The sequence below is a fragment of the Sinohyriopsis cumingii genome, unplaced genomic scaffold (assembly GCF_028554795.1).
Source record: "Sinohyriopsis cumingii isolate HCF-2022 unplaced genomic scaffold, ASM2855479v2 utg003091l, whole genome shotgun sequence".
NCBI classification, from domain to species: domain Eukaryota; kingdom Metazoa; phylum Mollusca; class Bivalvia; order Unionida; family Unionidae; genus Sinohyriopsis; species Sinohyriopsis cumingii.
Window position 1 is genome coordinate 192659 of NW_028316394.1, and position 72089 is coordinate 264747.

Sequence of the window (72089 nt, forward strand, 5' to 3'; positions counted from 1 at the left end):
GCAACCGTAAAACGTAAGGATCCAACTGGTACAATCCAGTGGTACGTAACCAACTGGTAAACACACAAGCCAGTGATACGAAATCAACTGGTAATTACAAAATCCAGTGGTACGGAACCAACTGGTAAACACACATGCCAGTGATACGGAATCAACTGGTAATCACAAAATCCAGTGGTACGGAACCAACTGGTAAACACACAGGCCAGTGATACGGAATCAACTGGTAATCATAAAATCCAGTGGTACGGAACCAACTGGTAATCACAAAAGCCAGTGGTGCGTAACCAACTGGTAAACACACAGGCCAGTGATACGGAATCAACTGGTAATCATATAATCCAGTGGTACGGAACCAGCTGGTAAACAAACAGGCCAGTGATACGGAATCAACTGTTGAACAGAAGGCTAACATAAAATCCAGTGGTACGGAATCAGCTGGCTGCCACACAATCCAATGGTACGGAGCCAATTAAAAGAAAAGGGTCTAACTAAATACTGCTAAGCCCGAGAAAGCCACACAAGACCTCACAAAACCATGTAAAGTCAAATCAAGAAAGCGCACTTACATTGTCAATCCGATTGATGAACAAACCAACCAAACCGAAAGACCACTTGTCAACACAATTATGCAAAACGAAATGACCGAAAATTGGGAGACAAAGTTCGAGTTTCGAACAATCCTAAAGTATTAACAAAGTACCACACCATCATGTTGGAAATGTTTGTTATTATTCCATAAACGGCCCTCCGACCGACCATCGACAGAAAATGCAATCTTCCACTATGTTACAACGTTTCGTTCATAATCGACACAACATAACAAAGGTACACAAAGACAGAAAAAAGCGTATCACAGGGTTCATAAGAATTTAAGAATGACGAATTCAAAGACTTTCCCAAACTTTCAAAGACCACAAACATAGATTTCCAAGACCTAGGTTCGCTAACATGTTTTGTATACAAGTTATGTTATATGAGGAAACAAAGAATGCAAAATAATATAATATTGTTTAATGATGAAATGAAACTGAACGGGTCTTCCAAAGAAAGAAACCAGAAAAGCTCTACATCTAAATCTAACAACACTGGACAATTTTATTTGTGATTAGGGAAAGAAACTAAAATGTTTGGGTTTATTTCAATTTTCAAATACTTTTAAAGACCCCAGAGTAATCAGCTTGATTTTCCCAAACTTTCAAGGCCTTGAAAATGGTACCTCATTTTTTCCAAACTGTCAAAGACCTTCAAAGACAGTATGAACCCTGGTATTAGGAAGGTGCACCTATGCTGCAATATCAGACCGATGAATAATTCAACCAAACCGAAAGACTAGGGCTATAGATATACCCCCATTAATAGACCGCGAATTTGGAGATGAATTAATTTGGATATTTCAACTTAAGTGCAACAATTTGGCACACTAATGCTATACCATTTGAGCTACTGAAGCTTGCAACAAACGTGGAGTCGTTTGCAATTACTCTTAGGTGATTATATTTGTGAAAGGAATTTATGCACGAGACAATGGGAAGTATATCTACCTTTAACTTTATGGTTCTCTGGTTTAATGTTGCGTACGACAGAGAGATTGAGCCAGATAATTGTGTCGACTATTCTGCCCCCAACCCCATGCATATAAATTTTAGAATAGCGCCGAATATTAAAATCGGGACGCAATAAATCGTCTATTTCTGATTTCAAATGATACTGCAATCTTTTACAGATGGAATGAACCAGTATGAGTGTGACTTAATGTATAATAAAAGAAACGTTAGCAGAATTTGTGGAATGGAAACAAGTTAATGTAAGTAAATACTTAACTCCCAGGACGATTCGACTCGGTACAAATTCCAGGAAATGAGGAAGGCAACTAACAAAGTGAACCTATAACAACGGAGAGAAAATTTCTACAGAAAAAAGGAAACACGTCCGCACCCCATAAGGAAATAGGCTCAACTGACGCCCCAGTCCCTAACAGAGAGAATACCTCCGCGCGCTGCCAAAGCGAGAGTATTGCGATTGGCTGGGCAGAACACGTGATTGAAAGCTTTAAATACTGGATATTTGTTTCCTTATGATAATATGAAAGAATACGTTTAATCTAAATGGCGTATTTGTATTCAACGCATAAGAATTATTTATTAATTACAAAACAGCAGTACAGTTGAGGAGACATGATTGCCCAAAAAGTATTTTTCTCATTGAACTTAAACCCTGTGAAGGCATAACATAGAGCAGCTGTTGATGTAAATCAGTTCTAGTCCAGTGTAGAATGACAGATTACTTTCTTTGTCAAGAACTGTTGAGTGATATTTAAAGCTAATTAGAATTAAGCTAACACTATATCTCCCATCCTGAGTATGTTAACATTTAAAATGAAAAGTGACCTGGTGAACGCTTTTCTGAAAAAGTTCTGTCTCTCAGAAATTCTTCCCAAACGTGTGAAATATCAAGTTTGCTTGATAGATGCTGATTTGCTTTCATCAAGAGGCAAGTATCAGGGTTTTAAAAAATTCACTCGGGCAGGCTCTGATACTGTGGTAGGCATGGGAATTAAATGTCTCCTTTTACGCCATATCTCTCCCTCTTCAGTTCCTACCATGTATGAACGAGGTGTAAATGCCTCAGATTTAACAATGCTGAAGAAAAATTATCTTTGATCCATGTTTTATTCCCTTCTGGAAGTGTTTTCATATTTTGTGCGCAATGTCGAAGTTTCATAATTTTTCTTTTGAGCATCTTACAGTTTTCCGATTTCTTCAGTTTCTTTAAATCTTGCCGTTTCTGCTGCAAGTTTTCTGGTGCCGTTGGCAAAGTAGCTAGTAATTTTCTTCCCATCAGTAATTCAGCAGGGCAGTATCCATTCAGTAATGATGTTGCACGATAATGTCAAAATAGTTTTGTAAGGATCGTCTGTCCTTTTTAACATTCTTGTCATTATTTGTATATGTGAGTCTGACTGCAGTGTGTTGATTTCTTTCAATGCCAACTTGTTTACAAGGAGTAATTTGCCATAATTTAATAAATAAGAAAAATATAATTAACAGGGCTAGGAATTAACCTTTCATTACTAAGTGAAGAATAATACTTATCAATTTCTTATGTATGCGATTTACTGTAGGCAGCTGACCAACAATTTTTCTTATACAGTTTAGATCCTTCGTGTCCAGGTCTAATTATGTATACTTTCATCATCAAGACCCGACTAACATCTTTTATAGGAAGAATCTTACTAAAACAAAATCGCTGAGACCTTTACTATGTGCATTGTAGCCGACAACGCTGCAACCTGTCCACATCTTTACATTATGCCTTAGGGTTAGACAGCATTTACACAAGATAGTTCATATGTACCTTTGTGTAACTGTCTTCAGGAGAGTTATTCATTATGTAAAGCATTTATATGCTGGTTCCCTCAATCGTCGACGGTCCATGACATTTTTGTTCACTACAGTAACTCTGGGTTACCTAGAATGGGATTCCCCACTTCCTAGACCTCAAGTTTCTAGCCATGAGCACTCCGTTTTTGACAGTTTGTCTACACTATTATACGAGACCGCTCCGGTGGCCTAGTCGTCCGCCCCGGATGCGGGAGGTCCTGGGTTCGAACGCCGGCCGAGTCATACCAAAGACTTCTAAAAATGTTACTAACATCCGCCTCGCTAGACGCTCAGCATTAAGAGGTTAGTGTTATGACAAGTCGACCTGGTGTCAGGATAATGTGACTGGGTGGGACATCATGCTACATGTCTCCAACATGATGCTCCAGTGCTAGACATCACTTTAGGCTGCCACACTGAAGACATCGTAGCGATATATATATATATATATATATATATTGTGCAGCAAGAGATTTCTCATTGTGACAATCAATTATTATAGAACAAAGAAAATGATTCATACAAACAGCTTGCACGCAAGTACTGTTTATGGCGTTCCATAACTATTAATAATTTTGTTCTTAATTCAGATATGAGTACAAACCTTGATGATGCCATATATTCCTTGAGGAGGGTCGCAGACCAGATTTCCTGTGACTCATCATCAGTTGCATCCTCTGCATCTGGTTCATCTACGAGTCACACATCATCTGCATCGGTATCGGAGGAACACAGGCGCTTGTTTAGTAGAACAATGGTATATAAGTTAAAGAAACCCCTATTTTTGCACTGTTTAATTCCACGAGCTACATCATTGTCATGACGGTGTTTCGTCTTTCTGTCTGTCATCCTGAGTTGTTGGTGCCATGAAGATTTTAAAATTGAATTTTACCTTAATTGTATGCAACTGTACCGTTTAATCAATTTAATTAAGCTTAGCAGATTCAACCGCCAATAAACTGAATTAAATGCTATGAGAAAAACAATGAAACTATTAACACCGACTAATTTAAATATTTGCCTATCCGTAACATGCTAATGTCCTATTGCTAATGTGTAAAAAATGAACATTATATCCGCTAAACTTTAATTTAAACGTTATGATTCATAGAATGTGTTTCCGTACACATATGCCCTGTAACATTCATAGAAGCCTAGTGTATCAAATAGGTCTTCTTTCAATAGGAGAGTACACGAATATCACAATGAAATGTTATTGATTTCTGTGAGGGGGCAAATTTATGTCGATCTATGAAGAACACATTAGCTCAGACCAGAGAACAATTAATTAGCTTTACGGAGACAGGCGCTTGTTAAATCGCTATACTGCAAGAATTTCTAAATATCTGGTCGGGGACGGTAGTGAGTCTAATTTCACTTTTGTTTATATAGCAGCCAGACAGACTATTAGGGACATGGTTAAACTTCTATATCATAGTGCAACTGCCAGAATTGAAAATTTCCATAAACTGTTGGTCGCAACGTAGGAGGTCAAACTGACCCCAGCTTTGGCGCCTAGTTATAAAAGGCGGTAAATACATTTAATCCTGACTGGTTACGCTAAATAAGAGGTGTGTTTCCCACACTAAATTTCCTAGTTTTAATATCACCACATCGAAAAAATCTAATTAGTCCAAGCATGGCTGCCAGAGTAAACGTACGTGGACTCCGTGAGGAATTTGAAAGATGTTCTCCCTCGTAAAACACTTGTCCAAGGGACCAAAGGACTGAACGTTCAACGGTCACAATTCGGTTGCAGGAGCAAGAAAAACACAAGGCATCTGCGTCAAAATTTCCTGAAATTCGTTTATGCCAATATAATGTTTTGCTTGAATTACTTGATAATATGTGCATGAATTTAGTTGTTTAAATTCGTAAATCAATTCTCTTGATATGAGTATAACTGTATTGAGTTTAAATGTATATGAATTCGTACAATAATCTTTTTTATATACGATTGTCGAATTGTTCGAATGTATCGTTTTGTTTGTATAGGAATTTGGTATTCTAAGAATTGATGTATAACCTTTATGTAAGTTGACGAATTGTTTGAATGTGTCGTCTTGTTTGTATAGGAATTAGGTATTCTAAGAATTCATATATAACCGTTATTGCTATGAGTTAAGGGAATCCGTTTGAATTCACCGATCTTAAATGATTTCACGTATCATAAAGACTTGAATGTGTGTATTCGCTGAAATAGCGTACTTACGACCTGTAATGAATTTCATTCATTCATTTGTGTAATTGAGACGAGAGTGGAAACATTCTGGCCATTAGGAAGTACATTAATTTTATGGAACTAGGATTGTTTCGGTCTTGCATGCTTGGCCCGACTAAATAGCCTTTGGTATCTGTTTGAATGCCGATAGTAAGATCTGATAGTGAGAAGGGGAGGAATGATCTATTTCCAGTAGGATAGCCGACGGAAAATTTAGGTCGTTTTTGTTTATTTTAAAAGGGGAAAATAGCTCTTTCGACGTATCCTTAGATGTACCTAGGCACTGACGCAATCAATTAGCTGTGTATCTACATGCTTATATAACCACCTACCCACACAAAGAAAGAGGACCGAAGGGAGGCCAAGCAGTAGAAAGGTTGGAGAGAATAAAGAAAAAGGAAGGAAAGAAAGTGCGAAAGCACAGAGAACAGCTACAGTGAAATTGGAGGGAATAAGAGCTAAGCAGGTTATGCAATTGTACAAGGCAACGACTTCGATTGTTCACTCGATCGTATGTGCAAGTGAGAGGCGTACCTTTACAATTTCCCCCAAAATGTAATGACCTTTTGTTATATGACAAAAACCCACTTCATCTTTTTCTGTACATTTAGACTTGTCGCATGTTCTTTTTGTTTTGCTCAGAGATTAAATCCATATAGGGCGAGAACTGGTAGGACTGAAAACAATTTGGTCAGGATTGATGGAAGAATTAAAGGTACCCTTAATTATCGCTTTTATCACTATTTTATATAGTTGCTTTATTTCTGTTTTTGTTTGTTTTTGCCATATTCAGCACCCAAGACAACACTTAAGAATGGAAAAATACATTTCATACAATGCATCTAATAGAACGTGTACCCACAGACACACACATACTCACACCCACATAGATTATCCCATACATATAGTCAATAAGTAGCCTTTATTGTCTTGATGTGACACCAGCACCACAGCACATCAAATTCAAGTCAACAACTAGAACAAGGAACAATGTTTGTGGCTTTTTTAATATTCTGTACTAGTATTATTTTTAATATAAAATAAGTACCCCAACTATTGTATTGAGTGTCTGCGTGATGTATGTCTGTCTTACGGTCCACAAATGTTACTATGTGTTTGTTTCTCCTCTGTCTTGTTGATGTTGTTCTGCTATATCTTTTCGTTAGTGTGTTTGACGATTCACATATGTACTTTGCAAAATTCTAATGAAATGCCTACATTTCAAATTTACACAAATGCAATTTGTCACATTTTTTCACACACAATTGCAACTGAGAATATGAAACCTAAGTATGAATTATATATACATGCATCTTTTTTTCTTCCTTGAATTTTTGTCCAAAAGGAACTTGTGGGCATTTATGTCTCATAAACACGTACCTAGCTGCTTCACTTGTGCAACAGAAACTTATATAAAGTTTCAGACACTATTGCTCATTTTTATGTTCTGATTCTAGTCACCAAAACAAGTAAACTGCGGTGATACATATTTCTATTTTAGGTATCACTTTGACTCGTTCTTTTGTTTGTCTGAGTTCTAATACTTCTACTGTTATTCCATCTCCGGAAGAAAGGAGAATCCTACGTAAAAATGGCCTTGGGGAAAAGAAAGTTATTATTCCTGCTGCTGTTTTGCATGACCAAGTGAGACAGGCCATACTAAGGTAAACACGTTTTCAAAAAAGTAAAGAAAGTTGATCGGCAAATCTTTGAAATGAAGGAAACGATTGAAGTGCATGTGAATAAATGCTTGCATGTCACGGTCTAAATCTGAGGAGAATGAACTAAGCTCCAGCAGGTAGGTACACAGCAACTCGCTTTCCGACTCAAGATTACTTATCGAGTTACAGTTGAAATCATAATAGAGAAGATACACCATCGTTTGTTGATGTGAGTTATATCTGCTGTTTTTTCTTGATGCAAATATTTCTTTCAAATTTTACCTATATGTGCACATCTATTTCACAATATACGGATTTGCTGAGTCATAGAAATTAACTTCCTCGCAACAATGAGAAACTATACAAAATCCCATCTTCATGTTGTCCCACGCTTCAACATGAAAAGAATATCCCAGCTGGAAACGTTTTTGTCTGATGTTTACTTAGAATATTGTTTCTTGGCAAATCAAACAATTAAGTACTTATTGCTAAACCATCAAGCTTATGTGTGAGTGGGAGTGGTGGAAGCTAATATTTGTTGGACCATAAATTATGTGTTAAGTTCCTATTATATTTTTAAATAAAATATTCCACAAAATAAAAGTTCCGAAACACTATGTAAAATTTTAAATGTACAGATTCAGTAGATATGGTCTATTTTATTTATAGACATAACTGTATCCACTTTTGCAGTTAGTTTTAATACTCTACTTGTATGACCAGGTGTTTTTCTTTACGTTTAAGCGGACAAGTAAGGTTTGGTTGAACAAGCTATGTCTTACGGTTGACTTTTCAAAACCAAATAAATGTATAAACAAAGTTTTAGATACGTTAACAAAACAATATTATCTGAGTAAAAATAGTTGAATGATATCCAAGAAGTTAATGAAATATAAGATTCGAAGGCGATTCCTCTCAGTACTCAACACCGTCATTCAATATTTCCAGCTTGAAACAACCTTCTAAATAAATTTAAACATATCTCTATTTTTAAAATCCTAACAACAAACAATCACAGTACATAATAGTTTTAAAATTGAAATTTAAGAGTGAACATTTATATGAAACTGTTATCCGTACTCGAAATTAAAAAATATTATATTCATTATCTGTTTTCCAGCTCTTTTCCGGCTTAAGATCAGTGTGGTGGTTTTGAGCTGTTAACGCTAAAAGATTGTAATACCAGATGCTCTTCCGAAAGAAATGCCAAAAGAGTCGCACAAAAGTCATATGGATATTGAGATAACAAAGCAAAGAGCAAGATACATTATGTATTGGCCTGGCATGAATGCACAAATTGCAGACGAATTGTTCTACTTGCCAGGAATACAGAAAGTCAAACCAAAAAGAACCAGTAGTTGTTTACACAACCTACTGCACCATGGGAAATGGTTGGAACAGATTTATTCATGTGTAATAATTACAAATATGTCTTGATAGTAGACTATTGCTTCAGATATTTTGGAGTGGCCAAGTTAGGAAATACTCGAACAAGCTCAGTAATCACACACACAAAGTCAGTTTTTGCAAGACATGGAATACCACGAGAAGTAAGGAGTGATAATGGACCGCAGTTCTCCTCAAAAGAATATGGTCAGTTTGTAAAAACCTGGGGATTCAAACACACTACGTCAAGTCCCAAGTATCCACAGTCTAATGGTTTAGTAGAAAGAACTATTCAAACTGTCAAAGGAATTCTCAATAAGGCAAAGAGAGATGGAAAAGATCCATATTTATCGATATTGGAGCTTCGAAATACACCAATTGATGATATGGGCTCTCCGGCACAAATACTGATGAGTCGCAGACTTCGATCGACTAATCCTAATACCAACATACAGCTACATCCGCAAGTTATAAAAGAAAGAAACTTAAAGTGGAAACTGCGTGAAAAAAAAAAAAGCAAAAGAAACAGTATGATAGAACATATAAAAGCTTTCAAATCTGACTTCTGGAGACAAAGTAAGAATCAGAAGACAAGATCTTTGGGAGCTAGCACTCCAAGGTTGTATGATGTGAAAATCCAAGATGGTGCTATATACAGGAGAAACCGAAGACATTTGTTGCAAACAACAGAGACATTACCAGAGATATATGATACATACGAAGATACTAACAAGGAGGTCACTGAACTGAATAGCTAGACACCATCAGTCCTCAATGAGCCAAACTAGACAGGAGAGATTCGAACAAGGGGTGGACGTCTAATATAAAAACAAAGCCTGCAAGATACAGAGATTTTGTTATGTGAACTAGATAATTTTACTCAATTACAAAAAGTGTGTCTTTTGAATACTAGAAACTGGAGTTGTTTAATGGCTTAATAATACAATCGTTATATCACATCAGTTTATATGCAGTGATAACAACTGGATTGAAGAACAAAATATTAAGACTATAGACAAAGCCAGTACATCACCATGCATTTGTTTTCATGAGTGTAAGCATGATTGTGAATGTCATAGGGCTAGAACTTAATTTTAACTACAATTAGTAGAACTTTACAACTCACCAGAATCTTTTGAAATATATATTCGTGTGCAAAATAGAACATTATCAAGTAATATGTTTACAAATTTATAAAAATTAAAAAGAGAAATGAATGTTTTACTTTAAAATAAAAGCACAAAATTAATTTTATGGGCAGTTGCGGTAATATACGATATTAATATGAGGCGCCGTAGAGGACAAAAACTTGTCCAACCAGAACGTTGCCGTTGAAATTTTAATGTCATAAGTCCAGAATTCCAGTTTCACGTGTTGTGTAAAAAATGCTTGTCCTTAAAGTTCCTTTTTCTATGTTGAGATTTTAGATTGTATCTGTTGTATTAAACAGTAGTTGTTGAAAGTTGTATTTTCTAAGTAGAGGTTTTAGATTGTGCCGCTTGAATTACACGGCGGTGGTTGAAATTTCAATGTCATACGTCGAGAATTTCTAATTTACGTACTGATTCATATAGTTTATGTTGAAAGTTCCATTTTATATGTTGAGCATTTAGATTTCATCTTTTGAATTACACAGCGTAGGTTGAAAATTTGACGTCCAATGTCGAATTTTTATATTGTATCTTCTGAATTACACGGCGGTTGTTGAAATTTTAATGTCATATGTCGAGAGTTTCAATTTAATTTGTTGAATCACATTGATTGTGCTGAAAGTTCCATTTCGTATGTTGAGTTTTTAGATTGTATCTGTTGAATTTCACAGTGGCAGTTGGACATTTTATTGTGCTTGTCAGAATTTTTACTTTTATATGGTGAAATTATGTGTTGGTGTTAAAAGTAACATTACACAATGTCCACTTTAACAATTCAAAATAATATCGAGTATTAAGATACACCTTTCGTGTATTCAATTATGAGGCGCCATTACATTTCATGCATTTACAGTTTGAAAGTTACCATTCACAAGTCGAGATTTACTATGAATTTCTTCGCTTAGACGTCGCTCTCGTGAAACGACGCGTTATTTGTAAACAAGGAGACTGCTTCTCGTTGCTGTGAAATTCAACAGATGAAAAATAAATACTCGCCATATGAAATGGAACTTTCATAACAAACAGTTACATGCAGCGTGTGAATTAGGGATTCTCGATATATGATACTGAAATTTCAACCACCGCTATGTAATTCAAAATATACACTGTTAGGAAATAGAACCTTAAACCACCTCTGTATAATTAACTTATACAATCGAAAATATCGATCTAGAAAATGGAATTTGATGGACATGCAATTTGATCCAACACGTGATACTGAATTTCTCTACATAAGACATCGAAATTTCAACTGCGATTTTCTCATTGGACCAGCTTGTTTCCGTTACGGCGTCTCATAGTATTAACATTATGTTGCTACAAATGGTCTGACAGTTGCAGGTCACCTAAAGTCAGCTCCAGGCTCTCACTCAGTTGTAGTCCTATATGCCTTATGATAACATTAGCGTGAGAAACTGGTGTGCGTGTGTTTTCTGTTTTGAGTCAGTTGAACCAAGCCATTGAAGTAGTTAGATCAAACCATGTTTTGTGTTATTTAGCAAAACAAAACAGTAACCAAAGAGAGGGGAAGGGGGAGAGGGGAAAAGGAGAAAAGTTTTTTAAAAGTTGTTTTTCTTTCTTCTTTTATTTCTACTCCCCTCTCTCCCTATCCCTACCCAACTTACAAAAACTTACAAAACAACAATATGCCTACTTACACATTCAACACTCTAACTCTTGTTCAGACACTTTCTCAAGAACATCCAAATACCACAGACACGCACGCACCGCACACAAACAAAAACCAATAAAAATATAACCTTAAACTCCAATACCACATGGGCAGCTCTAAAAATGACAAAGTAAAAATAACCTAATCCTATACAAACTATCCATAAAAATATCATTTTTAACTAACAATGCCCGAAAATCCTATAACTCTAACTGACAATGACTAATTGCGTCCGAAGACCGAAAAGCCACTAACACCAATATTCAATTACAGGCAGTTCATAAACCGCAAGATAATGACTACCACTCTACAGGGAGTAATTAACAGCACTCTACCAGTCATCAAAAACCACCTAGCTATGACTTGGAATGGAACTACTGTCATAATTGCCCTTACACTCTCAATCTGACCAGCTAGAAAGAAAAAAAAAGAAGCAAAAACCCCACATAATATAGTACCAGGATAAAATTGGAAAAGAATTACTATCCAAATTGCATCAACACACTTAATCAAACCGAATAGCATTACAAATCCATGCAAATGACCCTTAGCAAGAACTTAATAAAACAACTCTATCACATCACAACCGAAAATCAGATAGATAACCCAAAACTCTAAAGATTTGATCTAGATAGTACCAGTCCTAACAGGAAAATATACAGTAACAACACAACAAACAAATAGCAACACACCAGGACAATAACGACTATGGCAAGCCACTCCAAAACTAAAAAGAAAACTGAATGGGGATGAGAGCTGAAACCAAAACCCTAGACTTATAGTCAGGGGGAATAGGAGTACGATCCTAAGTTTCAGGCATATAAAGTAAGGTTCAAGGTCAAGAAAACACTCACAAGCTCATGTGAGATGGAAGTATTGACCTGAAAATGGAAATTGACCTACTTACCGGGCGGGAACGGAGTACATCTAGGAACCAGCATGAAGGGACAACTCGACAATATGACGAAAGGGAACCAAGATCAACCCGGAAAAAATACTATACCAAAATATAACATTAATAAAAATAATAATAATGAAAAAAAATCTCCACTTATTCACAGGAAATACACAAATGTGAGGACAGTATAAATAACCACAAAACATGACCTTTAGAAAACGAAAAACAATATGACACCTACAACTCTTTACCAGTACATCACAATAAGGTGTACATATAGTACAGCACAATAACATGTACATATAATACATCACAATAAGATGTACATATAGTACAGCACAATAAGGTGTACATATAGTACAGCACAATAAGGTGTACATACAGGACAACACAATAAGGTGTACATACAGTAATGCACAATAAGATATACATATAATACAGCACAATAAGATGTACATATAGTACAGCAAAATAAGATGTACAGACAGTAGAGCAAAATAAGATGTACATATAGTACAGTAAAATAATGTGTACATATAGTACAACACAATAAGGTATACATATAGTACAGCACAATAAGGTGTACAGGGAGTAGAGCAAAATAAGATGTACAGGGAGTAGAGCAAAATAAGATGTACATATAGTACATCAAAATAATGTGTACATATAATACAGTTAAATAATGTGTACATATAGTACATCACAATAAGATGTACAGACAGTAGAGCACAATAAGGTGTACATATAGTACAGCACAATAAGATGTACAGACAGTAGAGCATAATAAGATGTGCATATAGTACAGCAAAATAATGTGTACATATAGTACAGCACAATAAGGTGTACATATAGTACAGCACCATAAGGTGTACATATAGTACAGCACAATAAGGTGTACATATAGTACAGCACAATAAGGTGTACATATAGTACATCAAAATACATATAGTAAAGTTAGAAGCTACCACGACCAATACTAATAATAATAATAATAATAATAATATTATTATTATTATTATTATTATTATTATAAGAAGAAGAAGAAGAAGAAGAAACATATCAGAATTAGAAATAGATAAAGCGATTGATTAATTAACGAGGAATAAAGCTCCGGGGTTAGATAGGATAACGCCCGAGTTTTATCCACGGTTAAAAAAATATTTAATTCCAATACTAAAAAATCTCTACAATACTACTTATCAAAATCAAGAAATGATAGAAAGTATGAAAACAGGAGTTATTACACTCATCTTCAAAAAAAGGCGAGAATTCAGACCTAAAAAATTGGAGACCAGTCTCTTTACTTAATATTGATTGCAAAATACTCAGTAAAAAGTTAGCAAATGTAGTTAAACCAATACAAGAGGACATAAGAAATCCAAACAAGCGTATGGTGAAGAAGGCAGAAATATACAGAATACTGTATTTTCAATAAAGACAATACTAGATTATATGGAAACATCTAATATTGATGGCGCTTTAATCCTCATTGATCAGGAGAAGCGTTTGATAGGGTAGAAATGAGTTATATTTTGCAGATACTGCATAAATTTGGATTTGGAAATGTATTCAAAAACTGGGTCAAAACACTATATAAGAATATAAAATCACTGGTATAGACCAATGGTGCAAAAACAAACCCTTCTCAATAAATCGTTCTGTAAGACAGGGTTGTCCACTATCCATGTTACTGTACTAAATATGGATAGAGACACTACATAATGCAATCCAAAATGATAAAAGAATCCGAGGAGTAAGAGTTCCTAACATGAGGGAGGAGTGTAAAACCTTCCAACATGAAGACGATTGCTCCAACTTTATAACTTCAAAGCAATCGTATAAGTATTTAATGCAGCAGTACAACCTTTTTGGATTAGCCTCGGGTTCAAAGATAAACCGAATTAAGACTGAAATACTACCGATATGCAAATGGAAGGAGAATTATCAAAGGCTCCCTACAGAACTCATGAGAAATCAACATAAAGCACTAGGAATAAATCTAGGGAAAGACAGCAAAATACAAAATTTTCTACAAATTAGGAAAAACTTAGAGAAACATGCTAATATATATGGAATGACTGGCAAATAAATTTATCGGGAAAAATACAAATAGCGAAATCGTATTTATACAACTCGATTTGGTACGAGTTTGACGTATCGGACTTTGAATTTATATATCTAAATAAAATTGAATCGTTAATAATACAATTTATATGGAATGGGAATCACAAATACCAAGATACACATTACAAAAATATAGGAAAAAAAGTAGGACTCAATCTCCCGGACTTGAGAGTTAAACAAGTAGTAAATTATATTTCCAGATTGAATAAACTTCCGGAAAATCCAGAATATCACCGGCAGGGCATATACCTTTACTGGTTTGGCTTTCTTCTATCCAATAAGCCTGACATTTATAGGAATAATAGCATAAAAACATCGCTAGTGCACCCCAAAATAGCGTACAGAATAATGCAAACTATACAAAATTACAAAACAAGCAAAGAAAATTGGACAATGTTTAACAAGAATAAACTGGAAAATCTGATAAAACACAATACAAAAGTAAAGCCAAACAAGGTGGAAACACTAAATTTAGAGATTGACTGGAACATAGTATGGAAATCATTGGAAAAAATAAAAGAGATAAGCAAACAAACGAACATTTACCAATATCTACATGATGTAGGGTGGACAGATGAAAATGCCCACCAGAGACACCTTATCTCAAAATCTCAAACATCCCTCCTTGTCCTATGTGCAACAAGGGACCAGATAGCAAAAAAACACATACTTTTATACTGCGGATCCTTATATTAACAAATACAAAACACGAGTGATTCATATTAAATACCACAGGGGAGAATTAGCAGTAAATGACCAGGAAATAGAGCAATAAATACAAAATAATTCTTAAACAAAGGGCAAAACAAGAGCGAATGAATCTTAGCCACAAAATTTCTTTACCATGTCTACAAACAAACAAAATAAAATCATCTTGTCTCCGGAAAGCCATCTAAGGTGGCTAGTAAAATTACACTAAAGACTTCTAATCTGCATATTTTCCATCACGTCCGCGTGATGGAAAAATTTCGATCCCATCCCAGGGCAAAAGCAACAGAAACTTGCTATTTGAATAGAACCAACATGGGTTGATGTAATTAATAACAATGTCATCCTGGCCACTTTGGATCATGCATAACTACATACCAAACAAACTATTTGAAAAATGGAAAATCAGGAGCATGACTCCCCGAAAGTGAGAGTCTTTCAAATGTGATACAATAAAACAAAATAAATGGTAAAATATAGATATAAAGAAATAAAACAATTTGTGACATAATAGTAAACGGAAGCAGGACTCTTTAGTGAACAAGCCATTCAGAAGTGGCACTCCAATAAGATTTCATAATAAGATTTCTGCAACCGTCCAGTTAAGAACTAATGTCAATAAATACACAAAAATGACATCTCTTCACCTAGACGATCTCAATATGGACATGCCGACAGACTGATGACAATATCCACTTTAACTAACATTTTTTCGGGGAGAAAGCAACGAAAGCAACGAAAGTTTTGATCTCTAATAGAACACACATATGACGATTTATTAACGTTGATGTATTACTAATATATAAGACACAAAAAATGGAAACTATAGAAATATGGAGCAATTTGCAACATATAATTAAACGGAGGCAGGGCTCTCCAAGTGAAAAGCCACTAGGAAGTGGAACTCCAAGGAGAATTCACGATGAGAATTCTGCAACTGTTCAAACTAGAAATTGTCAGAAAATAATAAAACATACTACGCAAAAAATGAAATTTCTTCTTGACGTACTCAATATAGACGTGACGACGGACTGATGACACTATCCTGGTGTATTACCACCGGTCTCCCCTCTCGATCAGGTGAACTCCATCACTGCCCCTATAAAGAAGAAGGAATGTTTTCCATCACGTCCGAGAAAAGAGAGATAACACTCCTGAAACAAGTGCTAAGGAATCTTCAATTAAAACTTAAAATCACAATGTTTTACATCACGTCCGCGTGATGAGAAGTTTCTATCCTAAACATGTGCCCAGGTGCAAGATACATAATGGAAATATATATACCAAAAGTTGCCAGGCAGCTACAAGTAAAACGTAAATTCAAAGCCTTCACTTTCAAATATTTCGAATACTTGCTCGGATTACTTTCAAAATTGCCGGAATATGTTTTGGAGCAAATTTCCTTCATAATCACTGGCATTATTGCTATAAATTAAAACTACATAACAACAGTGTTCTCCATCACGTCAGAGTGATGGGAAATTTCAATTCACTTATTACGCTAAGATGCAACAAGATAACAAAACATAATTTGACAACAATATGCTAAGACATATAGACCAACTAAAACGCTTTTAACAATATGCAACACATGCCCTCACGAAACAAAACACAAAACAACTAGACACCTTATTGTTTTCGTTATTAAATACTTTCTTTTCGGCTTAAATCTATGCATTCAAGATTTCTTCTAACACAAATAAGTATAGATAAGGAAAACAACTGTAATAGATTTGACCTACATAGAGCTGTCCTTACAACTAAAGGGAACACTTACAAGAATGCAATCACTATTCCACAACACATGGACAAAATGACTTTGGCAGAGTTACTTTCAACATGCAAAATTTCAGGGACCAAAAGGAATGGAATCCAAGCCTGGGACTGAATAGTTTTAAGGGTAGGTAGTACAATCCAAAGTTTCAAGAAAGTGTGGATAGGATCCAGGCCCACTGCCAGCCTAGGCAAAGGAAAAGAAATATATCCCCCAAGCTTTTTTTGACAATTTAAACTATATGAATTGACGAACAAAACATAGAGCAACCATGACCAAATTAAACTTATTTTAGTGAAATTTTATTAACTTAAACATAAAACTTATAAAACTAATTGGGAGGACAGGGAAACCCTCACCGAAACACACCTAATCCGTAACGCCAGGGTGTCACCTCAAAGTTCAAACCAGTTAACATGCTGGGGAGAGCTGAAGGGTGTCAAAAGTGGCGGGCAACAAATTGTTGGTTTAGTGTGCATGCTACGTTAAGTCATTAAACATGATAATTACTATTGATCAAATAAGGTGAAGATTTAATCTCCTTAGCTGATAGATCTAGCTGAGTTTAAGCCTTGAAAACTCGCGCAGTACAAGACAGATTTGAAGAAAAAAATACACACACATTCATTAATGTGGATAGTCACTTTATGTTGATTGGAAAACATAGTTCTTGTTTATATCAAATGAGAAGAAACACTAGCCCTAGCTGTTAAATGTCGTCTGCAAAAGTCTCAGCCGAATGCTGTAAATACGCCTGTCGATTATAAGTCTGGCTAACAGCGCCCCCCGTGTTTGTTTGGATTTACGCTAGATGATTTACATTTTGACCTTAAATTGTAATGCCGTTTTGAGTCAGACCGTTTACTTTCCATACATTTCATTTAATACCACACCATTTGGAATATGAGTTGATCATTCCATTCTGTTCTTCAGATAATTTCAACTAATCCCATATCATTTGGAATCTGAATACATCATTCCATTTATTGGGTTAAATCATTTCATTTTAGACAACATAATTTCATTTAATACTACGTCATTTGGAAGCAGAATCCATCAATCCCTTTTGTTGTTTAAATCATTTTATTTAATGCCAGATCATTTGGAATTTAAATTCATGATTTCATTTGTTGAGTTAAATCATTTCATTTTAGACTACACCATTTCATTTAATAGCATGTCATTTGGAAGCAGATATCATCATTCCGTTTTGTTCTTTAAATCATTTTATTTAATACCAGATCACTTCATTTAACGCCACATCATTTGGAATCTGAATTCATTGTTTCATGTTTGGGGTTCAATAATTTCATGTCATGCTACATCATTTCATATCACACATCATTTTGGAATCTGAATTCATCATTCCGTTTGTTGGGTTAAATCATTTCATTTCACACATCATTTCATTTAATATCAGGTCATTTGAAATCTAAATTCATCATTCGGTTTTGATCGTTAAATCATTTCATGTGACACCACATCATTTGGTATCTGGATTTATCATTTCATTTTCTTGGTTAAATCACTTGATTTCTTACTACATCATGCCTTAAGATATCCGTGATTCTTAAGTTATCACCAATGTTTTGATAAACATTAACACGTCCAGAACAATTTTTGACAAATGCATGATTAATATGTTGTGTTGTCATGCATAATGAGGTTGAGCTTTAAGTTCTATAAATAGAATACGTGTTAAAATATATTTTTGACATCTTCTTTCATATTTACAGCATATTTCCTGCAAACTGCATTTCCTTGATTTCACCCTCTGCCCTCTCACCTAAGCCACCCACCCGCACACACACACTTTCTTAGCACAAATTTCATTCAAAGATGGGTGGAATTGTTACGTGTCACCTGCTGCATGTTCATTCAGGATTATGTCTGCAGACTACATGCTGGATATCCCCTCCCCATTTTCCTCCAAAGCTGCCAGTTACAGGATGGAATTGTGATATGTCAGCCATTACCTGTTCTTTCAAACTAGTTGTCTATGTCTGATCATTAAAATTATGTAGATCAGCATTCATAACCTACATGTTGATGTCTTGATATAAGCAACTGTATACAATTTATGGGTATCTATACTGTCTTACGTAGTAGAAACTATATAAAGCTTATGTACTCTTTTATTCATTTTACATATTTTGTTAAACAAATATTAGCTTTTCTTGTATTACATATAGGTTATTTGCACACTTAACAGCTACAGTTCATTTGTAATTATCGAAAATCAGAGATGAATGTATAACTTGTCCACAAAAGTCTCTGAAACATGTATTAAGGAAACAGATTACCATTTTCCATGTGTTCAGTAAAACATAAAGATTTGTGCACATTTTGTCTTTCATTTATTATTGTGTTAGATATCATCTTGAGCCTGTATTTACACCAAATGTGATAATATAGCCTGTATTTACACCAAATGCGATAATATAGCCTGTATTTACACCAAATGTGATAATATAGCCTGTATTTACACCAAATGTGATAATATAGCCTGTATTTACACCAAATGTGATACTATAGCTTGTATCTTGCCCCACTTATTCTTATGTGTAAGTCCTTTGATAATGAAAGTTATGTACATAAATTTAAAATCATTTGGATATATTTGATAGAGAAGCTTATGATGAAAATTTGAATGGTCAATAGTGAAACCCTTTAATAACACTATTCATAATAATTACTATATTGACCTAGAGAACATTCTTACACAAGATATTAACCAGTATTATAAAGGTGTTCCCCAGTATTATCTACCTGACCCCATTTGCATTAAAGTAAACACTCCACTCAAATTTACTTGCTGACCAGTTTTATTGAATGTGAAATGTATTGCGGAAAAATCTGTCAAATTGGTGTTGAATTTTTAGGTTTACTTTACCTTAAAAGAACATTTTTCCTTTCAGTGAATACAGTAAAATGATACGACGTTGCATACAGTATAAATTGGCACTAGCAATGCTGAACAAGGCATGTTGCACAGAAATTCAGTTTTTAAAGCCTCAGCAGCTGAATTGTCTCAAGTCCCTAGAAAAACATGACACAGTTGCTATACTACCAACAGGATATGGGAAGTTACTCATATTTGAAATACTGCCCTATTATTCACAATATGTACTTGTCAAAATATGCATTGTCATTACAGTTGTGCCATTAGGCTCAATTCTGCAACAAATGATCCAGAAGTTGAAGACTCGAATTTTGCATCTTAAAACCGGTATTGACTTCGAACAAACTAGTCAAATCTCTTATTTTATTGGTCATCCTGAAGATGTCCTATATCATGCTGAAAAGCTGGAGACTCTCTCTCTCTCTCTCTCTCTCTCTCTCTCTCTCTCTATATATATATATATATATATATATATATATATATATATATATATATATATATATATATATATAAACATTTTCCGTAAGTTAATCAGGAAATCCTGAAAAAAAATTCCCAAGATGTGACACCAATTCGACTGGTGTTTGTAACTATGCCCATTGGCATGGGATGTGACCTAAGGCAACTGTAGAGAGTAGTCCATGCAGGTCCTCCCTCAACATTTGAAGGTATAGTATTGATTAAGATCAAGACAATTTTGTTAATTGTGTCCCCTGCAGCTAATGTGACACAAGACATAGGACATACTGACTGTCAGTTCAAGTGTCCATTCAACATCATTGCTTGGTTTTATATTTATTTTTTAAAGCTGAAAAGCAAAACTATTGTATTTATGAAAATATTTGTTTGGGGGGGGTAGGGTACCATGTGTTTCAAGCTAATAAGATTATATGTATATAAGCCATGTATATTGAACATGTCTGAATATACATGTTTAATTGTTTATATTTAAAGTTAAATTTCATGATGTATTTTTCTTGTATCAGTATTTAAAGCCAAAAAGAGGTCCATTACTCTAATAGTTACTGGATAAATTGTTTTCAATCATAGGTATTTCCAAACAAATTTAATATGATTTTTTTCTTCTCATTGCAACACAACTATTACTCTGGTGTGAGGATGTGCAGAAAATGTGTAATCACATCACTTATTAATTATGGCATCCTTTCTTGGATTTTTGTTTCAAAGCATACACACAGAAGATTGGCCGTGCAGGTAGAGATGGTTCCAGAGCCAGGCCATTTTGTACTATAATGCTACAGACTTAGCACAAAGACATATTTACAAGGCCATCAAAAAGTTTTGTAAGTCAAATAAGTGCAGAAGATTGTTTTTATCAGGGTACTTCCATGTGAATTTCCAGCAGACTACTATACAGGAATGTTGTGACATATGTGCCAATTATCAACAGTCTGTGAGACCCACCATCATCCAATTTCCATCCCTTAAGTAAAGAAACCAAGTGATACATGCGATTAAAGACTATGTGACAGCAGATGTTACATGATGTTTTAATGAACACATCACATATTTAGTTTCAGAAACTTTTGAGTTCTGCAATACGATTCAAGAAATTTAACTTTAACCTACCACCATTAGTGGCTTCAGCAGTTCAAAGTATCATCACACATGTACTGCAATGAGATGCATGTCGTTTATCTGTCAAATGACAATTATTGTATCTATGCTCTAAACCCTTCTTAGTGTATGATTTTGATTAGTCAAAAGAAAAGCAATTATTTTATTAATAACAAGTTTTTCAAAAATAACTTCCAAATATTTAACATACTTATCCACCTAATTTATCCTTTTATGTACATTTAAGTACCCAGAATGGGTTTTAATCTTTTATACAGTTAACATGTAAAATTTCAGTGTTATACTTGTAATATTCACCTTAACAGTAATAAGTATAAAATAAACAATACAGCCATTGGATAAGAGTAGTTTTATTTTTAACATTTTTTTGGTTTGAATATGGTCACTTGGAGTGCCACCCTAAACATGCAAATAGGCTAAAGTGTTACCTTGACCTTAAAAATGAGCCACCAGTGTCAAATAATACACATCATTATTAAAATCGATGTTACTTATTTGAATGATTAGAATCAATCAATCCATAAAAAGAACTTAATGTGCATGCCATATAGCTATCCATAATAAAGTAATTTAAAATGATTGCATTCACCAATTATGTTCAGACCTAACTAACTGAATAACTGTAAGACATACAGATCTATAGACCTTTTGACCTAATCTTTATGTAGTCCCTACCACGATGAATTTAATCTGGTTATTCTAACTTAATAGGTTTTTTTTTGTTCTGACTGCCATCTTTTACAGACAAGGAAATTGAAATCTGAATCAGAAGGGGAGTGGGATACTCACTTAGAAGGGCTATCAAAATGACTAAATTTTAATATTCTTAAGGGTTAAAGGTATAACCACTTGGTCCAACATAAAATGCTTTACTGTTCAAAGACCATGTAAACTCGTTTGGACTTGTGAACAGTATAATCTAATGCAGTTTTATCCTTCTTCTGCACAATTTAATGTAATGTACACTTTTATCACTGTTCCTCACAGCTTAATATAATTCAGTTTTATTGTTCTTCACAAAATAACGTAAAGCAGGATTTTATCCATATTCCTCATAATGTAATGTGAAGTACAGTTTTATCAGTTCCTCACAATGTAATGTAAAGCACTTGTATCCTTGTTCCTCACACATTAATATAAAGCACGGTTTCATCCATGTTCCTCATAATATAATGTAAGCACGGTTTTATCCATGTTCCTCACAATGTAATGTAAGCACGGTTTTATCCATGTTCCTCACAATGTAATGTAAGCACGGCTTTATCCATGTTCCTCACAATGCAATGCACACTTTTATCATTGTTCCTCACAGTGTGGAGCCCCGAGTGGCCGAGTGGTCTAAAGCGCTCACCGTTCCAGATCACTGTCATCTCAACTTTGTCTGTGTGGGCTCGAGTCCAAGGATCGGCTAGCGTGGGTACGTGGGAAAGCCTGTCAGTAGCTTCTCGTGGGTCAGTGGTTCTTCCCTGTGTTTACAAGGATTCTTCATCCACCAGTTATACTGGCCGCCATGAATAGCCTATTTTGTGCTGAAAAATGTCGTTAAACCCTAGAACAACAACAATCATCACAATGTAATGCAAAGCACGATTTTATCCATTTGACTCACAAATAAACGTACACAGATACTTCATCATTGTGTGAAGAATAATAACAATTTATTTTCCTGTCTCATAATCAAAGATAAATTTATGGTGATGATTCCATGCTTCATAATCTAGTAGAGATAAAGATCCATCTGTATGAGCAAGTGTCTTTTCAGATCTATGAAAGACTCAACCTGTTTGTGTCTTAAATGGAAGAATATCTCTAAGGTCTTTAATAATCATCATCTCTTCTTCAAAGGTCTTCTTTTTCTTATGCAGCTGAGCTCAAACAATAACACCAGCAGCACAGTCATACTGCTATGCAACATGGGACATACCAGCTAGAGCTCGATTTCCTTGAAATTGTTCCCATGATGTTGTTAGACCCAACATTTTTAAATAGTTTCTTGATTTTCCTGACAAAATGTTCCATTTGAAGGTCAGCAGGGATATGTTAATCTATTTTGCCTCAGTGTTCACACATAAACGATACAAAAACTTGTTGGCATTATGCAGTCTCTGTGATGCTTGCTGGTGAGCATGTAAACGCAAAATTTAAAGTGCACATTTACTGTGGGAATCAACTGCCTTAAAAACTGCCATCATGTACTTGAGGGTAGTTAGTAACCTTGTCCTGTCAGGTACCTGGCAAACATCAGGGAACTGCATATACAGCAGTCCTAGCTGTAGTACTATGAACATAATGCTTAACTCTGTCATGCTGAGCCTTAGACAACACTGATATATTTTGATTTTATTGGGATGAAGACTATTGACATTGACCCATTTGGTACTATAGGTCTTAGCTAATAATTTCTTCAGTATCCATTTGTATACTATTGTTGCATCAGTGTTTCTACCCAAGACATATTCATCAATGAATTTGTCCATAGTATCATTCAGCCAGGATTCCATTTCCTCCACTCATGCATCTTCTAGTGGAATGTGATTGGTCGGGGTATCTGTCAAAGTCTCCAGGCCAAAATAATCACAGAGAGCCTCAACAATGTAGCCCTAATAAAAGAAACAGTTAAGTCTTTGTCATGATCATAATGATTTTTAACATCTGCATTGACTGTTTTTCTACTTAAACGACTTCTTTCTGCATTCATTGTGCCTTTGTCAAAGGACTTCTCCTCGTAAAAGCACTTACACATTACAGTAAAAAATTCATGGCAGTATGCCACATTTCAAATGTGATAGAGTAATGGTGATTCCGTTCCTCTATTTCAGTGAAGCAACCAGATCTAAGTCCTTTGCCACCAATAACCCGCTCTCTGGTAAGCTGATCAGCCCCAATGCATACTGGCACTTTCTCCTTACCAGCAACCATATATATTTCTTCCACTGCTAATTTATATTTGTCCAAAATAGACACAACATCTGCATACGTTTGCTCATTCAGCGGAAGAACCTCTAAAGGTACCACTACATTCTTCTTTGTTAGCTCCTCACTGTATGTACCCAATATATGAGTGGGCTGGGTCTTGTAGAGAAAGTTCAACTGGGGAAGGAACTCCTTAGCTACCCTTAATATGAGAACCCTGTAATCATTCTTTAATCTTCTTTCATCCTGGTCAGAAGGAATAAAGTGACAAAACTGTAGATCTTTAGTATGTCCCTCAATTTCATGTGGCATTTCATCAAAAGACTTTGTAATATGACAGCTAACTCAAACCAGTTTAACATTCCACCATGGTGATCAGTTCTTTCATGTTTGACCCCTACAGAAACATTAATATTATCCCCAATAATCCTGAAAGGCTGGCCATTCCTGACTCCTTCCACAATATCATTGTAACAATTCTTCCCAATATTCTCTATAATGCGGTTGGCAGTTTTGTAGGAAGTAGTCACACCTACTACCTGAAGATGGTCAAAGATCTGGTTTAAAAAAATATGACAGTAATTATTGCACTGATCATCATATCACAGTATGTGGTTGACGCATTATGTTCTGTATTTACTTGATTACGATATATAACATGTTTCAAGCAATAAGTAAAACAATGTTTTATCTCTGTCAAAGGAGTAAAATAAGTTAGCACGTCCAATATAAAGTCTGCAGTATTTTGTATCTGTAATAAGAAAGAAAACTACTCAGTGTCAAAAATAATATTTGCATTACATTGTGTCACTGTTATCAGTCATGTATGAATGCAATATATTTGACATGCTAAATAACATTTAAAATTTCACTCAGTTACTCAAGGGTACTTTTTTATCAAAGCAAGAACCGTCCAGTCATTTTGCATATTTTACCATACAAACTAAAATGTATAAAGACCTATAGTGTCTCATCAACCTGTAATTGTTCTTTCATCTGTAAATTAATGACGCTTCTAAAGATTAGGCGCTATACAAAGTCTTCATTATTATTATTATTCTAGGAAATGGGGATAGGTGAAACCTCGACAATAATTTGTCTAATACGTAACCTGTTCGACTGGGTTCGGTCGGCGTTTGAATTTAAGCAGAAACTAGACAAATTTTTAAAGTTACGCAGCTTATTTCTTTGATGCAGACAGACATTCGACGTCAGACTATCAGTTTTATTTAACACGTTAATATTATTAATCCTTGATTGTTTCTGCGTGGATTAAATATAGGCCTATCTATAGAATTTGGGGGGGATGGATGGTTGGGGGTGCATCAAGGGTACATAGACTGGTGGGGTGTGTGTAAAAAAGAGTATGCATGTGTACAGGAAGGGGAGGAGGGGTCAAGCTTTGCAAGATTTATGTGTACTTACTAAATAGATGGCCCCTAACCCACCAAAACAAGGGAAACAGGTATAGAAATAATGATCTTGTAATTTTACTGCAAAAATTCAAAACAGATGCTGTTTTAATGTCAGCTTAAATTACCAGCCACTAAGAGAAACTTCAACACTGAAATGCCTATGTTCTAAAAGCCACTACTTAAATTCATCATAATATATAAGCAAGTCCCAATCTGAGTTTAAACATTTCTCTCGCATTTTGCAAATTATTTGTAGAATCAAATATAAACACCATGATTATGTGATTTGTTTTCCTAACATTAGCTAAAATTAATTCTGAAGCAGATAATTATCAAAGTGCAATAATAAAAAGATATTATGTTGATATTGCATGTATGACAAGGAAAAAATGGAACTGTGGTCCAATAAGTATACAATTTTCTTTTTTTTATTTTCTGTGAAAAGAAGAAACTCAATAATACTATTTGTTACATATTTACAGTTACAAGCGTTACTAATAGCAGAAAAATTAATCAAGATTAAATGGAACATTGTAGATGAAGTTATTCAAAGTGATCAATTCAGACCATTGAAAATAATACATTTTTTCTCATCTGTATTTTAATCACTTCTTAACTAATTACTTTTAGTTTTCTCTAATATTACAAAGATATACATGAAGTAAATATTAAAATGGTACCAAATAATACTTCTTTTTAACTGGTCAAGAAATGCTTTGTTAATACACATGTTAATGTATAACACTGGCAGAATCTAAGTGCGAACAAGGGGAATTGCAAAAAGGTATGCAACATGTAACACAACATTTTATGGAAATTGGAACAAATAAACAAGAAAATAACAAAAAGATAATCGATTTTTCATGAACACATTCATCCAGTAGGACAACTGTCAGTAAACTTTGAAGTCTAGAGAGTTCATGAAATCTGTAGGACATTAGAAGGCTGTAAACAAGTCCAAGGCATATAATCAATTCTCGTATTAATTTAATACTACCAACTCTGCTTATTGGCACTGAAACAGAAAGAAGCTCTCCAGAAGAAATGGCTGACATGTTGCTATTTCGGCCACTAATTTGTGAAAATCAGACACTTTTAAATTTGGATAGTCCTTTTAAGATAGATAACTGTTGTCAGATATAACACACTGTTGTGATGCACTGTTTTCAGTATCCATTAAAATGGAATTCTTTACTGCCATTTTGATAATTTTGATTTGCAGCATTGTTTCAGCAATTGTTGCTGCATCAGTATATAGCACACAGTGCAATAATGATGCTCTGTCTTGGCTTGAAATATCCTCAGCAACAAATCTTTTTCTTAAAACGTCATCGATTAATTTTTTCTGCACCTGACTGCTGCTAAATGGTACTGTGTGGGATATTAATAAAACTCCAGTAATGAGAAGAAGACCTATGCAAAAGTGGATTACATAATTGAAAATTAATTGTGATTTTTTCACAAAAGATTCAAAGGAATTGTAAATATCCTGCCATATGCTTATCCAAAATATCCATTTTTAAAGTCTGTGTTTGTGTGTTTCGATTTTTAAAGCAGCTTTAACAATTTTATTCATTTAGCTATGATATATGCAGTGTGGTAGTTTATAATGATGTCTAACACTGGGGAATCATGCTGCAGACATATAGCATGATGTCCCACCCAGTCACATTATCTTGACACTAGGCCAACCAGTCCTAACACTAGCAACTTAATACTGTGCACCAAGTGAGGCAGATGTTAGTACCATTGTTATAAGTCTTTTGGTATGACACGGCCATGCCTCGAACCAATAACCTCCTGCATCCAAGGTGGATACTTTAACTTCTATGTCACTGGAACGGTCCCATTATTAAAAGTCACCGTGACCTTGACCAAGGGTGGTAGGTGACTGGACGTGTAGGCTATTAAAATAACACTTAATAATGAGATTACTAACAAGCTAATGTCAACGAACAAATCAACACCACTTCCAACTACCTTCTCTCCAGTCGTCCTTCCAGACATCTTTGCAAATTTCTTCCGTGACAAAGTACAAACCATTAGAGATAAGTTTGACACCACAATTTCAATTGACTCGTCGTCACCATACAGTTGGGATACAGAATTTGAGCGGCAACTATTAGAGCATTTGAACCTGTCTCTATGGATTTTGTACGTACAATCGTGATGAAGAGTGCACCAAAGTCATGTGAACTTGATCCAATTCCAACATCACAGCTGCTTGAGTGCTTAGATCCAGTATTGCCTTCACTAACTGATGTTATTAATATCTCTCTCTCATCCGGGGAATTCCCATCATGTTTCAGAACTACCATTGTAAAGCCTCTGCTGAAGAAACCAACACTAGACCATAACGATTTAAAGAACTACCACCCACTTTCTAATCTCCCATTCATATCAAAAATCTTAGAAAAGGTTGTTTTATCTCAGCTTGTATCTCATCTAAATTCAAACAGTCTTTAAAGCAATGTACAATCTGCATATCGCCCTTGCCACAGTACTGAAACTACTCTTCTAAAAGTAGTTAATGACATTCTCTCTGCGTTGGATAGCGGAAAGATTACAGTCTTCACCCTCCTTGATTTGTCTGCAGTATTTGACACGATAGACCATGATATATTACTTCACCGTCTTCAGCATGTATTTGGCATTCATGATACAGCCTTACTGTGGTTCAAGTCCTACTTGGTCAACAGGACACAAATTGTATCTGCAAATGGAATACACTCCAGCCCAGTTGATCTATGTTGTGGTGTTCCACAGGGGTCTGTTCTTGGACCTGTCCTCTTTATTCTGTACACTCAGTCGCTCTCAAGTGTCATAGATCATCATCCAGTGTCTCACCAATTGTATGCTGATGACATCCAAATATACCACTCTAGCCACCCAACTGAAGTTGATGCTACCATCCAAGGTGTAGAGAGGCGCATTTCTGATGTGAATGACATGGAACAAACTGCAGATGAATGATGATAAAACTGAGGCCATTCTGATCACAATAGAATGACTTTTTCATTCACATCCTATACCTCAAACAATAAATATCAGAAACGCCAACATTAAATTCACACAATCAGTACGAAACCTAGGTGTTACTCTGGACAGTACTCTCACATTGCACCAACATGTCATGAATATATGCAAGGCTACATATCTTGAGCTGAGACGCATCAGCTCAATACGCAAATATTTTTCAGTTGATGCCACTAAAACACATGTGTGTTCATTAGTGTTTTCAAGACTGGACTATTGTAATTCAATTCTGTCTGGTTCATCTCAATATCTACTCCAGAAACTTCAAAATGTTCAAAACACAGCTGCTCGGAGCACACTTAGAGTACCACGATCAGAGCACAACTCCCCGCTGCTCTGTACCTACACTGGCTATCCATTCGATCCAGAATCAAACACAACATTTGTTCTCTGTGCTACGTTTCACTTTCGTACTGTAGTCCACCATACCTATCTGATCTCACGCATGTGTACACTCCAGCAAGATACTTACGCTCCTCTTCTGACAATCGTATACTCATTATTCCCACTATGAAAACAAAGTCATATGGACAGCGTTCTTTTGCATACCAGGGCCCAGCAACGTGGAATGAATTGCCCACTGAACTTAGACACAAAGACACAATGATCCCATTCAAGAGTGCTCTCAAAACTCACTTATTTCGTCTGCAAGAACAAACTTAAAGACCTAATAATGTTTCCTACCTGAAATATTCGCACTATACGAAGTCCTCAATATTGTTATTATTATTATTATTATTATTATTATTATTATTATTATTATTTTATTGACCAAATATTATAACTATCCCTCAGTGTTGTCTGAATTCATGATCATGCAAAACAAACTGAAAATAAAACCTTCAGCAAAATGCTGATAGTGGCGCAATCGCTGACAGACAAAACAAGTAACGTATATCTCCCCTGCTAAGGCAGGTAAAACAATAAAACATCGAAATAGGGACCAAATTATGTTCATTAATGCGATGGAGTTGTTTGAAAGCTTTGTTTTTAGTAATAACAGCCATCTGTGAAGGCTGATAGCATACCTTTGAGTAAATTGTAAAGTGCTTGTAGTCATAAAGCTTCCTAGTCTGTTCATATTTTGTTCCTTATTTTGAGCACAATGAGTATAATAAAGATATATGTCTATATTTTTGGTAACAGTAACCATGTAATTTGACTCATAATGGTCATTTACACAAAATTGAGAGAAGTTCATGCCGTCCAGAAATTTATAAAGATTGATTACAATTTGGCAAATACATTTTGAACAGTGGATAATAGCAATTTATCATGTGCTGACAAGAGATGATGCATGATGCATGCAGTCCTAAAGCGAACATTTCACTAGTCATGTGATCTGAAAGGAAAATAGTCTGAGACATATTAACAATGAAATTTAGTATGGATGAAACCCATCATGATGTTTACCTGTGTATAGCAAACATTGTACAGAGCAGTATGTTTGTCAATGGCTTTTTGAGGTTGCTTTACGCAGATTCATATAGTAAGAACACACAAACACACACAAGCACTCAAATTATTTTAATAAGTAAAAAAGAAACAAACTTACATAATTGCGTCTTTTTACCTAAAAACATAAATCATGCCATTTCCCCCAAAACTAGAGCAAGAATAGTTATTTTGGTAAAGTGCTTTGACTGAAAACTTACTGCTTTTCAATAACTGGGAGAGCAGGATTAGTTTGTGTCTCTTTTGTCTAGGAAAAGGTCTCTGTATTCCTTGCGTGATTCCAACTGGAAAAAGATTCTTTATCGTTTGGTACCTGCTGCGGCACATGACACCTGAATTATGGTAATGAATATGAATAATAAATTACTACTGTTCATTGATTTGCATGTAGTCTGTACAAGCTGTAATAATGTTTTCATTCAAACCTGTTATTAAAAGTAACATACTTTAGGCAAATCACTGATTTCCAATAGTCTTTCATCAACACAAGTACTAAACTATGGAAAATGAACTATTATAAAGACACCTGTGTGTTATGATTAGGTCTGAATATTATAATGCAATATATCTCCATGTTCTACCATACAGAACCATAATCATAATCCACTCACATCTATTTAAAATTATTTAATATGCATGTTAGAATAACACACACACGCACACACACATATATATATACATATATATACATATATATATATATATATATATATATATATATATATATATATATACCAAAGACTTACAAAAATGGTACTAACAGATGCCTCACTTGGTGCTCAGCATTACGAGGTTAGTGTTAGGACTGGTTGGCCTGGTGTCAGGATAATGTGATAGGGTGGGACATCACGGTACACGTCTGCGACATGATGCCCCAGTGCTATACATCACTATAAACTGCCACACTGCAGATATCGTAGCGATATGACTGAAAAATTGTAAAAGCTATGTTAAAAATCCAAATCACACACACACACACACATACATTTTCATCATGACACAAGAACAAAAGTAAAATAATTATTAGGATTTTTAGCATCTCAGAATAATAATTCAGAATACACAATAGTGATCTGACAATAAGGAAACAACATCAAAACTCTACCAGTGTATGAAGAACCAGTGTTTGTTTAGCTTGTTAGCACAATCATTCCAAAATGGATTCACTCTAGTGGTTTGTAATCCTCCTGCATCTGAAACATATGTGTTCAGAAAATCTTTTTCTTCCTCTGACCACTGTATTCTCGGCAAGGCAGGAAACCTGAATAGATTCAAATACCAACATGTATACATAATATTATTAATATCAGCTGGAAAAGTACAAAATAAAGTGTAATGCTGATTTTCAAAATTTTACCAACCATCTTTATTTTTTGTACAATGATCATCAGTTTTATTACATCATTCACGAGTCATCCTTCAAGACCAAAACCAATTTATTTTTAACAAATGCTATCAGTAACAATGAAAATTAAATCTTTATTCTTAATTTCATCCTTCTCTTATTCATGTTATGATAGTAAAAGTGACATGTCTTGAAGTCAAGTTTAAGATTATAATTTTTTATCTATATACTGATCGTAAAAGATGCTTATATACTTATTTCATGATCTTAAGAAATGGGTACCTTGAGTAATTGTTTCTTTGACTCTTGGTGATGTAGAATCTCTTCCTGTTTCCCTGCAGAACATTAGGTGTCTTTGAACAAGTGTGAAAGAATGTTGGTATTCTCTCCATCTTCAGGCCACGTGTATTTACAAATGAGTATTTCTTATAAATCAACCCCCGAAGTATGTGTTGATCACGATGGACGATATGTGGGTCTGATATGACCCGTTCATTAAAATGTGAAATTTTGCTGCATGCAAATTTTTCCGGAACTAACCTGTGTACACTTAGACACATACCGGTAATTGGTAACAGCCATTTCAAGCATGAAATTGAAAATGGCCATAGGACAGATGGTTGTGTTATTTCACGTGGATTTACAAGTCACCAAACATAGGATTAGCTCCAGAAATATAGGGGCCCCGAGTGTTCTAAAGCGCTGTCCATTACGGATCACTGCCATCTCACCTGTCTGCGTGGGTTCGAGTCTCGGATTCAGGCAATATGGGTATGTGAGAAAGCTTGCCAGTAGATTCTCGTAGATCGGTGGTTCTTTACGGGGATTTCCCGGGTTCTTCCTTCACCATTAATACTGGCCGCCATGTATAGCGTATCGTGTGCTGAAAAATGGCGTTAAACCCTACAACAACAAAAACAACAACAACCAGAAATATAATGTACATGTCACCAAAATAACTCTTGCGCAATTTCAACATGACAGAGGCCGTTACCTGACCCTCACAACGAAGAGTAACGGAGTGGAGAGAGGTCATGGAACCAGACTACTCATACATATGTTAATAATATTTTTGTTTCATATTCGTTAGCTAATTCTGATCAAATTTTTCAAAGAGAGAAATACGAATTTATCAACGTCTGTATCTTTCACTGTCGTCAAGGATTTGAACATAAGACTGTTGGATCAGCTTAATTGCAGAAATAATAACATTAATAGTTTTGTAGTTCATTATATAATAATATATATTTAAAATGTAATTTTAAACAAAAAATAAACCGTAGCATGATGAGCGGATATCGTTCATGTGCTCCCTTTCTTTGCCTTTGTGCCTTTTATAGGGACCTTTGGTGAGACCTTATGGTCGTCTTGGCACCCCATGAGGCTTTCCTTTTTACTGACATTCTTTATGAATGTTTTTGTGTGGTGTATCCTTCAGTGAGATTGGGAGATCAGATCATGCTACAAAGTTACCTATGCTGGATTCTTACAAATGATTACTATTATACTGAGTAAAACTACAGCGTGGATTTGTTTTCATTTTCTAGAACACACTATATTAAAATAATCGGCATGTATATTTCTGTCTTTGACTTTGTCAAGGTTAAGATACATGTATATCTGTATACTGCTATTGACCTAGAAATCTAAAAATAACTAAGTGTATTGTACATGTGACAGGTGGTATGATTTACTGTTTTTCTGAATTTATCAAGGGTGAAGTTAAATGGTGTAAATACCCTTCTACTAATTTGAACTATTGCAAAATTACGTTACTCCACTAAAATTACCCAGACATTTAAATTATTGTATATAAGTACTGAATAATGACACGATTATAAAGATGTTATCTCGGTTGATATGGTTGCATGTTATCCAGGAAGTATTCATGGAATGGGAGAGAGTTCTAAGTATTTTGAGAGATTTGAACATCCAACACACGAGACGACCAGAGTATCGATAAATGGACCAATACCAGATTTTGACCAGACTGGATTCCCTTGTATCGAGTCATTTAAGATTGCCGAAGATCTTCATCCGATTTGTTATTTCGGTAATAACAGTATTATTACGATAAAAGCTTGATGTAAAAATGCTAGTATCATTAACATTAAGTGAAGAAATTATATCATATAGTCAGCAAAAACAAATTTGGTTACCATAGCAAAATAATTATTCTGACAATGAAAATCCTTATATAACCGATGTTGAGAATAAAATCGCAAACGATCTTGCCAGAAAAATAATTGGTAAATTTACCAAAGGAGGATCATAGGATCATAAACGACATTGTACAAGGTTAATTATAGATGATGCTGAACTAGATTTTATAGTTACTGGTACAACGAAGAGAAATATATTTATAAGTCAAGAAGAGCTTTCTTGCCATATGGAACGAAATTAGGTTCAATTGTGAATTATATTGATGTCGAGTCACCGCAGTTTACTCATTTAAGCTCTTCAATAGTCGCGTATGTTTCGATAAATAGTAATAATAATAATAATGAGGACTTTGTATAGCGCCTAATCTTTAGAAGCTCTAAGCGCTATACAACATTAGACAACACGTATAAGATAAAAAACATATAATAATATTATTGCAAAAACAAACACCATGAAATTAGAAAAACATTACAAAATAAAAAACATGCTGAGAATATTTCAGGTAGGAAACATTATTAGGTCTTTAAGTTTGTTCTTGTAATCGAAATAAGTGAGTTTTGAGAGCACTCTTGAATGTGATCACTGTGTTTGTGTGTCTAAATTCAGTAGGCAATTCATTCCACGTTGCTGGGCCCTGCTATGCAAAAGAACGCTGTCCATATGACTTTGTTTTCATAGTGGGAATAATAAGTATACGATTGTCAGAAGAGGAGCGTAAGTATCTTGCTGGAGTGTACACATGTGTGAGGTCGGATAGGTATGGTGGACTAGAGTCCGACAGTGAAACGTAGCACAGAGAACAAATGTTGTGTTTGATTCTGGATCGAATGGATAGCCAGTGTAGGTACAGAGCAGCGGGGAGTTGTGCTCTGATCGTGGTACTCTAAGTATGCTCCGAGCAGCTGTGTTTTGAACATTTTGAAGTTTCTGGAGTAGATATTGAGATGAACCAGACAGAATTGAGTTACAATAGTCTAGTCTTGAAAGCATTAATGAACAGACAAGTGTTCTAGTGGCATCAACTGTAAGATATTTGCGAATTGAGCTGATGCGTCTCAGCTCAAGATATGCAGCCTTGCATATGTTCATAATATGTTGGTGCAATGTGAGAGTACTGTCCAGAGTAACACCTAGGTTTCGAACTGATTGTGTGAATTTAATGTTGGCGTTGCTGATATGTATTGTTTGAGGTAAAGGATGTGAATGAGAAAGAATTTGTGTTGTGATCAGAATGGCCTCAGTTTTATCATCATTCATCTGCAGTTTGTTCCATGTCATCCATGATTTCACATCAGAAATGCACCTCTCTACACCTTGGATGGTAGCATCAACTTCAGCTGGGTGGCTAGAGTGGTATATTTGGGTGTCATCAGCATACAATTGGTGAGACACTGGATGATGATCTATGACACTTGAGAGCGATTGAGTGTACAGAATGAAGAGAACAGGTCCAAGAACAGACCCCTGTGGAACATCACAACATAGGTCAACTGGGCTGGAGTGTATTCCATTTGCAGATACAATTTGTGTCCTGTTGACCAAGTAGGACTTGAACCACAGTAAGGCTGTATCATGAATGCCAAATACATGCTGGAGACGGTGAAGTAATATATCATGGTCTATTGTGTCAAATGCTGCAGACAAATCAAGGAGGGTGAGGACTGTAATCTTTCCGCTATCCAACGCAGAGAGAATGTCATTAACTGCTTTTAGAGGAGTAGTTTCAGTACTGTGGTAAGGGCGATACGCAGATTGTACATTGCTAAAAAGACTGTTTGAATTTAGATGAGATACAAGCTGGGATAGAACAACCTTTTCTAAGATTTTTGATATGAATAGGAGATTAGAAAGTGGGTGGTAGTTCTTTAAATCGGTATAGTCTAGTGTTGGTTTCTTCAGCAGAGGCTTTACAATGGTAGTTTTGAAACATGATGGGAATTCCCCGGATGAGAGAGAGATATTAATAACATCAGTTAGTGAAGGCAATACTGGATCTAAGCACTCAAGCAGCTGTGATGTTGGAATTGGATCAAGTTCACATGACTTTGGTGCACTCTTCATCACGATTGTACGTACGAAGTCCATAGAGACAGGTTCAAATGCTGCTAATAGTTGCCGCTCAAATTATGTATCCCATCTGTATGGTGACAACGAAGAAATTTGCAAACATGCCCGGAAGGTCGACCGGAGAGAAGGTAGTTGGAAGTGGTGTTAATTTGTTCCTTGACATTCGCTTGTTAGTAATCTCAAAGATCTCTTTGCAGCTTGAACTTTCCATGACCTTAGCAGCGTAGTGGGCTGATTTCGATGCATGGACTATATTTGTGACAGTCTTCTTAGCGACTTCATATATTTGGTTATGAATAGTGAGTCTGGTGGAAAGCCAGAGGCTCTGAGCTTTACGGCGGTCTCTTAGCAGTGCGAAGCTGGTCCTTAACACTGCTATATCATGGAGAACACTTTTGGATTGATACTCTGCACTTGGTAGCTGGGGCATGTTTGTCAAGTAATGAATTCAGACAATTATCGAGTTGTTCTGCGGTAGGAGGTAAGCAAGTTGTTAGGTTAGCTTGGATGTCGTGCATTAGTTTGGTTCTATTTATCATACGGAGGTTAATTTATTATCGATAAACAGATTTCCTGGATTTGCCGTTATAGTCGCTACAGATTCAGCCTGTAGCAATAGAAACATGCAGGATTATTAGAGCAATTACATATAGGCGCTTATGCATCATGGGGCAAATGGAGAAGAAAACAAGAAAAGATACTTAGTTATTCTAAATCTGCCGACGTTGAAATAAAAAAATATTTATTACAAAAAATAAAAAAATAAACAAAATTCTTCAGCACTATTGGAATATGGTCATATAGCTAGACATAAGACTGTTTAATCTCAATGGACCGGGATGTTTTGGTAAAACAGCACGTGTGATTGAGTTATTTCTTGAGAATTTTTCAAACAAAAAAGATATAGTTGTTTTAACACGTACACATGGACTCGCCAGAGAAATGAACGAACGAGGAGTAAAACCTAATAATTATCACAGCTTCTTTCGGTGGAAGGGAGATACATGGACTCCTGTACGAATGGGTGAAAAATATAGTCCAAGGATTATTATTTGGGACAAAATATGTACGTGGTCAACCACCGCCTTTTGTTGAATTGTCTCCACACGAGTGGATTATTATTTAGAATAACTGATGATCATAGTACACTTGATAATAAATTAATAGAGCTTAAGAAATTAATGAGACTACAAAGGAATACAGTCCAATGTGAAATAATGCGTGAAATAATTTCAGAAACTCCTATTAACAATTTTTTTACTTTATGGAGACTGGATGATTTGATAGTTGCAAGTAGAAAGATTGTTCCTGATACACTTCAACAACGATTATTTATGTTACATAAATATTTTTGTTTTCCAATCTACCCGTACCATTATGTTATCGACCAGCAGATACGCGACGACAGAATATTGAAGTTGATATACCAGGAGCATCAGAGAAACAAAATCTTGTGTTAAATGATATTGTTTGAATTCCTGTCAGTGTTGTTGAGAGCGCGTTAACGCCTGACGGATTCAGGGACAAAACAATGTGGACTCTAGGATATGTCATAACGATTCATTCATCTCAAGGATTAAGTATTTCTGATACAAATATTTGGATTGTTGATGATCGTATCGAGTGGTCAAATTTAATTTATCTCGCAGTGTCTCGAGTCAGAAGAATATCTCACCTGCGGATGGTTATCGTAGACTTCACAGAAAATAATAATTAAATTCAGGTAACTAATGATGATATAGTAAGAAAAAAATTAGTTGGTTATAAACTGTGTAACAAAAAGAATAACCCGCAATTCTCGATGCTGAATTTATCATGATATTAAAACAACAGCAAAATAAGCATTGTGCAGGCTGTAAAAGTGATGTTGTCGCAATATTCAAATAATAATCGAAGGCAATTTACCTTAGACAGAATTAATAGTAATTTTGGTCATACACGTAAAAATGTGATGCTGACCTGTCTTGAATGTAATCGACGTCGCGGAGCTAGTTTACGAAAGTGAACGCGGTGGTTATTGTGTCTTCAGGAATTACTTATAATTGTTCACGCACAAATCCACCTTGAAGAGCAGTTAAATCTAGTTTTAGATTGTAGGTCTACCCGTGGATCTTACCAAGCTATAAATTGTATGTGTCGTAATAGTCCAAATAGGATCAGTCGCTCTTATTTTACCAACTTCAAGTTCACCAGCTTCATATAAATATATTAGTTACATTACCTAGTACTAGTTGTTTTGAAAAGGAGTCATGTCGTTGTATTGGTATATGTTTTATTGTGATCGCATTGATGGGTTTTATATAAATTGCAGAAGTAATTTCATTATTTAATGCAGCTATCACACTTGGTAATCTTGCAACCCATTCACGAAATTTCTTGTCTTTCTGAATTATTTCCTTCGCATACTGATATATAAATAACTGGTCAGCAATTACTTCTGCAATTTATATAAAACCCATCACGATGAATTGCTCCATGTCATCGTCAGATTTTGACGTTATGATTTTCATCAGAGATGATACTACACCAAGCAATTCCTTGCCAGGATCAACCTGTCGTGTTGATCACTTTGTAGCAACAGATCGTGAAACATTTGCTGCATCTGCAAGTTTATTAATCGCTGCTCTACCTCTCCAATATCCTCTTGGGCTATAATAAATAGATACCATTATAATAATGATAATAATAATCGATTGATTAATTGCAGGCCCCTAATGCTAATTTACATTTCATCGCAGATCTTACTAGGAAGCTAGAAAATTTTCCTCCGAGAGATTATTTTAAAATGGAATCAGCTTCACATCTGCAATATGTTGTTGTTGTGAATCCTTATTTTTATACGCTACATCATGCTTGTTCAATAGCATTTATTGGATGCTCTCTTGGTCTTGGTTGATCTCGCTCGTCAAGTCGGATATCAAGTTGGGTTCCAGGACCACAACAATTATATCCAAGAAGATGTTTTTCTCCTGGGTATTTATCCCCTGGAGCTCCTGGTAATTTTCCTAATGTAGCAGAGACATCACAACCTGTCTTCATACAAGACGGAATAAATATATAGATTTTGTACCACATTTTACACACATTTACCTGTAAGTGCACATTTTTTGTGTTATTATTGTTGTTAATCCACTTGTTGGGGTAGATGCTCTACATCGAACACAATATAAATTCATATTAATTATCATATTTGTACAACATGGATATCATTGATTTCTTAGCGACACGAAACCAAGAGCCAGTGAAACATCCAGCGCTACCAAATTCTATCAGAGCAATTATCATAGGTCCATCTGGGTCTGGTAAAACACAGTTATTAATTAATCTGATAATGAGATGGCTCAGATGAGATACGTTATATTTAGTGGCACCATCTGTGTATGATCAACGATGCTACGAGGTGCTTAAAGATTTTAATGAAAATGCAAAATTGTTGGACGAGGACGGCAATTATATTATTAATTTTATCACCGATGTTGATTAAGCCCCATCTGTAGCTGACCTCGATGGATTTATTAATAATATCGTAGTATATGATGATGTGATGCGGGACAAATAATCAAATCCAGCTCGGATATTTTCTCGAGGAAGACATAAAAACACCGATGTCATATACGTTACTCAGCGATATACACACCTAACTAAAGTGCTTAGAGATATTTGTAATATTTTAGTTGACTTTAATGGAGTCGATACACATACTCTTCGAAATATTCATTGGACTTAGTGTTCAGGGGATATAAACATGATTGAGTTCAAAAGCTTCTTTTCAAAAGCGCAATCTACTCTACACGGATTTATAACAATAACTTTGCATGATACTCGATCACGATATCGTATCGGCCTTGATAAAATATTTGGTTGAGAAAAGACATTAGTTTCTTAAAATTATTTTTAGATTTCTCATCAGTATCTTTATAAGTCGATTAGCTCTATCTAACTCTGATTTAGAATCATTTTAGACTCGTCGTATTCTTTCATTCATACGATTTTCTCTTGCATCATCTGTACATTTGTTAAATTCATTTCCAGATTCACGTTCGGGATTAAGAGACCTTATAATAATTCCTAATTCAAATTCTTTATCTAAACAGCAGCTGAGAGAGTGCGACTACAAATAAGTGTCACGGTGGGTAAACACAACATATGCAGATGTATAAATACACGAACGACAAAGATAGAGTAACAAAATAAACTAACCCAATTAGATAAATTCTCAGTTTTTGGTTAGAGGCTTCGGTTTGACGTCATTGACTTTATTTTTTTTTTGTATGAGATTTTATTTTTCGTAAATGGACTTTAAAGCAAGTGGTCTGTAGAACCTCCCTGCTGCTGCTGCAAAAATATCAACATTTTTTTAATTCAAAAGAGATCAGATTTAGAATTTGATGCAGTCACATCAATCTGTGGGACTATATGATGCCTCTAGCGCTAGCAGAGTGTTATCGTTAAAGTGTGTTTAGGTGAAGTCCGCAATAATTAAAGTTCCTTATACAAGGTGGAGACAATAGCGACGCAAGGGTTAGGGTCGCCCGGGGTCAATGCTTTTTAATGGCGCCCTTTCCGAGGCCACGAGGCCCTAGTGTTCCTTAGCGAGGTTCCTACTATGCTAAAGAGAACAGTATTTCTTATTTTGCCAGCAACCAACTTCTCCCCACTCCCAAACAGTTTCGTAGCGGACTGGAAAAGATGAATAGTATGGCATTTGTAGCTGCACTAAATGCTACCGATTGCGCCCCATTCACCTGGCGTTCAGGAGCAATTGCCCTCCATCCATTTCGCGCCGCTAATGAACAGAGTAACCTGTGCAAGTCGTTGTCTGTGCAACAGATCTCAATGTCTACCAGCAAGGACAGACAATCAGCTTGTCCAAGCAGTAATTGAATAAATAGACGTTGTTTTATTAATGGAATTTCATTCCTTTAGCTGACTTAAGTTTGGAACATTCTTTACTGGAATTAGCACCTGGCTGTTAGGTGAAAGCATGTTTCAAAGACACATAGTTGACCGCGCCGGTGTCCTAGTGGTTAGAGAATCCGTCCCGGATGCGGAAGGTCGCAGGCTCGAACTCCGGCCGGGTCATACCAAAGAATAAAATGGGTACTAACAGCTGCCTCGAGAGGCAATGAACATTAAGAGATTCGTGTTATGACTGGTCGGCCAGGTGTCAGGATAATGTGACCAGGTGGGAGATGATCATACATGTCTGCGACATGATGCACCAGTGCTAGAGGGTCCCCGAGTGGCCGAGTGGTCAAAAGCGCTCTCCGTTACGGATCATTGCTATCTCACCTCTGTCTGCGTGGGTTAGAGTCTCGGATTCGGCCAATGTGGGTATGTGAGAAAGCATGCTTGTAGCTTCTCGTGGGCCGGTGGTTCTTTCCGGGGTTTTCCCGGATTCTTTCTCCACCAATAATACTGGCCGACATGCATAGCCTATCGTGTGCTGAAAAATGGCGTTAAACCACACAACACCAAAACACCAGTGCTAGACATCACTATAACTTTCTACGCCGCAGACGTCATAGCGATAGGACTTAAAAATTGTTAAAGCTATGTTAAAAATTCAAACCAAACACTATCAAACACACATAGATCTGGAAAAAAGAGCGGCTCATATGTCTTTTCTCTCTGCATAGTAGCTGTCATCCAGGTTGCTTCTATACTGATAAATAGATCATGAGCACTCAAACATACAAAGTTACTGAATTTTTAATAGTTGCACACAGAGCCACTTTCAAAAAGCTTGATGTATTTTGCATGTTTCTGACGTAGAATGGTGGGATCAGACATCCTTCTCAGATGGCTCTACCTCGTCAACCCAGATAAAGTCATTATTATCTCATGCGTTCATATTACCTCTGCATGATGCGGGGAAAGCTTGTATGGAGGGAACAGGATGTTTGGTCTAAAATTAACAAATGCCACAGTATATATTTGCACTATAAACTACCTATCGCTGCAAACAGTCATTCTCAGTGACGAACTTTTCACGCTTCACAAACCTATATTTCCTATATGTATTATATTTGGTTTTATATCCAGGTAAGAAACTTACATTCAGTGATTTAGTTGTAATTCACTAGTCACTACTGACATAAACGTATATATATATATATATATATATATATATATATATATATATATATATATATATATATATATATAACAAGAGGATTAATCTCAAACGGACTACTCGGCCAAGAGTAGAAATTAAGGTTTTTCCATTTTCTTACACATTCACTTTAACCACACACACTCTCACACACGCGCGCGCTCGTGCAGACAGACAAAGGTAGAATACATGTACAGAACAGTCGCCAATTCCCCTAAGATCATTGCCTTAAAGGTGAAAATGCATTTGATGTTGGAGCCAGCTATTGTACCGGTGTTAAACGTCCCTGCGGTCGAAAGTGTTCACATTCATGTAGTCGAAGGATTCTTTGCTCATGCTCACGTTCGTGACTTACAGCTCGGCGGATACATAGAAAGCTCCCATTTATTTGGGGCGTGTAAAGAAAGGAGTAATTAATCCTAAAATAAAACTTTAGTTCACAAAATTAATAAATATATCTAAAACAAATCCCATGATTATATTTTCAGATAAGATATCGACATTATAGTGTACTTAACATGATTTAATGATCAAGAAAGTTCTTTTGCAAAACCCCAAATGCATCATAATTTATTGAAACGCATGGTACATACCTAGAGAAGATATGCACTTGTCTTTCTTTGACTCAGTTTAACCTGTGTTAGGTTTGAAGCACACTTAAACCATAAAATTTTGCACTGCCAGAAGTACGTGTTAAAGATAATGAAGTTCATGGCAACGAGCAAAAGAGGCCAGATGAAACGTAGACCATCCAGAGGTGAATTAAGGAAATAACTGAAACATTCCTGAAGAATGATGCTGTTACACATATGTACTTTTGCGTTAATTTCCTTCTCCATTTTTAATGTACAAGACGTAATCAAAGCTAATTTGATTCAAACGAAACCGTGGATGCATGATACGTTTATATTTACTGGTGTTATTTAATGAGTAATACGTATTGATATAGTCATATCAAATGCAATGATGCGTTTATTAAACTTTACTACCTACCTAGTTGTCCATTTATAAACACTAATTCCAATGGCACTGGATATTATGAGCACTGCTAGACCAGCAACACTACAGCCAATAATTACTGCCAGATCTGAAATAATATATAAAAAATGTTGAAGATTCAACTTTTAATGTATGGACATTTTAATGCTTAGATTGATTAACATAACTGACAATATTGAATATTTGAATGACAGAAGTCGCAACAGTCTCTTGTTAGATTGATCAATTCAACTCTGATTATCGTTGCTCACGTCTATTGTTGATATTGTCGGTTTTTATTATTTATTTATTATATTACTCTTATAAGCCTGTATGAAAAAGGTGGATTTTAGTATCCTCTAACCTCGAAGTGAGTGGGCAGAATACAGATGACATTGCGTAATAAACATAGGCCGACACCTTGACCTAGCTTTTTTCTTTAAAATATTCCTAATCCCTGTTACACTAGTCATCGTTCTCTGTGTTTGGTTAAGTGACAAAAAAGAACAAGAGTCCCTTTGCAAGTTTGTTTATCATTCTTGCTATTATTTAATAGTATAATCTTATCTCATTGAGCTGCGATATATGCATACGTTCTGGATGCAAGGAGGTATGCTCCATTTCTAAGGTATGAAAATGGCAGTTGTATCCGTTTGACAGAAACAGTTTATTTACGCCTACAAAATTTGTACAGCAATTGTACACTGAAACCCAAAACTTTGCTGTGCTGACGCTTTCACGACGTTGTAAAACATTATTATACATAATTTTTAATGAGATGTGTTGTTCTGATTAAAACATATTTGAACGTATTGACAATAAAAACGAGCGAGTTAAAGTTCTTGGAAAATAAGTTTCCCCTCAGAGTCGAGGGTGTTACAAAGTATGATAGCGAAAGGTACACAATTGCTTATAATGATACTGTTTCAAATGTAGGTATTACTATTATATAATGTACATTTAACTTACGAAATGGTAAAGCCACAAACATTTAATTTTTTTTTAAAAAGGACTAAATGTGATAAAAATTTTCATAAAGAAAAGATAATAAGGATCGTGGTAATGATTGTCTAACATCCCCCTGATACTTGCAATTTCGCGTCCAGAAAACAGAAAGGATATCAAATACTGCACCAGAACAACATTTCACACGAGAAATTGCTTAAACATATATTAGTAAAAGGTACCATCAATAGACAACCACACATGTACATGTAAACATACACGTCAGTAATGTTCGAAACAACATCTCATATATTGACCATTTATAGGGTTTACAAAAATAAAAAAACAAATAAATACATTTCCAGACTTGCACTGAAAACTTGCTAAAGCTATGTTAAAATTCAAATCAAACTCTATCAAACACACATAGATGTGGAAAATACTGCGGCTCATATGTCTTTTCTCTCTGCATAGTAGCTGTCATCCAGGTTGCTTCTATACTGATAAATAGATTATGAGCACTCAAACATACAAAGTTATTGAACTTTTAATAGTTGCACACAGAACCACTTTCAAAAAGCTTGATGTATTTTGCATGTTCCTGACGTAGAATGGTGGGATTAGACGGCGTCCTTCTCAGATGGCTCTACCTCGTCAACCCAGTATAAAGTCAATATTATCTCATGCGTTCATATTACCTCTGCATGATGCGGGGAAAGCTTGTATGGAGGGAACAGGATGTTTGGTCTAAAATTAACAAATGCTACAGTATATATTTGCACTATAAACTACCTATCGCTGCAAACAGTCATTCTCAGTGACGAACTTTTCACGCTTCACAAACCATATTTCCTGTATGTATTGGGTTTGGTTTCATATCCAGGTAAGAAACTTACATTCAGTGATTTACTTGTGATTCACTAGTTACTATTGGCATAAACTTATATATATATATATATATATTGCAAGACGAATAATCTCAAACGCACTACTCGGCCAAGAGTAGAAATTAAGGTTTTTCCATTTTCTTACACATTTACTTTAACCACACACACTCTCACACACACGCGCGCGTGCAGACAGACAAAGGTAGAATACATGTACAGAACATTCGCCCAATTCCCTTAAGACCATTGCCTTAAAGGTGAAAATGCATTTAATGTTGGAGCCAGCTATTTTACCGGTGTTAGACGTCCCTGCGGTCGAAAGTGTTCACATTTATGTAGTCGAAGGATTCTTTGCTCATGCTTACGTTCGTGACTTACAGCTCGGCGGATACATAGAAAGCTCCCATTTATTTGGGGCGTGTAAAGAAAGGAGTAATTAATCCTAAAATAAAACTTTAGTTCACAAAATTAATAAATATATCTAAAACAAATCCCATGATTATATTTTCAGATAAGATATCGACATTATAGTGTACTTAACATGATTTAATGATACTGTTTCAAATGTAGGTATTACTATTATATAATGTACATTTAACTTACAAAACGGTAAAGCCACAAACATTTAATTTTTTAAAAAAAAAGACTAAATGTGATAAAAATATTCATAAAGAAAAGATAATAAGGATCGTGGTAATGATTGTTTAACATCCCCCTGATACTTGCTATTTCGCGTCCAGAAAACAGAAAGGATATCAAATACTGCACCAGAGCAACATTTCACACGAGAAATTGCTTAAACATAAATTAGTAAAAGGTACTAACAATAGACGACCACACATGTACATGTAAACATACACGTCAGTAATGTTCAAAACAACATCTCATATATTAACCATTTTTTTGATTTACAAAAATAAATAAATAAATACATTTGCAGACCTGATTAATACATACCCCCCGAAACCGTTCTGGGTGATATTAAGCAATTTATACAAACAATTTATTATAGTAATATCTTGTATTTAGTTTTGCTAAAATTAAACTAGTCATGGAGATCGTAGTTACATTAACAGAAAAATAACATTGACGTTTCTTTACCATCATAGAAAAACCGCTTACCATACTTTTTTCCTATTAATATTCATTACAAATCTCGGTCAAAGTTGTATATATTACTGGAAAGTATGACTGAATACTAATATGCATGTGCAGTTACATATTAGCATATATTTGTATGTGTATGTGTGTGTCCGAGAGAGAGAGAGAGAGAAGGTTGAATTTAGCCTAGTCCCACCGTCGAAGTGGACATAACTCCGATGCAATGACGAAATAATAATAATAATAATAATAATAATAAAATAATAATGAGGACTTTGTATAGCGTCTAATCTTTAGAAGCTCTATGCGCTTTACAACATTAGACAACACCTGTAAGATAAAAAAACAACATATAATGATACGATTACAAAAACAAGCACCATGAAATTAGAAAACATTAAACATGCTGAGAATATTTAAGTATATTCCTATAGTTTTCTCAAGCAAACAAATTTCAAATAATCGGCAGCTATATGACAAGTACTTCCTAATCCCGTGTTAACTAAAGCTCAATCAAACAGAGAAGTACAGATGGAATTTATAATCCAGTTCGTCCTTTCCTATATTTGACTAACGGAACACAATATTCCGATGACACAACGGAAACTTGTTCATTTCCAATGTTATTGTTTCATTCCTACCATTATATAACGATATAGTCTTACCTCATTCAGCTGCAATATATGCATAAAGTCTGGATATAAAGAATGATGTTTATCCACATCTAAGGTACGTTTTAGTTTAATCTCTCCTTACTTGACACTGAAAATATATATTATGAGTATTCTTAAATGCTGGTAACAATGAGTGGTTGTCTCCGTTTAACATACACCGTTTCGTTTGGCTTAAACAAAGTAGCATTACAATCGTATTACCCTGAAACCCGAATCAGTTATGGAAAACATCAGAATAAATAGTTGGTGGTCGGTGATAATATCTTGATAATTGTTACACCATCATTTGCGTTGCTTTCATCATATCTTTTATAGGCAACGATTATGTATTTTCACTGATTCATTTATTCAGATTTAGTGTCAGTAAATACTTTTATTTTTATGACACGGAACCTCAGATGTAGGTTGTTGAACCGCAGTTTTCTGCATTTTATTCTTTACCAGCTTTATAATATAAGCTATAACAGAACACATATAAATAAAGACAAGAGTTTTACACAAGGTCGTTGATATATGTTCACGTGTCATGTCCCGACCTGCTTAAAAAAACAAATAGGCATATAATTCTATCAATCAGAGCCAGTCAGTCCTCCATTCATACCCAGCCCTGGCTTAATTACGTTTCACTTCTCCTTTAGCTATTGGCTGAGATAACAGAGGTTTTTGCAGACTGCTTTGAACTATATGTTGGATCGGACTCACCAATCACTGAAGAAGTCGTTGAGCTTTCTTGTGTTCATGTTTTCACTGCATCATAAAACATTCTTTTAAATTATTTTTAACGGCTTTCGTGTTTGGATTAAAATATTTAAAGTACTGATACTATCTAAAGAGATATTACAGGTTCATAGAAGAGAGGATTTCTTTTCTCTTCAAAGTCGAGGGCGTTAAAAATGATATATATGGGCGTTAAAAATGATATGCATGGGTGTTAAAAATGATATACATGGTACATCGGCGAAATATACACATTTTCTAGTAATACTAATGTTCAAAATGTAGATATTAATATTATGTATTTAATGTAATTTTAATTTACAAAGTGGTAAATAATTTTTTCTTTGGTTAAAATACAGTTCATATGCATCAGTATACTTGAAATCTTGTAGGCAAGAATCCTAAGCTTAAAACCACAGCTAATAAACGGTTGTGGGAGTAAATTATCATCGTTTGATACTCGTTAAACCAAACTTATGATGTTTGCATTGTGTCGTCAAAGAAAGAAACAGACGTGAAATTACTTAAACGTAAATTAGCTAATAGTGACAACAATAGACAACTATATTTGTACAAATAAATATGCACATCAATAAAATTCCTCTCACGTTTTCGTATATTAATTATATGTAAAGTATAAATAAATAAACAAATAAATAAATATCTGTGGCAGTCCTGAGTACTGGTTGATCCAACACCGGCAGTTTAATATCCCGTCGAACATGTTAGACAGGCAATTTGTATATCAATGATGCATAAATAAATTGTATCTATCTGTGTGTGTGTGTGTGCGCGCGCGTGTGTGTGTGGACACAGGCATAGACTTACGTTCATTTTTATATGAAGGTAAGTTTCTTTCCATTCACCTAAGGAAGGTAAGAAAATATTGGCGTCAAGGGTGAAATAATGTGATCATTCATTTATGTCTTTTATTTCCTTGAATTTAGTGTAAAACCCTTAATTCATACAAAACACATGCTTAAAGGTAATTGCCTTGATAATTTTATTGTGTGTGCTTAATGAGTCAATAAAACAGTACCTACTTTATATACTGTAATTTCTCGTAGCTATGCTGTACTAATAGCGATCATTATATATATATATATATATATATATATATATATATATATATATATATATATATATATATATTATTTCAGTTAGAGGTACGTTTAGTATAAATCACGTGTCTTAAAATTGCCTACCACACACACCATTCACTCCAACATAACCCACAGGACATGTAACAACTGCCACATTAGTTCTCTTAGTATTCACATTATATGTTTGGTCGCCATTTTCGACACCAAAATCATTCACGAGCTTTTGAGTGGACGCTATAGGACATGCGGTACTAATTATACGGAAGAACTGTGAACCAGTCTAGAAATGGGTGAACAAATAATAGAGTATTTACGGGTTTGGTGGTCCATAATTGGTTAATAATGAAAATTAAAATTTTAGTACAAATATATTTTGAGAGCTTATCCTATATGTAATTTTAAAAAATATAGAAAAAATTTTACTGATGCAATTTTAGTATTTTTACAGGCTTGACTCAGGAGTGCTCAATAATGAAAGTAGCACCTTATTCATTTGGTGCAGAATCAATAACATGTGTTTCATGCACATGTAAATAAACAAAACACCGCGGCTCATATGGTGTTCTCCACACATAAGCTTGCACCAAGGTTAGATGTGCATGGAGAATTATAGGTCTCATCATCAGCACCCAGAACTTTTAAGTTATTGAATTTTGAATATGATAGTGTTTCCATGTTTACTATTGGAGTTGAATTAGTACCGTGAGTCCTATATGCGACCTATACCATAATAGGAGTTTGTTGTTTCCATGGTTACCATGTGCATCCAGAGTATCATTTTGGTGGTTTTTGCATATGACAATCATAATGGAGTCATTTGTTCATGGTTTGCATATGATTTTGGAGACACTATCTATACAAAAGACAGATGGCAATGGTTTTATACACTGGACAGTGGCAGTAGATAGCTCAGGCCATGGGGAAAAGAGCATAGTATGGCCTGATGGCAGAATTGCATATGTTGGTGCCCACAGATTGGCCTATATGGATAAATACCATTTAACACATGCTACAATTCCCCAAAATGGGGTGGGAGAAGATTTTAAATGTGAGCCACTTATGTCACAATCACTTATGTATCAATACTGACCATTTATCTTTAGAGACACGTTCAGCAGATCAGAGCAGACAACATTGTAAAAATCATGGACTGTGCACAAAACTGCACATGCTGCATTGCCTCAACCTGCAAATTGCATTATTATATGTCGAGTCACATTCAATATCAATTATATCTGTCTTATTTCTTATCATAGAATTAAACTCCTTGATACCTTTTCTGTGTTCAGCATGTTTCTCATATTGGTACATTCAATTTTTTGGCAAACAGTATTGGAACTTCTCTGCATCCCTCTTATTGAGGGAGCAGGGAGGGACATTTTCACTTAAAAGAATAAATTTCAACCCTTCATTCCCAACAGAAGTCTGCAAAAGTCCTATCTGTATTGCATTATTTACACAAGCAGTTGTTCTTCCCCAACCTCTCTTCGGTATCTCCTCATACAGTTGAAACATTCTTGATGTGTAACTGCATGGTGAACATATTGCTCTCTCACACCACACCAGACCTCTTTTCTCTTCATGTACCAAGTCCCACGATAGAAAACCTTTATAGTCAGGGTGTTGGAATTGGTCCTCTCGAAACACATTATGTCACATCTCAGCATTTTTTTCCTGTGTGCATTAAGCGATATGTGTGTTGTTCACCAGATCTGTTGTTGTGAATAGATGAAGAAAAGCTTCATGTCAGAAATAGGATTTCACATTTGAAACAAAAGCTATTTATAAAGCCAACATTGCTCTGCACTTACTAACAAGTAATAGTAAGGAATCATATAACTGTAAATTAGAGCTTGCTACTTGGTTTGCTAAATCAAAGTGTAGTCCCCCTCCCCTTTGACTTTAATTGGGTGATTGCAAGGTTTGCTTTGCTTCTCTTTTTTCAATAATTTATGCATTTTATTCAGCTTTATATTTAAAGTAAGCACTTTAACACTGCTTATAGTGGAAAGTAGCCACAGTAATGATTTTGAGACTTTTTCTTAACTTTTTATGAGTTTTGGGTAAATGTAGGTATAGATTTATGTATTAGACAACTTTAATATGCAATTCAATTATATTACTTCCATTTAACAAGTAGTTTATGCAGTGATAAATTTATCAGTGTGTGAATATTGCATAGAAACATGGACTTGTCTTGGCATAGCAATGTTTTCCACATATTTCTCCACCTCCATCTTACTTATTAGTTTGAGCCGCAGCAGCTTGTACATAGACTTTCTGTCTCCAACATCAATGTCAGCATTATAGGAACTTTGGATAGCTTTTTTTCAAATTTGTCTCTTGTTGTCCTTATGTGACAGACCTCAATTAGCTGTGTCTTTTGGGTTGATGCACATTTTCCCCCTTGTTGTGGGGAACATTACCAGGCTTGAAGAAATTACTCTGTCTATTCTTTGCTTCCTCACCCTTCCCCTTAGTTTTATACTAAAACGTAGCACTCTGTTATTTAATTCTTCAGTATAATAAAGCTTATGGAACTTTTCTTTGGCTTTTATACCTTTTCATTAAGATTTGGGGGTGATGAATCGCATGTGATGATAGTTTAAATAAGTTTGGAATGTCAGCATCTCTTGATGCTTCATGGGTGTGTGTATTTGTTTTAGTCACAAAAGGGCAATGGCCTCATCATTTTGACCTGTCATGTGGCACACTTATCTGTTTTGTTTGATTGATATGAATAGGGATGCACTGCATCTTATTTCTGTTGGAGTCAGCAAGAAAAGAAATGCAATTTTGAAATTTAAAACATTTAAAATTTGTCTTATAGCCAGTGAGAGGTGAGAATACAATGCGTCATGTAATTTGATACCCTGTGATGTCATACTTGCTGATGTCAGCATGCTTGTTTTTTTTTTTTTGTGTAGCATGTATGCCATAGAAAGATAACATGAAGATACAAAGGCAGAAAACAATTATTTTAATAACAAGAATAAGCTACTAATAATTACAATACAACACAGCAACATGTAATGCGGATGCAATTTAGCTATAGACATTGGTATCACATAAAATGCTATTGCACTATTATCCATGCACAAGCATGGCCAATTCTTACTTACAATTATGCACCAATATCAATGAATAAAATACTTTTTCTAAAAAAATTAAATCTGGTTATAGGACACACGGTACTAATTATACGGAAGAACTGTGAACCAGTCTAGAAATGGGTGAACAAATAATAGAGTATTTACGGGTTTGGTGGTCCGTAATTTTTTAATAATGAAAATTAAAACTTTAGTAAAAATATCTTTTGAGAGCTTATCCTATATGTAATTTTAAAAAAAATAGACAAATTTCTACTGATGCAAATCTAGTATTTTTACAGGCTTGACTCAGGAGTGCTCAATAATGAAAGTGGCACCTGACTCATTTGGTGCGGAATCAATAACATGTGTTTCATGCATATGGTGTTCTCCACACATAAGGTTGCACCAAGGTTAGATGTACATGGAGAATTATAGGTCTCATCATCATCACCCAGATATTTTAAGTTATTGAATTTTGAATATGATAGTGTTTCCATATGTTTACTATTGGAGTTGAATTACTACCGTGAGTCCTTTAAGATCGAGAACTGTCATCACAAGGTCATGCAAGTTGTCACTGACCGTAATAATAGTGAGAGGCATTATCAACAGAAACTTAGGGCAAGAAAAGACCCTGATGAAGGTATCATATCAGTCAGCTGTTTCCAGGTTCCGCAGTTCAAATAAGCGTCTCAGAGTTCCTAAAAGTTTCGTGTCGCAATTTCGTGCATTTTAAACAGGTCGTAAATAAGGATCTCAGTATTACCTGTTACTGTAATATTGACCTTTGTTCCGTTCACGAGTGGTAATTCAGGATATTCTGCAACGTAAGAATATTTTTGTTGAACACAAAAAGCAAGACAGTTTCAAAATAATGTACACGATTCATAATTTAACAATTACAAAACGTACCTTTCCGATATTTTTGTAACTGTTAAATTCACCGAGACTGTTCATGGAGGAAACTTAAATTCAGGTAGTTGTAGTTTGAATTAAATTGCTAGACGTGGGTACCTTCTTAGAAATACTACTCTTGATTGCTTTCTTCCAACTACATACAAATGTACACATATTTCATTCGGTGTATTTGTACTGTAGTCAGACAAATAGTTGTTAAAAGTTATTTATGCACGTAAGAAATTAGGGAATGAATAGATTCTTTATAATTATTACTGCATTAATACAACCATGCATTGCACAACTTGTTTGGTATTTTGAAATACAATATTTAGGTCGGTAGAAAACCCATTTTTAAAAATCGTTTTGACCATTTGTTTATAAAGACTGCTCCTTTGTGCAAACCATTTGCTTGCATTAAAACAACTTGAACGTTTAAAACCAAATTATTGCCAGATCAGATTGATTTATCCTGTTTGTCAACATTGTTTCAGTTTGGTTCGCCCAAATATTTGACAGTATATTTTCTTCTGTCTATTGAACAATATGCTAAATAATGGTCTAGGTAAATAAAAAATATTTATAAAGTCAGAAATAGGTATATATAGGTATATTCAAAGGTAAAAGGTAGTCAGGTTAAGTTCATAGTCTGATGGGCTGATGCAACATATATTCGTACAGAGACTTATTTATCAAGGCATCTTTAAAGTGTTAGTTTCTGGAATATTATTATCTACTTTATTACTTACTCGGACATTGCTCCATATTGCAGTTTTCTGTTTCTGAGCCCTGACCGGTGCAGTTTAGTCCGTATTGCCCTGGAGCTGGACTGTTACACTGTCTTAATCTTGATCTTGATCCTCATCCACACTAAGCTGAACAAATAGACCAAGACTCCTAACATTCCATTTTCCGCTGACTGAAATTAAAAATATAAATTTGCCAACAAATTTTAATGCACTTAATAAACTATAAATAACTTCCCGTTTCCCTTCATATCGTATTTTCTTTAGTCAATATATACTGCGTTAAATTTCTTCTTACATAACCATTAAATCTACTTTTAGTGTTATGTCCGTAAACATGGTTCTAGTTAACTCAGGAAAGACACTGCTTGTATTGATGGTTTGTTGTTAATGGGTAGTACAATTTATATTTTAATCTGGAGACACTCAATTTATATTGGTACTATCAATAAAGCTAGATACGTTATGGTGAAGCTATTCCGTTTGAATTTACCTAAAGATAGGGTAGAGCAGTTTTATTGCTCGGGAGGAGTTTGCATACAGTAGAAAATAAATATAATTCTATAGACTAGCAGCAGAGGGGGTGAACAGACCGAAACTAAAATAGTACTGAATAGACAAAAACAGTTTCGGTTTACTTATTTCGACGATAAACCTTTCCATGTAGACCATAGAATAAAAAAAAAATATCCCTGAACGTCGAATAATTTCTCTCGGAGAGACTTTTCGACGACCGGGGAAATGCAATAACATCCGCGCGCTGACGTTCTTGGTTTACTTCAATAAATCTGAAACTATTCCCCCGCGGGTCGTCATTGACACGGTCGGTCGGTCCAGCCCCCCCCCCCCCCTCTGCTGCTCTACGAAATGAGTTTCCAAGGAAAAACATTTTTATGTTGCAAATAGTGTATCAAGTCCAATACGGTATCTTGTTCTGGGATCGTGTAAATTTATTGTCACAAATCCGTGCGGGGTTCTTTGAGCGCGACTAAAGAAATTTTTGAATTTATTAATATCCATATCGCCGCTACACCAGGTTTGATGAATATTTCTCAGCGTGTGAACATCAACTCCATTAAACACCGCAAGAAGATTACAGTTATCCCTGATTACTTTTGGTATTTGTGTGTAACGTTGAGTAACATAAATCACATCAGTGTTTTTGTGACGACCCCGGGAAAATATTCTTGCAGGATTTTTTTGCTTGTCCAGCATCACATCATCGTACACTACTAGGTTATTTATTTCCCCGTCGAGGTCTTCAACGCTGGGAGCTTCTTCGATATCAGTGATAAATTCAACTACTTCGTCGCCGTCTTCACTCAGCGCTTTTGCACTTTCATTAAAATCTTTTATAACATCATAGCATCGCTGATCATCTACAGATGGAGCTATCAAGTATAGTTTATCCCACTTCATCCACTTCATTATCAAGTTCAGCAACAGCTGCGTTTTACCCGATCCTGACGGTCCTATGATGATCATTCTGATAGAGTTTGGTAGCACTGAATTATGTTTGATTGGCTCCTTTCTTCGCGTCGCAGAAAAATCTGTAATTTCCATTTGTATATAAGGAATAATAATTATGGATCTATATTGTGTGAAGTGCAAGGCACGAACCCCCACAAACGATATAACAACCATTACAACAAAAAATAACAGGCAAGCACTTTCTGGTACTTGCACGCGATGTGGCACAAAAAAATTTAGATTTCAAAAAAAAAGCCTGACAAAGTCAGCGGAGGTGACATTGCAGCCAAACTTGGAAAGCTCCCCGGAACTCCCTGGGCAAAGTATCCCGGAGAAAAACATCTCCCAGGATACAATTACTGCGGTCCAGGGACCCGACTAGATATCAGACTTGATGAACAATCTAAACCAAATCCGGGAGAGTATCCGATAAACGCTATTGACGCAGCGTGTCACATGCATGATGTTGCTTATCGAAGTAAAGATCTACAAGACAGGCATATCGCGGATGTGAAATTAATTCACGCATTAAGCGCCATAAAAAATAAATCATTTAAGGAGTCACTCGCTAATTGGTTAATAAGATCAGCGATGAAATCTAAATTAGCATTAGGCGCTGGATAATTAAATAAAAATGCAAGAGATTTATTATTCCCCAATCGGATACTGGAGAGGTAACTCAGCAATTAATAAACTCGCCAACGCGGCATCAGTAACACGCGAGGTTGCCAAAAATTGGCTATCAAAACAAGCAATATGGCAAATCTACTTACCACCACCTCGACAAATCAACTTTGCACATTTTGATGTTAGTACCCCCAATGAAGTTCATCAGGCTGACATACTATTCCTGCCTCATGATACTGTCCGTAGAAAAACATACAAATATGCGCTAACAGTAGTTGATGTTGCCAGTAGATACAAAGAAGCAGAACCGTTAGCGACTAAAACAGCGTCCGAAGTCGCCTCTGCGTTTAAACGAATTTATCAACGAGGACCTCTAAACTGGCCACGATTATTACAAGTTGATCCTGGCAAGGAATTTCAGGGCGCGGTGTCATCGTTGACAAAGCAGCATAACGTTACCATACGACGAGGACATACTGAAATTCATCGGGATCAGGCAATTGTTGAGCGATTTAATAGAACACTCGCTGAGAGATTATTCGGATACCAGTACGCGAGGGAATTCATTTACGATACGAGATCTCGTGAATGGGTTGCAAGACTGCCAAACGTGATAGCCGCACTGAATAATGAAATTACCAGAACAACAAACATGAGACCTGTAAATGCAATCACAAAAAAATATATACCCCGCGTCAGTGAACGCGGACAACAGCAACAAAATGTTTCAACGCAGCCAGGGACGCTAGCGTCCCCACTGCTGGGTAATGTCACCGTTAGGTATTTATACGAACCAGGCGAACTAGAAGGAGGAAAAAAAAGAGCAACCGATCCCACATGGAGTGTTACTACACATAAGATATCCAGCATAACCAGATCAACTGGGAGAAACGCAATCTACAGATTAGATTCGACTGCTCCTCAACGCGGATTTAAACGCGAGCAACTTCAGGTGATTCCCGAGGATACACAATTACCACCCCGATCACTAAAGTGATCCGCACTGAAGTGATTCAATCATTTAAATAACTGCAGCAACACCTCTGCGTCGGTTACACTCAAGACAGGTCAACATCACATTTTCACGTGTATGACCGCGACTGCTATCTATTCTATCTACGGTGAATTGCCTTGGGTCGTTTTTCGAATACTGCCACAGCAATAAACAATTACAACTCGCACAGTGATTATTCTGCTGTTGTTGTAATTGTATTACAAATTCAACATTCAAACTTTGTTTGGGATCAAACTCTCTACCATTTTTTTTGTCGCTCTGTTTGTAACCGGCTAATTTCTTTCTTATTGTATCATCAGCGATTGATCTGTTGATGCTGTCGTTGATAACATCATCTAATACAATTCTTTGTAACTGAGCTATCCTTCTTACTCTTGACACGGCTAAATAAACTAAATTTGACCACTCGATGCGATCATCAACAATCCAAACTGTTGTATCTGAAATAGTTAGTCCCTGCGAACTGTGGATGGTCATAGCGTATCCTAGCGTCCACGGGGATTTGCTCATTTTCAGTGCCTGTTCGACAGCATCAACATCAACGATAACAATATCATTTAATACTAAATTTTGTTTTTCCGTCCCTGACGCAGTCAGGCGTCCTGGAATATCAACATCAATATTCTGCAATCGCGTATCAGCTGGTCTATAACACAACGGCACTGGCAACATGGGAAATTTCTTCTGATGTAACTGAAATAACCGCTGCTGAAGTGTGTCCCTGACTATCTTTCTACTTGCCACAATTAAATCACCTGGTTTCCACGTTTCCCAAAAGTCGCTCAGCGAAGTCTCTGGAATTATTTCACGCATTATCTCACACTGGACTTTATTGGTTTGTAGCCTGATCAACGCCTTAAACTCTTTCAGCGTTTCATCGAGTGATCTGTGATCGTTAGTTATTTCCTCATAATAATCTACAAAAGTTTTCAGCCACGTGTGTGGAGATTCACCTGTAAATGGCGGTGGTTGACCATGATCGCCGCACATCACCACTGCGGTATTTTTCTTTAGCAACCAATCCAGAAACTGTTTTAATATATCTAACGGCACAGTGTCTATCTCATCCCAGATTATTTTCTCGGGAATATATTTCGTTCCCATTCGTTCAGGTGTCCACGTGCCGCCGCTGTATTTGAAAAAACTGTGATACGTGCACGCGTTAACATCCCGTTGTCTCATCTCCCTGGCAAGTCTGTGTGTGGGAGTCAGCACGACCAAGTCAGAACCGCGAAATAATTCAATCGCCCGAGTTGTCTTACCAGAACCACCAGGGCCGTTTAGATAAACTGTTTTGTGTCTTGTAACAGGATCGTGCACCGGCGGAGACAACGAAACCGTCGAAGACATTTCTGCGCTGCGATACTCATCCACGATTTCAACGTCAGCTGATTCACAATATCCTTGTAACATTTCATTCTTTATTCTCCACGAGCCCCACGATGGATCATCCGATATAACATTATCCAACAGCGCTGAGTATTTTTTATTAATATAAAATGAATCCGTTGCAACTCTCACTGCGACAACAGGGAATCTATTAATCATCGACAACAAATTTATGGATACATAAGCTAGCATCGAAGATCTCAAATGTGTGTACTGAGATGATTCTCCGTCGATATAACTAAAAACAGTCCCTAGTTTTTCCCCGTTTGACAGAAACACATCTTCGCGGTTACAGAACATGTTGTTCGTGGCTGCATCAGCGACAATAAGATCCAATTCAGTCTTGTCCATGATTAATCGACTGTGATGTTGTTTATGATCATACGCTCCACCTTGAGTGAATTTCCCTATTATTCTTCGTCCTAGATCTTTTGCTGTGCTTTCGTCATTTCTGAGTTTGTTTTTAAGTACTTCAGGAGCTTTCTTGATGATAGCGTCGATAGAAGTTTCTGGATATTCTCGTGACCAATCTTCGATGACTTCTTCTAACGTAACCGGCGTTGGAGTTGGCAACCAAACTTCGGTTTGACGACAATAACATATAATCGCTTCGCTGACCGTCAGCGACAACAGTATTCGACTGTCAAGCATGTATCGCAATAACACTATCGGTGCCCATCGCTTCTCAACGAAATGTCTGCCAAACCAAACATAACACACAGGATGTAAATCCTTAGCGAATTTAAACGACGACACACAAGCAAATCCGGTCAAGTCAAAATCAGGCAATGGTCCGTTTACAGCAACTCTTGTCATCGAGTTTGTAACGTGGCCAAATCGTTTAAAATATTCGCTGCATTCTCCACGCCCAAGGAAACTTCCTGGATAACACGCCGTCATGTCGATGGATATCATACCGCGGTGATCATATCGAGTATTCCACAAACCGCCGTGTCCGTATTCAACACAGCTCTGTTGGATATCCGCAAGAAAACTTTTCGGAGTTGGTCTCCATGAATTTCGTTCCCGGGCTACATGTGCGGCAACACCCGGGACAGTAAAACAGTGTGTCAGTAATGTATCAGTGTTGCCCGCATGATATTTTTCTGCGAGTTTTTTCATTTCCTGCTGTAACGCCGTTGTTCTATATATTTCCCCGTCGGGTCTCACAAACTGATCATATTCTCCATCTTCACTACTTCTGAATAACCACACAGACACCGGATCGGTTTTACTTATCTGATAAATAAAATCAAACATACCCGTGGAACCGTTAGCGGTTCCCTTGCTCGGCAATTCCGGATAATACTTCACAACACGGTCTCGCGGGAATATCCTAACCGAGTCAGTCCAGGCGTGACTGTTATGATCGATAATAGTTATTGGTGTTCCACGGGAATTGTATTTACACTCATACAATACCTCACCGGTTAACGATGAAACCGTTATAGGAAATTTTAGTAATCGCTCTAGCTCAGCAACATCATTTATTGACGCTCCTTTATCCGCTACTCGTGTCGCCCACGCTGTTATTTTAGTTTGTCTTAGCGGTGTTAGGCCGTTTCCTCGCATTGCATTTTTAAAATGTTCCATTACTCGCTCAGCTACACAATTCATCCTTGACTCTGTCAACGGCGACACCTTCATCGGTTTGAGTTTATCAACGCGTGGTTTCTTCATCGGATAAATTCCATAAATGACTGCGGTCACAGGATACGCTCTGGCATAATATGGTATATCAATCCCAACAAGTACTCCCGGTTTTGAGTCTTTACTTAACAGAACGGTTTTTCCACGAACCCCCTTGGCATCAAGAACAGGGTCTAGTTTGTCTCTGATAATCCACTTTCCGTCGTCGACTCTAACAATAAATTTTATCTGTACGAAATATCTTCTATCGTCGAGATACCCAATTATGTTACGCGCGATTGTGTCGTTCATGGTAGCATCAATGATACGGCCACGAGCGATGCTAGCATCGCCAAAAACTCCTTGAGTTTCGGGGATAATTTTATACGAAGACCACGTGTGTGCGGCACCATCACGACGAAACTCTTCCTTGGCATTCTTGATAACACCAAGCAGTTCCTTTAACTTTCTTCGTCGTGGATCAGCGGTTAACCGGTCAAGATCGAATCGAGAACCTGATACGGGTTTTATTCTGGATAGTCTTTCAAATTCCTCCATATTATAATTAAGACAAGTATTTAAATAGACAAAAATATTATATATAATGAACGGAAACTCAAAGAGTTTCTCATGCAAGTGGATTAAACTAAATTCATCAGCGCCGTGTAGCAAACCCTGCAGACACGAATACTGTGGACAACATGCTCAACAGGTCCGCGGGGGGAGTCTAGGACCGATACGGTGTATCAGATGCGGCATTGGAGTACGAGGAAAAACGCAATTATGTTCAGCGTGTGGTGGAAAACGCTATCGAGAACTAAAACGGTATTATAATAAAAAAAATCCAAACTGCACTCTCTCGGAGCGTGATTACATAAATAAGTTTTCAGGCAAATTATGAATTAGACAAATAATTTTGCTTATATTATAATGAATCAAGAATTCATCCCCGAACAAGAATTTGTTTCCGAACAAGAATTTGTTCCACATCCAACCATTAAAAATTATGAAGCATCACGCGATGGCACGGTGCGACACTGCCGGCTAAGGAAACCAGTCGGTGGAGTTGATAATTGTGGTTATTCACGATTTACTGCCGCGCGCTCAAAGAGGTATTTATGTCATCGTTTCGTGTATGAATGTTTCCATGGAGTGATCCCTAAGGGTTTTGTCATTGATCACATTAACGGTAATATACTTGATAACTCTATAAACAATCTTCGCGCGGTCACTCAGAGCAAGAACTGCCTACTGGGTAACACAGGGCGTTGTAAAACAGTTGCAAGAAGAGCTATTAAATCTATAAACACAATTACAGGTGAAGAAATTGTATTCCAGTCAATATACTCCGCGAGTAAGCATTTCGGTATTTGTCCACCTGCTGTACAGCATGTCGCAGATGGGATCCACAAAACAGCATTTTCAAAGAAGCTCAAACAGAAGATTTCATTCTGTTATATAACTCTTATCGTTGACACAAACGACGATAACTCCTCCGAGAGTGTGTAACGCTTTGCAGAGTTGTCGTTGGGTCAGAGGATTTGCCCCCCCTAAGAAAGCCACCTTGATAAAATATTTTATCGAGTTCATAACATGTAATCATTTATTTACCGTAGAATATATATTTTTTTACAAACAATATCCTCGTTTTACTGAATATATCCGACTGTTTTGCTCTTCTGTGCTTGTTATATGACCGCGCTTAAGAAAACATACAATTAAAATATTTTAAACAAGTCCCGCCCACTGCTAGAGCGAATTTCCAACTCGCAAGTAACAGTTGGGTTATATACGAAATCGCTCCCTAAGACCTTTGGGTCGATCGAAAGTCAGCACGCGCAAGCAAAACCATAAATTTAATCCGCCAATGGCGGGTGTCTTTTGTGCACCATCCAATGGTCGATTCAATGGATGGTTTTGCTCTGCTGCTGACCGTAGAAAATGACCCACCTGTGTATGTTTGTGTCGTCATAGGATAAGGTCTTAGGATAAGTTAGGATAAGATTACATGTTCATTGTGCCTTTACTTGCTGTCATACTCGAATCAGAGGTTAAAGGTTGTCTGTTCTGTACCGTCTCTTAGGATAAGATTACATGTTCATTGTACCTTTGCTTGCTGTGATACTCGAATCAGAGGTAAAGGTTGTTTGTGTTGTCAAATAAATGTTTGCCGGGCCTGCTAGAGAACTCGATCCTAGAAGCCAGGGCTGTCTCGTCTTGTAAATAAATGTGCCTCTGAGTCACTTGGCAGTCAGAGGGGTCCGTCCTTAGGATAAGTTACGTGTTTGTCCTTGTCAATTCACTAAACACGTCTTCTTGAGCCTATAGAACGTTATTTGACGATCTAGAGGCTCTTGCAGGGGATAAAGTGTTTCGTGTTACATGTTGTATTGTCATGTCGGAAGCAGTCCTCGTGGGGTTCTAGAACGTTATTTGACGATCTAGGCCCTTGCAGGGGATAAATGTTTCCGACTGTCTCGTTTTGTTTTGGAAAGCTAGCGTTTCTCATGCAAAGTTTTTCTATTAAAAATATAAAAATATATAATAATATGAATCACGAAAATATAAATACCATACTTGTTGAAATTAAAGAATTACAACAGCGAGGTTTTAATATTTTACTAGACACTGAAACAATTATGTCAGATTTTGAATCCTTGAATGAGCTATCACGGTTGGGGAAGAACAATCTCCCTGCCAGATATAGGTTCATTAAGGGTTTGCAAGATCGCATTTACAGATCACTTGCCGGGATAACTGAAAATCAGGTATCTGAATTTATTCCACTGTGCCGTGCAGTTGAGCAGATTCGTCTTGGATTGTCACAAGAGTATGAGACTCGAAAATTAATTAGCACCAGGGTGAGACGGTTAAAAGGTTATATAAAGAATCTAGACACGGAAATGCCTTGCATTTCTGACGAAAATACTAGTGTTTCTGACTACGAGGCCGACAAGGAAGTATAAACCGCATAGCGTGTGACTCACAGCACAAAGTGAAAGTAGAACCTGAGAAACGCTAGCGCCCCCCCCCGCTTGGAGTGTAAAGCACATTTCCACGGGTAAAAAAAAAAGTGTATTATTTTTTTTGCCCTTGGAAACTCAAAGCATTTCTCTGGAAGTCCAAAGGACTTCTCAAGGGCGTTTTCAGATTTTCAGGATTTGCTTAAGCGTTTCAACATCAATACAACAATGAGAATAGTTCATAATCTGTTCTCGTTGACACCAAACTATGATCATATGATTTTGCTGTAGCTGTGTTAATTGTGACGGAGTTAACAAGAAGTCTTCGTCACCATACACGTCAACGATTATTTTAACGGGGAAATACTGTTCCGGGGGCTGTCCGAATGCGGTTTTTATTGCCTCGTGAAGAATTTGCTTATCATGAATATGAACTCGTGCGTGAATGTATTCACATTGATACATTATACACAACTGTTTTTTTTTAAATGCGCGCTAGCACTTTCAACGATAACTTATGCTGGTTTTGATAGGGTATTTGCACGATAAAATGACGAAAATGGATCAGTGCAGAAAAAAAAACTATTATAAATATTATGGATCCCTTGACTTAGGACTTCACCAGTAAGTTTATACTAACAGTCTCGTCACGCAGGTCCAACAAATTTCCCCTCTGGTCGGTGAGTTTGAAATTTATCGTTGACAACCACGGGGTATGACACCGCAGATAGACCGGATTGATTGGTTCTTGCACAATCAGAAAACCAGGGGGGTCTTTTGGTGTGAACGTATACAGGATAAACCCCTGTTGGGCCGTAGTATTATCTGATGCGCTGTAGCTACCGTCGATGACGTCACATACAAGATTGACCGCGATAACATCTGTGATATTTACGATCCCGGGTGAGATGTGTCTGTCATCGGATGCTGTACTGTTGTCGTGCTTGAGAATAACAGGTTGTGGTTTTATTCGTTCGTACGCGGCAAGAATATCTTCGAAAGATTGATCGATGAGATCAGAGACTGATTTTCTCAGATCGGGCACGTTATATCCAGGAAATTTAAAATCTGAAATATCATTCACTTGAATACCATATTTAATTGCAAAATCTACTCTGGCTATCTGTCTATAATTATCATCGATATAGTCTTTAATATCCAGTAAAGCCTGAATTATTCTTAGATTTATAGTTTCCATGGCCGATGCGAGTTTGTTTAGTTTTTCTATGGTTGTGATAATATTATCACGCGGACTTGTTAAATCAGAAATATAATCTTGGAAATATACTCGCAGGAGTTGTAGCTGTTGTTTATGTACTAGATTGATCGGAATAAATAATTCAGATTCTATATCATCTAGACGGTAAACACGGAGCTCCTGCCCCCCCTTAACACGTGGAGCTTCTATACTCCAAGTATCGGGCATTAAAGTACTTTTTCTTGCTAGTAATTGATCTGCAAGGAGTAAATAATAATTGTACTCGAGGTCGTGTAGTTCTTCCTTATTGGTCATAAAATCCGATTTTTCAGGTTTTGGTGGACGAGGTTTAACCTCGGGGGCCTTTGGCCATCCTAACAATGTTCGGATTGAGCTGTTATAAATATCCACGGCGTATCCTGGCGTTGAGATTTCAATGACCGCAGACAGCGTTGGTTCATGAGCTGTTATAGATATTTTGGCTTCCTTGCCGGTGATTCGTTTTATTTGGCGTTGTATCTCATTATTGATTTCTTCGATCTGATAACTCCCAGTGGGAAGTGTAATTGTATTCCAGTCGAATTCGTCAGAGTCGGCTTTGCTTTTCCCGAACACGAATGAATTATTTGGCTGCAGACCACCAAATGATGCCGACCTGATATTGGGCCAGCTGTGATACACACTGAGCTTTGCCAACGCGATTTCACTCACTGGAATTGGAGTTCGAAAATTAATACCGAATTCTGGTGTCGTCGAGGACACTGAGATCATTGTGGTCCTTACCGGTGTTGTGTTTGTGACTATTTGTTGAAGCAGTTCTATTGACATTATTTATTTGTTTAGTTTTCAAATAGTCATTGTACGCATCTGACATTAGTTTGAATTCAGAATCTGATATCGACGCGGCGTCGCTACCTTGCACGTCTAACGATGATGATATCAGCGATGATAATTTCTGATATGCGGTCGTGGCTGTATTTAATTTTGTCGTGTAATCGTGTAATTTTGTGTTAGCACACGAGGATATTTTTTTTGCTATGATGCCGAAAACTCCTGCCGCGGTAGTGGTCGTACAAACAGAGATCGTGGCCGCGACTGCAATTACCGGAGTGACCGCTGATAGTATTACTCCCGCGGATGCAACAACGGCAGATACTGAATAAACCATAATGTCTAACACTGTTATGCGTCTGCGGTATTTTTTTACCTTTTGACTGGTTACTTCGATGACAGTTTTTAACTCAGATTGCCACTCACGGACTTGATTGTATCGATATTGTTGAGCATCTGGCGTCGTTGACATTATTCAATTACGCGGTAACCAATTGAGGCGTTGCAGCGACGAATTCCAAACAAAACCAGTAGGATGTTGCTGTTAAACTATCGTCGTCGGCTTCAAGCATAAATGTTTCCTCGGTTCCGCTGTTTAGTATTACAGTGCAAACCCCCGAATACTTATCGGTGGAATGTCTCCAAGGATATGTTGTGAAGATTTCAAATTTAGCGGCTGAAAACACAGACAACCTGTAAACACCGGTGGCTGTTGCTGTATATTTGATAGTGTTATTTTGTCGTGACCATGTTGCGAATCCCGATGATACCGTGAATACGATGTTGGTGATATGCCCCGGAGTAACTCCAGTGGGAACTTTAATCAAACTGGTTTTGTTAACGATATCAGGAATACCCGATACGATATCCTGCTGTGTTTGTTTGATCGTGTTAATGTCGGTCTTTACATCAGCGAGTTTTACATCGACGACTGGAGGAGGCCCAAAGAACTTATCCACGGTTTCACTAGTTTTTTGAAAGTTTCTTTGGAGTCTTTTAAACCCGTTCACGTGAACATCATACTCTGACCGCAGCGTATTTAGTTTACCGTTGATGATGTCCACATATTGTTTGTTTGACGCATCCTGGTCGGATTCGGGATTCGCTAACGCGGTTATTTTGTTGCCGCTCATGCTGAGTTCGCCGGTCATTACGTCGCCGGATTTTATTACTCTGTCGATGATTAGGCCAGCAACGAGTTGGTACTGCGTGTCGACGTATTGTTTATTTGCGGCATCTTCGAGACCTTCCGGATTTTTTAGAACGGTTATTTTGTTGCCGCTCATGCTGAGTTCGCCGGTCATTGTGTCACCGGTTTTTTTCACACAATTTTTAATTTCATCGTTGATGTCTTTGATGATTTTGTTCGATATACTTGAATCCCTGATGCTACCACGGTCAGTAAAAACGGGAAAGTTACCAGGGACAGCTGTACGAACATTACGGATTAAATCATTCCACTTGATGTTGCTAGTTTTTAGTTTTCCTTGTTTGTCCTGAAAAACAGCAACCTCATCTGGGTCAACTCCGGCTAGATTCAAAAGATTATCGACTTCATCTCGGGTCGCATATTTTGAGAGATCAGCATCTGTGCTTGGTTTACCTCTTCCTGTGAAAGGTCTTCCGTAAATATCCACCATTATTCTTATTGCTGTTTTTCAAATGCTAGCATTTCTCGATGCGGTATATTCATACATTACCTTATGAGGAGGAGTTGCTGGATTTCTTGAGATTGCATCAAGAACATTTAAAACCTCCCTCCCACAAATGGGCGGATCAATTAATGTTTGTGTTGGTAGCGTCGACTGCCACACTGGAACATTAGAAAATCTGCTGACATACCTGAGAAACTCAGTTGGCGGTGCTAAACCGTACGAATCAAAATAGATAATTCCACGTGGATCGATCGCGTAAGCAACCCAGTGAGTTCCAGGACCGTCTTTGTTGTCGAGATTGATAATGCCAGTTTCTGGATTATTCGGCCGCGTCGGTAATTGATCTCGCATAAATACTCCTCTGAAATGTTTTATACGCAATTTTTTAACAGCATCGAGTAAATCAAAATTACTCATCGGGGACACAGAGTGGTTCCGTGCTAGAGATTTTTTGGATACCAGGATGCGGGAGTTCCCGGTAGTCTTAGACCGCGTCCCTTTTTTTTCTTGTATCCTTTTCCCGTTGCCTTTTTTAGTGCCATTCCAGCTGCAGTTCCAACTGCACCGAGTGCTGCGGCTTTTGCTACGGCTGGTGCTGCCGCGGCAATCAACGCCGGTATTGCTGCGAGAAGAGGAAATATTCCACCGGTTTTAGTCATGTCCTTGATAGCTGCAGCAGAGAAATCAAGTCGGACACCGGTTTTTGCTGTTAGTGCCTTATTAAAATGTTTAAGCTGAGTATTAGTCAACGACAGCTTGTCTGGACCACCAACAAGTTGATCTCGTTTTAGTGTTATTGATGTCCCGCACGTGCTTGCGTTCTTCGATTGCAATTTCTTCGTTTGACCGGAAGTCAAGGTGACATTAACGTGACTGTATGACATTATATTTCAGAAACTAATTTAATTGTTACATATTTTCTACTGGAGCGTCAATAACTCTCATTCGTCCGCCAACACCTTCAAGCAGCATTGCTTTGTCGGAAAGTATAACCGCGACAGCTCTGTAGGGAGGAACAGCAGCACCTATACGAGCTCGGAAATGTAAGTCAACAACAGATTGTTTAACCAGATCAAGATGTTCCAGCGAAAAGTAGTAAATGGGATACAATCCCACAAAATCTCGCTGTGATATTTGTAGGCCAGTGTCCACATTAAGGTCGCGCCCCATAAATGACATCAGACGATGATACGCGCGTGCGACACGACGACGTTCAAAATCTATTAATATATCCTCAGATGGCTCCTGATGCCCATTTATTCTCAACGAAACTTCAGAAACTCCAAATGTATCAAATACCATTGGATTTCTTGTCTGGTCACCTATTCTAGCACGGTCTTGAAATGCAATAAAAATGTGTCGCGGTGCTGATACTCCTTGTTGCGATGATATATGCCACGTAAACAACCCGTTATGATCACCTTGAATAGCGTCTGTGGTTGTTGTTTTCCAGGATAGCAGTGATTTACCACCCGTATCCATAAAAGACAACAGTCGTTGTTCTTCGGTGATTGACGGAGACAACACTGGCATCCACAAACACAGTTTAGTTAGTACTATTTGACCAGCGTCAACGGCAGCATCTCGCCAGACAGCGTCATTATCATCAGGTTTTCGCACGAGTACAACTGTGTGTTTGGCACCGAATATGACCTTTTGAACATCTCTGCAGAATCCAAAGATGTGAGACAATGGAATCACACTTGAGAACTCTTCGTTTTCACTTAACATCGATCTACGCGTTGCAAAACCCAGATTAAAATTTTCATTCATCGATGTAACTGCGTCACCAGCAGGATTCATTATTGCACTCCTGTTATCGGGGCTGTCGGTTATATCCTTTGCAAACATCATTGATGGTCCGGCTGATCTGGCGTAATCATCCGAGTATCTCGCCAACCCGAGAATTGTTGTGGCAACGTCGACGTTATCATGAATTGTTTCAAGTTCCTTTCCATCTATCATATAAATAGCGGATTTAAATAACGCCATGACTCCATTGTTAACAAATCCAACTCGATCGCCGGCAGCGTAGGCGGTGTTATCATTCTTTAAAAAATTACCTTCAACTTCGATGAAGGCCTCAGCGGGCAAGAAGTATCTGCTTGTATCCTGGACCTGTAGTTCAATTCTTCCCCGTTGGTTAGGATTACGTGCTTCATAAGAATAATATTGAAAATCACGTACAGAATCATCTTTAAGTACTGGTTTAGACATATCAAATGCATCATTGGATTTTCGCACAAACATTATTCTTATTCACGATGGTCTAATTAAAATGTTATCATCACCGGAAACCACTACCAGCTATCAAATTAGCAGTTACACTATCTTGCAACGCTTTGGAGGTAATTCCCGCTGTTGCGATCTCAGCTAATTTCTGATTTACGGCCTTATTTACTACGCTACTAACATTTGCCGGCATAACTTCAGTGGATGGTAGTTTTACTGGCGCCAACCTCCTAACTGGGGTTTTTTTTTTGTATCAGCTGTGCTAGTCGATCCTTGATTGATTGAAATGCTTTCCCGGCAAGACTACCAACAGTGCCAATGGCTTTATCCTTAACAACATCAGCGGCTTTCATCGCGAATTGTTTTGCTAACGGTCCAGCTTTCGGAGCGATTCTTGTGACTAAATCTCTAATAACATCACCGACTCCATCTCCGTAAACAACCTCGTATACTGGTAATCGTGAGTTTACTACTCTGACACTTCTTGGTCTGCGAAAAGAATCGTGTAGTATCATTTTATTTAATTATTGTTTCTTTAACTGAATTTACTAATCGCTGTAGTAACCATCCGCGAGTTCATCAATGAGCCCCCGGTAAACGCCAATATCCATAATGCCACGCTGAAATAGTCTCTGACAGATATCTGCGGCTTCATTTATAATTTCCCGAGAGTTGTTTCCGGCGCGTTTTCCTCCGATGAGAACTTCCAACCGTGATACGTCATTGACGATATTGTCAGGACAGATATTATAACCGTGACCGGTGTAACCTTTTCCCATTTTCTTTAGTTTTTCCATTGTTTTAGCAATTTCAGTAGTTACAAATTTTCTATTATTTCTTTTGCTTAATAAAGTAGATTTAGCATCCTTACCCTTCATTTTTTCTAAATTTTGTATTTCCTCGTTTAAATTTTTTAATTCATCATTTAATTCGATTAGTTGCCTTTCTAGTATTTCCCTTTCTGACGTATCGGGTTGCGGAGAAGGAGGAAGAGATTTATAATCATCTTCTTCCTCTTCTTCTTCCAGAGGTGGCGGCGCTGGTTTTTCAAGTTTTCGTTCAAGTTCCTGGCGCTGTAACGGTGGTTGATTTGCAAGTTTATTTAAGTTTTTTATATATTCATTATATTTTTCACCACCACTCCTTTTTTTATTATAGTATACGAGAAAAACATTTTTAACAAAATCACTGTCTTTCATAGAATGATATTTTTTGTCCAAAGCATGATCCTTGCGTTCCCATCCTTGTACTGCTATTTCGGCTAATTTATCTTCTGGTATTTTCCTGATCGCATTAACAAATGCTGGGGTGAATTTTTCAGCGGCGGGAATAATTATCCTAGGTTTAATCTTTTTAGCAACAACAGCTGGACCTGCAACAACTGGACCTGCAACAGCGGGATCTACACCACCAGGTGGAAGTCTATCCGAGATAGTTTCCAAAGTTCTTCCATGCTGTTGTAATACTTCAAGCAATCCCGGTTTTCCCTTATCAGGATCAGCAGGATCAGGTTTTCCTACGATTGCAGTTTTAACAGTTTCAGTAGCTGTTGTAACAGGTTTAAATAATTCCTCGGCGGATTCTGTAAAAATCTCTTTTTCCTGCTGTCGTAATTGTAATTTTTGCCTAACACTGTCACGGACGGGAATAAATTTTTTAATTGCTTCAAGTCGTTCTCGTGCTAGTTTAGTTGTAAGTGCTTCTCCAATATTTGCCATTATTTATTTATTTACGATTTAATTTCGCCACGGATTTGTGACAATAAATTTACACGATCCCAGAACAAGATACCGTATTGGACTTGATACACTATTTGCAACATAAAAATGTTTTTCCTTGGAAACTCATTTCGTAGAGCAGCAGAGGGGGGGGGGGGCTGGACCGACCGACCGTGTCAATGACGACCCGCGGGGGAATAGTTTCAGATTTATTGAAGTAAACCAAGAACGTCAGCGCGCGGATGTTATTGCATTTCCCCGGTCGTCGAAAAGTCTCTCCGAGAGAAATTATTCGACGTTCAGGGATATTTTTTTTTTATTCTATGGTCTACATGGAAAGGTTTATCGTCGAAATAAGTAAACCGAAACTGTTTTTGTCTATTCAGTACTATTTTAGTTTCGGTCTGTTCACCCCCTCTGCTGCTAGACTGAAAACGTCAGAGAGAAATAGGTTCAAACCTGCCGTACCCTGAAAAGCACAAATTGCAATGTAGCCTCGTATTTGCAAGAGTTAAAGTCACCAAATGCATATGATACAAATATTTGAAGTTACGAGTGAAGGAAAGGTAGGGAAAACGTTTTTTACTTTCAAAGACACACTTATTTTTAACATAAGAAACAGGAAGTATACGCATTTGGCAAATATTTTGCAATATTGTGCTCAGTTCAGTTATTGAGATGATTGTAATAATTTATTAACTATAAAATGCTTTCGAAAAGGAAATATTTTGCCAAAACGAGCACATGATCGCACTAAGCTCTAGGTATTGATATTCTTAACAATGTTACTTACCCTGCTGGGAGTCATTGGAATCTTTGTGTGAACGATACCATACTATCAATGGATTTCTTTCAGTGGATATCAAATGTCATAGTTTTGCAGTGCAGATAAACGTGTAGACATGCTTCTGGCTGGGAAGTAATATTTGTTTTTAATGACAGATCCACGCTATTTGGATTTTAATATTAGTTCTCTTCGTCAACCTTTATCGACTAAATTTGTATCCACGAAACCAATCTGAACTTACACGATCAGAAAAGAAATGTTGACGAAAATGTCAGGTATCAAAATGCCATTGTAACTTAATTATCATACATACTGTCACACGATGATGGCTTTTCAACTTGTATGGCAGCTTGTTTCATGCCCATAAGGTCTGATGTAGCCAGGAATGATGTTGGATTCTTGTACGTGCAAGGCAAGGATATAATAGAACTTGTCATAAATAATCCGGTAAGATATAACAATACTGACAGATCATCCACCCAAGGAAGACACGGATGCACGCATAATTATATATTTATGAGCTGTAATGCAAATTTAGGATGGCATGAATCCAGATGTTGTTTGTTTCCTTTTGCACAAGAAGCCTGTGGATAGATAGATATATAGATCTATAGAGAGATATGTAAATAGATGTCACTGAAGCGTCTATAATGCTTCTACACAAATGACCAAGGAGAGACTGTTTAGACAAACATCAATGCATTAACATTACTCTGTATGATAATCAAGAAGATCTTATTTTATAATAGTTTTATCTACAAAGAGAAAGACAGAGAAACAAGGACACCACCACCACAATAATAATAATAATAATAATAATAATAATAATAATCCATTACTTGTATTTGACCCGACATCCAATCTGAGTGATGATCCGGAGATTAGGATGGTATAATTGACTTCAGGAAAGAAAGTCTGTTGCAATGATATATTATTCTTCAGTCGAATGGTTAAAATCCGTCTTCTTGAATCCATGGTACGATCAACAGAATCCATTATCTTTGGGTGACAGTCTCAGTAATGTTATACACAATTTGCCTACGATAATAATCATCATCAATTTCGCAAATATAGATGATATTATATCACTTTGTATAGGATGACAACGTTCTATAGCAAGGAAATGTAGCTATCATGTCATAACATTGGCCTATGCCTGTTAATACATAATAAATCTATTAAAAATCTTGATTTGATAATTTATAAGAATTATGCCTCTTGACTCGGCTGGATTCCAGACCGACAAGCAAGGTTAGATAAAAGCAGGAACATATGCCATTTCTTAAGTATATATCGATGATTCCAGATTGTTTTTGGCCTTGTTACGTACTTGTTACTCAAAAATCAGCATTGGTTATATGCAGATTGTGTTTGAAACTATTTGTTAATGTCTTATTTGAGGCAAGCCGGTTTTAATATCAACATCTCAAATATTTTGTCTCGGGTG